Source organism: Polypterus senegalus, chromosome 14 (assembly GCF_016835505.1).
Source record: "Polypterus senegalus isolate Bchr_013 chromosome 14, ASM1683550v1, whole genome shotgun sequence".
Taxonomy (NCBI): domain Eukaryota; kingdom Metazoa; phylum Chordata; class Cladistia; order Polypteriformes; family Polypteridae; genus Polypterus; species Polypterus senegalus.
The window spans coordinates 20,306,538-20,378,626 of NC_053167.1; the positions used below are offsets into that span (position 1 = coordinate 20,306,538).

A 72,089-nucleotide genomic window follows, 5' to 3' on the forward strand; every position below is an offset into this window, starting at 1 on the left:
GCTGTGCTTCATTTTGCAAGAGGTTTGTTGAGTTTTCACAAAGTAGTTAACTCTTTTCAGTTTGTGTTTAGAGTTGTGAGAAACTGAGCTGCAGTTTCTGGAAATGTGTTTTAAATGTTTGATGAAAAAACGGAACCATGTCATCAATTATTGCTTGGCCAAGACAGAAGAAATTCAACATGTACAGCCCAACTTGTCTCATTTATTTTTCTGTGGCTTCCATAATTTGCCAATTTAGAACTCAAAATGGGTACAGCAACCAGGGTCTCTTGCACATGTACTGTAACACTGTTAGTGTGTAGACATTTTGATACAAAGTACAAGAAGATTTTGAATGTCTGTGCAGTTTTGAGAATTATTAGACTTTTACTAGTAAAACTATAGCAGTAAAGTACAGTGTTACATTCTACACTTTAACCTAAATGCAGTAATATTTTACAGAACATTACTGTATAGACTATACAAAGATGTATTACACCTGTGAGATGAAGATTTCTGTAGAAATTCATTATGTAAACGTTTTACTAACCAACAAGGCTAACTGATGAAGAGAAATGAAAAAGGAAAAGGCTATTCTTATGAATAATAATGTCTTTGCTGACGTATAAGCATTTCATCTGCAAATGATTCTTAAAAAAAGCAATCTGTACGTATGAAACATAATACCATTTCAAACAAATTCTGACTGGAATAATGACTTAAGGCATCAGTATGTGTAGGTATATCCCCACATATTTGGTGTAAATGATAATTTATTTACACTATAATTTCCATACAATGTCTTATATCAGGTTAGTAATAGACACAATCTAATGATTTTTTTATTCATTACAAATACAAAAGCTAGATATTCTTAGTGCTGTGGAACTGGATAAACCTCTGACACTTTCAGAATTACCAGATGAATTAAACTCACTTCAAAGTGGGAAAGCAGCTGGCCCTGATGGCTACCCAGGGGAATTTTATAGAAAAACAAATCAAATATAAATTAGGTCCACTATTATTAGCAATGTTAATTGAAGCTAAAGACAACAAAATTCTACCTCAAACGTTTCGCCAAATAATTACTATCTTTCCTAAGAAAAATAAAGACTTACTACAATGTGCATCATACCGACCAACATCACTTCTGAAAAATGACATTAACATACTCTCGAAAACATTCTAGCCAGAAAGACTGAGAAAGTGCTACCTTCTGTAATTTCACAAGAGCAAACTAGATTTATTAAATTAATATAATATATTCACCCATTAAATCTAGCACCTCAAAGATGCAGAAAAAGCATTTGATATGGTTAATTGGGACTACCTATTTACCACATTGCACAAATTTGGGTTCAGCCCAAACATATGTGCATACAAGTTCAACAGCCTCACTTTGTATTAACAACATTATTTCAGACTACATCAAACTAGAATGTAGAACTCGATGAGGATGCCCTTTATCACCTTTGCTCTTTGCAATCGTCATTGAACCATTGGCTGTATACTTTTAAAATGCATCAGAGAGAAGGGAATTTTCAGAAAAGGACTTGAACAGAACATATTAATATATGCAGATGATATGGTACTGTATATACAGTGGTGTGAAAAACTATTTGCCCCCTTCCTGATTTCTTATTCTTTTGCATGTTTGTCAAACAAAATGTTTCGGATCATCAAACACACTTAACCATTAGTCAAATATAACACAAGTAAACACAAAATGCAGTTTTTAAATTATGGTTTTTATTATTTAGGGAGAAAAAAAATCCAAACCTACATGGCCCTGTGTGAAAAAGTAATTGCCCCCTGAACCTAATAACTGGTTGGGCCACCCTTAGCAGCAATAACTGCAATCAAGCGTTTGCGATAACTTACAATGAGTCTTTTACAGCGCTCTGGAGGAATTTTGGCCCACTCATCTTTGCAGAATTGTTGTAATTCAGCTTTATTTGAGGGTTTTCTAGCATGAACCGCCTTTTTAAGGTCATGCCATTGCATCTCAGTTGGATTCAGGTCAGGACTTTGACTAGGCCACTCCAAAGTCTTCATTTTGTTTTTCTTCAGCCATTTAGAGGTGGATTTGCTGGTGTGTTTTGGGTCATTGTCCTGTTGCAGCACCCAAGATCGCTTCAGCTTGAGTTGACGAACAGATGGCCGGACATTCTCCTTCAGGATTTTTTGGTAGACAGTAGAATTCATGGTTCCATCTATCACAGCAAGCCTTCCAGGTCCTGAAGCAGCAAAACAACCCCAGACCATCACACTACCACCACCATATTTTACTGTTGGTATGATGTTCTTTTTCTGAAATGCTGTGTTCCTTTTACACCAGATGTAACGGGACATTTGCCTTCCAAAAAGTTCAACTTTTGTCTCATCAGTCCACAAGGTATTTTCCCAAAAGTCTTGGCAATTATTGAAATGTTTCTTAGCAAAATTGAGACGAGCCCTAATGTTCTTTTTGCTTAACAGTGGTTTGCGTCTTGGAAATCTGCCATGCAGGCCGTTTTTGCCCAGTCTCTTTCTTATGGTGGAGTCGTGAACACTGACCTTAATTGAGGCCTGCAGTTCTTTAGACATTGTCCTGGGGTCTTTTGTGACCTCTCGGATGAGTCGTCTCTACGCTCTTGAGGTAATTTTGGTCGGCCGGCCACTCCTGGGAAGGTTCACCACTGTTCCATGTTTTTGCCATTTGTGGATAATGGCTCTCACTGTGGTTCGCTGGAGTCCCAAAGCTTTAGAAATGGCTTTATAACCTTTACCAGACTGATAGATCTCAATTACTTCTGTTCAATCAATCAATCAACATTTATTTATATAGCACATATTCATACAAAAAAATGTAGCTCAAAGTGCTTTACAAAATGAATAGAGAAATAGAAGACACAATAAAAAATAAACATATTCTCATTTGTTCCTGAATTTCTTTGGATCTTGGCATGATGTCTAGCATTTGAGGTGCTTTTGGTCTACTTCTCTGTGTCAGGCAGCTCCTATTTAAGTGATTTCTTGATTGAAAAAGGTGTGGCAGTAATCAGGCCTGGGGGTGGCTACGGAAATTGAACTCAGGTGTGATACACCACAGTTAGGTTATTTTTTAACAAGGGTGAAATTACTTTTTCACACAGGGCCATGTAGGTTTGGATTTTTTTTCTCCCTAAATAATAAAAACCATCATTTAAAAACTGCATTTTGTGTTTAATTGTGTTATATTTGACTAATGGTTAAATGTGTTTGATGATCAGAAACATTTTGTGTGACAAACATGCAAAAGAATAAGAAATCAGGAGGGGGGCAAAATGTTTTTCACACCACTGCATCTGACCCACAAACTTCTGTGCCAGCAGTCCTAAAAGTATTAGCAGATTTTTAAAACATATCTAGACTGAAAAGAAAAGTATGCATTTTCTACTGATTCTTCTAGCACATCTTCCCATTTATCTTAAAAGATCAGTTTAAATATCCATCCATCCATCTTCTTCTGCTTATCTGAGATCGGGTCACGGGGGTAGCAGCTTGAGCAGAGATGCCCAGACTACCCTCTCCCCGGCCACTTCTTCTAGAACTTCTGGGGGAATCCCGAGGCGTTCCCAGGCCAGCCGGTAGACATAGTCCCTCCAGCATGTCCTGGGTCATGTCCCGGTTAGACATGCCCGGAACACCTCACCAGGGAGACGTCCAGGAGGCATTCTGATCAGATGCCCGAGCCACCTCATCTAACTCCTCTCGATGCGGAGGAGCAGTGGCTCTACTCTGAGCACCTCCCAGATGACTGAGCTTCTCACCCTGTCTTTAAGGGAAAGCCCAGACACCCTGCGGAGGAAACTCATTTCAGCCGCTTGTATTCGTGATCTTGTTCTTTCGGTCACTACCCATAGCTCATGACCATAGGTGAGGGTAGGAACATAGATCGACTGGTAAATTGAGAGCTTTGCCTTATGGCTCAGCTCCTTTTTCACCACGACAGACCGAGCCAGAGCCCGCATCACTGCAGACGCCGCACAGATTTCCCTGTCGATCTCACACTCCATTTTTCCCACATTCATGAACAAGACCCCAAGATACTTGAACTCCTCCACTTGGGGCAGGATCTCGCTCCCAACCCAGAGACGGCATTCCGTTTTCCAGCTGAGGACCATGGTCTCGGATTTGGAGGTGATGATTTCCATCCCAGCCGCTTCACACTCAGCTGCAAACCGATCCAGAGAGAGCTCAAGATCACGGCCTGATGAAGCAAACAGGACAACGTCATCTGCAAAAAGCAGTGACCCAATCCTGAGTCAACCAAACCGGACCCCCTCAACACCCTGGCTGCGCCTAGAAATTCTGTCCATAAAAGTTAGGAACAGAATTGGTGACAAAGGGCAGCCCTGGCGGAGTCGAACTCGCACTGGAAACGGGCTTGACTTACTGCCGGCAATGCGGACCAAGTTCCGACACCGGTTGTACAGGGACCGAACAGCCCTTATCAGGGGGTCCGGTACCCCATACTCTCAGAGCACCCCCTACAGGATTCCCCAAGGGATAAGGTAGAATGCCTTTTCCAAGTCCACAAAACACATGTCGACTGGTTGGGCAAACTCCCATACACCCTCCAGGACCCTGCTAAGGGTGTGACGCTGGTCCACTGTTCTGCGACCAGGACAAAAACCACACTGTTCCTCCTGAATCCGAGGTTCAACTATCTGACGGACCCTCCTCTCCAGGACCCCTGAATAGATTTTTCCAAGGAGGCGGAGGAGTGTGATTCCTCTGTAGTTGGAACACACCCTCCGGTCCCCTTTCTTAAAGAGGGAGACCACCACCCCAGTCTGCCAATCCAGGGGTACTGTCCCTGATGTCCATGTGATGTTGAAGAGGCATGTCAACCAGGACAGTCCTACAACATCCAGAGCCTTGAGGAACTCCGGGCGTATCTCATCCACCCCCGGGGCCCTGTCACCAAGGAGTTTTTTGACCACCTCGGTGACCTCAGTCCCAGAGATGCAAAAGCCCACCTCCAAGTCCCCGGGCTCTGCTTCCTCATTGGAAGGCATGCTAGTGGGATTGAGGAGCTCTTCGAAGTACTCCCCCCACCGACCCACAACGTCCCGAGTCGAGGTCAGCAGCGCACCTTCCCCACCATATACAATGTTGACACTGCACTGCTTCCCCCTCCTGAGACGCCAGATGGTGGACCAGAATCTCCTCAAAGCCATGTGAAAGTCGAGCTCCATGGCCTCCCCAAACTAGTTTAAATATCTAGGAGTAAATATCTCAAGTAAATATAAAGATCTTTTTTAAAAAAAAAAAATAATGTCTGTGTGGAAAAAAAACAAGACATGAACAAATGGTCTACACTCCATCTTACATTAGCTAGGACAATCAACATTGTTAAGATGACTTTCCTTCCCAAGTTTCTTTTCCTATTTAAAAGCATCCCCATATACATTAACAAATACTTTTTGAAGAAATTAGATTAATCATAACCTCATTTATTTGGGAATCGAAACATCCACACATCCAAAGGAAGGGGCATAGCACTACCTAACTTTTATTACTGGGTGTCAAATATACAAGATGTAAAGACCTGGAAATCAACATAAATTGATATCCACAAGTCTGGTCTGCAATAGAAATAAAACCTTGCAGTACTTCTTTATATTCCCTGCTCTTTCCCCTGTTAATACAAATGTTTGTCAATACAGTAATAATCCAATTGCCCTTCATTCTCTCAGAATTATGGAACCAATATAGGAAGGACTTTAAGACAGAGAAGTTTTTATCTGTTGCACCTCTATATGACAACCATCTTTTTTTCAATACATGTACAGTATTTAATGCTTGGAAAATGTCCAGGATTAAAATACTCTCAAGAGATTTGTCAAAAATGTTTCTAGGACAAGATTCAATCTCTGAACATTGTAATGTACTGTAGTTCACTGGACGTGTACCAAATTTACAACATTTTGGACAAAAATCTTTGAATGCCCATCAGAAACTCTCGGTGTCACAAAAACTCCAAGCCCATTAATAGCTGTGTTTGGTGGACTCCCAGACCGGCTTGAAGTGGAGAAGGACAAACAAACTGTAACTGCCTTTACCTCACTACTAGCACATACACTTCTCTTGCGCAAATGGAAAAATCCCACCCCACCACTTTCAAGTCAGTGGGTGTCTGATGTCTATAGAAATTGAAAAGGAAAAATCAAATTCTCACTTAGAGGATCTGTTCAAAACTTTTTTTTTTTTTTTTAAATATGGCAGGATCTAATCAATAACATTAAATAATAAGCTTCCCTTTTGGGGGAAAGGATACTCTTCCTTCCTTGCTGCTTTTAAAGAATAGCTTTGGCTGTTTGCTCTGCTCTCTTTCTCATAGATGGGAGGTTGAATTTTGCTTTGTTAAATCTGACTTGATTGTATGGAATGTTGCCTGCTTCTAATTGAAACTAATAAAAAAAATGGAAAAGTCGGGTACTGTTTAGTTAAAGAGTGTGCTCGAGTCATTGATGAAGCTATATTTAATCTCATCCAACAAAGACAGCATGAAAGGAACCAAACTGGACAGCATTCCAGTTGATGCTCCTGGTCAACATGGGGATAAAAATCACACTGTGTGCTGCCATTATCGTTCATGAGGTCCTTCATCATCATGCTGTACTTGGACTGCATAGCATAGCACATCTTCTCCCCCCATAAATATCCAACACCAGGAGACACCCTACACAAATATATGGGATAAATTATGTTTGCATCATGCAACAGCCATTCTGGTTTTAGAACCACCCAATCTTCTCTGTGTTATACATTCCACCATATTCTCCTTTTCTCAATCCTACTGAAGATTTTTTTCCTCCTGGCATTGGAAGGGGTACAACCACAATCCTCGGCAACAAAACTCCCTTGTGCAAGCAACGGAGGATGTATGTGATGACTTTATAATAGAGGATAGCCAGTGCTTGATAAAGCAGGCAAGGTGGTTAGGTTGCTTGGCTATGGAGATTTTAGCATGCAATGCTGATGAAATTCTGGTGATGAAACGGGCATAAATGAGAGTAAAATTTACAGGTATCTCCATTGGGGGAAAATGCTGGGGGTTTTTTTTCTTTTACATACTTCACGTGTTGTTTTTTGTTCACGTGATCATTGCAGAATGAAACTACAGCAAACAGTAAATAACTCATAGCACTTGTGTGACTTCTATTACTGTCTGTCCACCAACGATAACATGCTCGTTGTGACAGCTGTGTTTTAATTGCTTTTGTGCTGTGTATAAAATATCATTATACATATTCATTTAGTTAGTGTGCTATGCATTTTGATGCAAATGTTTGATTTGGAATTTAGGTTGTGTGGTTCTGGTGTTTAATTTTGCTTGCAATACATGAAATTTTTTTAAATTGTCACTTTTTTTCTGAGTTAAAAGTCCTCGTCTGCCAATGTAAAGTCCAAGTTATCAATAATAAGCAATGCATTTCCCACAGTGTATTGTCCTTGACAGAAGTTTCAAGGTAAAGAAGCAATATTTACTGGTCATGAATGATAGCGACTGCTGGAATTTGATGCTATTGCTGAAGTGCAAGTGATTTATCGTTTTTTTCATAACTGCCGATACCCATTTCTAAAAACAGTTTCTATGCTTCACAAATTTAACAAGTTTCTCAAAACTGCACAAATATTTTTAAAATCTTTTTAGCGGCTTAACAACAGAGTTGGCTATATGCAACACAATGCATGCAAGATATGCTTCAAAATACGACATTGTACAGTGCCCTTTGTCACACATGTGCACATGGGATGCTACTAAATGGACCAAAAGAAAGTAATTCCACACCAGGCCAAGGGGTGGCGGGGTGCACTGAACATTCCTCTTATCTCTGCAGACCGGGCACAGGAAATTATGCCCGATTCCGGCATGATGACATCACTTCTACCTGCCTGCCTTAAATTCAAGACAACTTCCTCTTTAACTTCACTTCTGCTTTAGACTCAACTCTGTACACATCTGTTTAATTTATTTTGTCTTTTTGCAGCCAGGCTTCAAGTATACAGGTAGCTGCCTCAAATCATTCTTTGATTATCAAGACTGTTCTTTTTCACACCTTACATTTGTTAGCTATATATACTTACTATAATTTGGGTAATAAAAAATATTTTAAAATACAAATTTGATAACAAAAAATAAAATTTTTGAATGTTTAACAAAATGAGTTTTCCTGGAAGAAATTCAGCCTGAAAAAAAACTTGATCCTCAAAGGAGTTTCATTAAATTCATTTTGTTGGCAAATGAATGCAACATAAAAATTAATCTACAGATACAATGCAATAATAACCATATACAGTACAGTACACATTATCTATCCTTACTAAACACACTTGTCATGCTTTAGGCTTGTTGGCTTCCACAAATACTTGATAGGATGCAATTAGATAAGTGAAAATCTGGGTTTTTCATATTCATATTAGGCAGCACTGGCTCAGGCTGTTTCACAGTTGTGGTGAGAATGAGCCATTCAGCCTAACAAGCTAATTAAAAACATCAAGTTCAGATTTGGAGGTTCCTAAACTTCAACTCTGTGTGTAAAATGTGCCCTTAACAAGTTTCCAACTGTGACCCCATTGTGTGCTTTTACTGAAGAATATGTTTTAAAGTACCTACTGTACTACTTGTCTTTAAAATTTTAAACACTTGTATTATGGCTCCTCTTAATATCCATTGGGTTAAACTTAATAGATCACCTCCTTCAGTCTCTCCTCAAAGCTCATACCATTCAGTACCAAAATTAACCTAGTTGCTCATACCTGGACTTTTTCTAGTGCTGCAATGTTGTTTTGTATACTAGGGAGACCAAAACTGAACACCAACTTCCAGGTGAGACTTTAAATACGCGCTTTATAAAGTGGCTCGGGTTGTGCGATATTATAACTGTAGTGCAAGTTTACAGTGAGGTGATTGTACTTATAAGTACAAACAGTTCTACAAGGAGCACTTGATTGGCTGCATTTAAAGTTCTTGGGATTAAACTGTTCTGAACCGCGAGGTCCGTACAGGAAAGGCTTTGAAACGTTTTGCCGTGGCTGAGACAGCGTGTCCTTAAAGCTGTATACCGATAATTCTCTTTCCGATCAGCTGCTGCTGTGATTCACACTCAGATACAGTGATATAAATACTCCGAGTGGTGCAGTGAGAGAAATATGGAAAAAGATGATCCGCTGTGGCAACTCCTAACGGGAGGAGCTGAAAGAAGAAGAAGGAGAAGTGAGAGTAACAACGCTAAAGCAGTATGGCATTTGGAATACTATGGCTGTTCCCTGGACCATTATATTGTTGCGAGTTAATTACAATCAGATGCATTACACTAATAAACAATATGCGGTTAGTTTCTGTGTATTTATAAAGCCGCGTCATGAAAATAATGAGTAATCACACAAGAACAGTACCATTGCTTTGACGCTGGGTGCCACCAGTTTGCAAAACCGAGCGGAGAACTTGCGTACGACAAGGCATGAGGTACCGTGGAAAAGTGCGTGGCTTTACGCCAAGTGTAGGTTTTATACATCGCGATTTGAACGTGGAAAAGTTCTTATGCAACATTTCTGTGCGTACGCACCGTTTATACATGAGGCCCCAGGTCTCTCCTTTATATAACAATCCCGACACGTCACCACAATACGGTCAGCTATATATCTTCGATTCTGCTGAGACTACCACTCAACGTTTGCAAAAGGAATGTGATAGCGCTTGCAGTGACATTTTGTTGCTTCATCTAGACAACATGATACGACAGGTTAATCCCTTTGCACAGTCTTACATGCAAATGCATGACATTTTCACTCATGGTAACCTTTTACTGCTGTACGAATGGTGTTCATGGAAAATCCAGGGCTGGATATGAGAAGGTATAAACGCCCCATCCTGTCAAACTGATGTTGCTATCTTTGTAGGTGAAGACAGGGTTCCTCCTGCACAACACGACATTTGCATATGCTTGCAAGCGTATCTCTGTTCTCAATATGAACTGTGACCCCATGGTTTATACACTGTTATTCCCTTACGGAACTGTGTCTTTCCAGAAGTGTTCAACCATCAACAGATAATTATGTGACGTGTGTTATGCTGCGGGTTCACTATTGTGTTGTATTTTGCTCTCTCCAGAGTTCCATCTTTTCATTCCTTCGCTTTGTACACACCTCCCTCCCTACTACCATGGTCGGGTGTCTTGGTGGATTATATATAGAAAAGCAGCCAACAGAGCAATGAAAAGTCTACGTGAGTCACAGGTGCATCTGGACTGTGCAAAGATGTCAACGACTCAAGTGATGGGAGAAGGCGGCGCAATGGCGCTCCGCCAGTTTTCAGTCACGGATGACTGTGTTGGTTCGTTCCGTGCATTGTTACAATGTTGCTTTTCTTGCTGATTTATTAATTACCGATTTTTCAAATGTTTTTCTCCCTGTGCTTAAAAATCATTAAAAATCTGGCCTGATTATGCGGTGTATGGTACACCATGAGTTGGCTAGTAAGTTATATAACTTACAACTGTACAATCAAGTGTCAAATACATTTTATCACTTAGGAATTTACAATGAGCTATTGAATTGATCTGGCAAGGATGAGTGTAGTGTCTGGGGTTTAAGTTATACTACATTAGCTTTAGACAGTAATTTCCACATTGTTCTCGTGCTCCTTGTTCGAATTGCATTTTTTCTTTTTTTTTTTTTAAATTAAGAAATTTTCTCCACACTTCCAACTTGGATAATGCAGACTTGCTCCATTTTATATTTCAAAAAGTCCAAAAATATAATCCCTGAAATGCTTCCTAGTTCCACCCACTCTTCCCCAGACTCCCACCACACCTCAACCAACTCTTCTCGCTTCAGCTGCTTTACTCCGAATGAACATCCTTGGGCCTCATTTAGTTTGCTGTGAAAAGCACATGAACATAATACTGTAGTTGCTATTACCCCCCTTAAACTTTCAATGGTCAACAGATGGCAATTTAAAAAAAAAAAAAAAAAAAGGGAGACATGGTAATGCTTATTGTTCAAATGAGATCCAAAGAAAGCTGCCGAATAAATCAAACTAAAATAGACAATTTGATCACAGCCCCCTATGTAATAAACACATTAGAACGAGATTAAGAGGCTGGATTATAAAGTAATTGTGCTCACCCTTAAAATAACGAGATATCAAATACACTATGAAGTACCCATAGTTAAAACCTTCAGCAAATAAACTCTTGTTCTACTGTAGTTTAAAAGACTGCAGTTCAAGCCAGCCAATGATGAGGCAGAAGTGAAAATATTAAAAATACTTCCTGATGCTTACTAATGCATTTTGAATTAATTTTGAGACATAGAACCTATAATCTCCTAAAACAAAATTAGGCCATTTATGTAGATAGGCAAAAATGTAACTGTCATTAATTACAAGAAACCACATTGGGTTATTTTAAGTTATAAAATCTGAGAAAGCAATCTTTACATAATAAATTAAGAATTAATCTATCCTGCCTTCCATTAATCACACACACTAACCAATCAAGGAGCTTTAGGTGCAAGGTGAGCACAAACTAGCCTTCAACTGGGGTGCCAGGGGTAGAGACACCATACAATAGTAGCAATCTTCACTTGTTTGAATTATTTGTGATTCTATTAAAAAAAATTAACCATAGACAGCGATATGCTATTGTGTTGATGTTTTTTGAAAATATGAATCAACTGATGCCCATCCAACAAGCAATGGACAAAATATGTGCCGTGTGCCTGTTCAACACAAGATGGCAGACCATTTGAATTTATCCACTTGAGTAACATAGGCTACATTCTCATTACCAGGACGAAGTGTCTGAAATACAATTTAAAAGTGCACAAAAGCTATGTGGTCTTACATCAGATATGCACCAGATTCATGTTCATGTAACCACTTGCACCTCTTTTTGCCTATACAAATGGGCTTAGCATTGCAATCAGCAGCCAGCGCCACGGCAAAACAGCAACAGTGGAGAGCTACAGCTGTGGTAACAGACATTGTTCCACCATTTTTGGGTCCTTTTCTCATACTCTAAATCTCTTGGTTCACTCATAACTGTGAAAACAGCAAAACGTTACCCATCTGGCTCCCCCCTAACAATGTAGAGTTTACTATTTTGTCTACACTACAGCAAAATGTGATGGATACATTACCTACTAGCTTATCCAATTTGTCAGTTTTAACACCCTGTGTTGCCACCAACTCAATTCATATTTGTAAGATGACACAGATGACTTGTACACTTAGAAATGACATTCATGCGCTCATTAATGTTTTGAGGACAAATGTGTTAGTTGGATACATGTCGCCCACACTTATGAATGGGAACTTAAGACAGGAAAGTCCTAATTTAGCAAACAAATCTAAATTGAGCGGTGAGGCTTATGTGAATGTATACTTGCAGTCTGCTTGTTTCCAGGGTCACAAAATAAACAGCCCGTCTCACAGCTGATCTTAACACAGCAACCCAACCCCAAGCCTCATTGTACAGCATTGGCATCTGGAAAAAATCAACTTCTGGCAAATCTGGTACAAGCATTAATTTCTACAGTTGACATCTTCAACCTAGTCAATTACATACATTTGGCCCAAACAAATGTCACATATTAAATTAAATATTTAATTTAAACCCTGGTCTACTTTGACTAAACGTAGCTCACATATCAGTTTTACAATGTTAAACACATGGTAACCATATTTACCAGAAGTGTAACATAAAAATAAAGCAAAATTTCAAGTTATAAGATGCTGTGAAGACTTTCAAACCCTAGCCATAAGTGATAGTCATTAAACAGAAGTTATGTAAAGACTTCCCAAATACTCCATCCATTTCTTGGATGCTCAATTCTGCATTTAACAACTTCACTTGTGCACATTCTTTAATGTTATTTAAAGGGAAAAAAAGGCAGATAACAGTCAAAAGCACGAAAACAGCACTAATTAGAATATACTGAAACTTTCCATTTGATGCACTTACTTGCATTTAATCATTTTAAATTAAAAAACGGTTATTGATTTAGCTTATCACAATTCTCAGACAAATGTTGAACTGTAGTTATTTCATTATTAATATTTAAACATTTGCACATAACGTTCAGAACATGAAATCTTCAACTTCTCAAAATTGGCTGGTCCAAATAGGTCCTTCCAAGTTTACACTACACAACTCTGCATTCAAAACATCCACATAACTTGCCATCCCTCATCATCCACTCTGCCAAACCAGACCTCCAGTAATTTTCTATTGAATTTGTTGCTGTACTAATGTACTAGATTATGTGCAACTCCGAAAATTTATCACAGGACTTTTCAATTGTGAAAAGTGGCCATGTTGAGGTGAAAAACTTACAAAGAATTACATCTCATACATGTACAAACGTTCTAAATCAAATTAAAGGGGATGCAGTCAATTTGAGTGCATCTAAATAAATTCAAAACCATCAATGACAATAAAATGCAAAACAGTACATGTCCAACTAAACTGATTAACGTCATAGAAAATATCAAAGGAAATGAAAAGCAGGCAATTAAAAATTACCTTTAAATAATGACAAAAACATTTTCTACAAAACGAAAAAAAGGTTGGTGGATGTACAAAAATTGTTAATAGGCACAAAACAAATCATTTTAAAAAGGAAACTGCCTTTAGGAATACTTCAGTGTAAAACGTATTTAAAGACTACTAAATGGTGGTAAAGACTTACTCTTTGACATCAAGTGTACCCTCCTGGTCAATATTCCACCTTCTAACCCAGGGGTGTCCAACTCTATTCCTGGTGGGCCACAGTGGATGCAGGTTTTCATTTTCCTAATCAGCAACCAATTTTCAGTGCTAATTAACTCCTTTACCTTTCATTTTAATAGCCTTGTTTTGAAGGATTCAGTCCTCAGAATTGATTCATTTCTTTATTAAATGGCAGCCAGAGATGTGAAACGACTCAGACATATGAAACTCCAGCCAATTTCACTCTAACCAGTTTCATAACGAAGCCAATTCTTGTTGTTAAATAAAGGCCATTACTGAATAGGACTTCTTGCTGCTCTCATTCTGCCACAGTAGACTGCCGATTTCCCGTTTTTTTCTATGACCACTGTCAAGATATTTTGGTTACCTTAGCAGAACATGACAGACTCACCTTTATTTTCAGTTTAGCTGATCATGTTGAGGCTTATGGTGTCTCATTGATTGGGACAAAACCAAGGGGTCCGATTCAATTTAAGTAAAAATAAGGCAAAACAAGTTAATCAGCAGTAAAAAACGGCTCACTAATTAAGAAGATGGTTACAATGAAAACCAGCTGCCAATCTGGCCCACCAGGACTGTAGTAGGACACCCCTGATCTAACCTGTATCAAATCTAGGAGCACGAGTCAAACACTCCACATGTCAAGAAGCGCCATTGGATGTCTATAGTTGACACAGCAAAACCCAGGTCTGGGCCTCTGAATTCTTGTATTTCTAAACTGAATAGTTGTTCCGTAGCAGTACATCCCATTTGTGGGATGGATTTATAACCATCTCAGAATAAATCGCTTGGAGTTTTCACTTAGTAGCCAAGTTGTTCCAACAGTGCCTTGCAGAACACAATCTCAAAATACAATTGCCACTTACTATAAACAGACATCTCTTTGAAATGTTGGAGGATGACCAAGTTACCCAAAATAAAATCCACTCCAACACAGGGACACCATGCAGATTCCACACTAAAAACAGACCATGATTTCAACCAAGGACTCTGAAGCTAGGAGGCAACTGCATGTACCATTATACCAACTGATATGTTTTATATGTCTAACTTGGATATTTAGATACCTGGAAATTCGTAATCACTCCTTTTAACATTTCACTGCAGTAATTGCTTCAGTGATATGTGCATAATTGAAGCAAAGCTAATGAAATATGCCTGTTAATGCTAGTAAATGACTCCTTGGGAACTCATTCTAAATTGTTGGTCCTGCAAATTCTTGAATGGCTGCAATATAGTAAACCATCCATCAAATTTTATTAAAATTTTACAAGTAAAAAAAATAAAAATATACAGAATGGTGAATGTAGCTTGTGAAGCCCACTAGTCCCACAGTACAACAAATAAGGAAACTGTTGAGTTTTCGTGTAGAGTATGAAGAGCTCCTTAGTGCAATCTGCTAACTTAAGGCCTAGGTGGACGCATGCCTGGTGGAGGAGGTCCTAAAAAAAGAAAAAAAATTGAAGGATTTTACAAACATGTCTATTTAAAGTTTTATCTTGAGTAAACTTTCAAAGTTTGGTTACAGCCTAGTAACAGTTACATGAAGTAGACTTGAAGTTTGCTACAAAGAATCTGCTTAATATTCTGGGTGTCAATTTATGAAAAGTGCCAATTTAAAGGGACACTTAGCAATCTAATTCAATGCAACTGTCAGTTATTAGGTCTTTACCATAATTTTTTTTTTTTTTAAATATTAATATTGCAATTATTCCATACACAATCAATTTTTACAAAAAGTAGAATTGAGAACAAGTCGACCTCCCCACCCCCGAGTCAATAAAATTGACAAAAAAAAAATCTGCATTACCTCTCATTCCAGGTGGCGGAGGCCTCATTCCTGGAGGAGGCATTCCCATTGGGGCACCTCTACCAGGAGGCATTCCCATTGGTGGGCCCATTGGGGGCCTCATGCCAGGTGGTGGACCCATCATTCCTGTGAAAAAGGGAAAGAACACAAGATATAAATGTCTGATTTTCGATTAGTACAAAGAATCCAGGTGTCTACAGTTTCATCTAAACTGGAAGAAGATTAGATTTCAGGGTAACTGTGAAACATCATTATCAAAATTCAGATCTAAAGTAATAAGTGATGCCATCACTGATTTAGCACACTAGGACGACTAGTATTTTGACTTCAGTATTGATACCAGCTTTTGGACCCAGTGCCGGAATTATATTACTGGAGCAAATTAACTTCGCATAACGCCATCCAAACCACCACCAACCCCAAAACCAGGTAGCACAACCATGAGCTTACCCAATGCAGCACCCCAGTCCATGTTGCACTTGTTGAGCTAGATAATCACATGTCTCCCTGTTTTGGCATGTGCTACAGTTTGAATACTTCAGCATGTTGAAATTTACTGATCCCTGGAGTCCACAATGCATCAAAGAGAAGGTAGAGGGTATGGTGATAGGGGACTGTTTCACTGTTTATATCAAACCTCACTGCCTTGCTACAGGCAGTGGTTCCACTTTGAATTCTGTAGTGCAGGTTTTTTTTTTTTTTAAAAATCAAGGATTACCACAATGAAAATAGTGTCACAAAGACAAATAGAAACATAAATAAAATTATTCATCTTTCCTTTCAAGCATATTTCAAATGTGATTACTACTAAGACAAAAGGGGGAACCAAACCTAATACCCTATCCACCCAAACCCATTTATCAAGAGCAGGGTCATGGGGTAACTAGTGTTTACTCGAGCAAGCGTCGGGCACAAAGAAAACCCATGTCTTCCTGCTTGGCTTTTACTTAACCTGAAGGAACCCCAATCTTTGAGCAGTCACTTTAAGATCTGTGTCCATAAAGCCGACTTTTTGTCCTTTTTCAATGTTTATTAACTTGCGGTTATTTTCAGTTACACAGTATGGGGTTTGCCTGAAGGTGTTCCAAATCTTATGCGTGTTTTTTTTGTTACAACACATACATACAGGGATTAAACCTACTAGCCAACTCGTAGCATACCAAATGCCGCATAATCAGGCCAGTTTAATGATTTTTAAGCACCGGGAGAAAACTAACATTTGAAAAATCGGTAATGTAATAAATCAGCAAGAAAAGCAACATTGTAACAATGCATGGAACGAACCAACACACACACAATCGTCCGTGTGGAGGTCAGGTGCGGAGGGTGGAACGGGAGGAGAGGAGAAGGACGTCCACTCGCTCCCTCCGCCATGCTAGTCTGCTGATTTCTCGTCCAGTATGCACTGCCTGCTCATGTGCCCAAATCCAACTCGTCACTCGAGTCTTTGTCGTGTTTGCACAGTCCAGATGTACCTGTGACTCACGCAGACTTTTCACTGTTCTGTGCGGTTTTTGCTGCCTTTCTATATATAATCCACCAAGACACCCGCCCACGGTAGAAGCGAGGTGGGACGGGGTGTGCACAAAGTGCAGGAGCATCTAAGAAGACGCATGTTTGTCACGGATGCAAATTGCTGTATGTAGCGTGTTAAACAGTTTGCTATGGTGCACGCAGTCGTACCCGAAAAGTTTTTAAAGACTGCTTACTTCATTGTGTATACGACTGTTGGTGAATGAAAAGACAATACAATACATTGTTTTACATTCGTGACAATTTTTTACATGCCGCATACAGCAATATACATCCGTGACAAACATGCCTCTTAGAAGAGAGAGAGAGAGAGAGAGAGAGAGAGAGAGAGAGTGCTTTTAAGTTTCCCGAAGCACCGCAATAAAGCGGCATTTTTTTTAGAGGAGCATCAGTATCTTCTAAGCAAACAGCCCCTCTGCTCACATCTACTCCGTCAGGCGCAGAGAACGAGAGAGATATTAAAGCAAACAATCAAAAAATCAATAAGTGTGCTTTTAAGTATGCGGAAGCACCTCGATAAAGCGGCATTTCTTAGGAGCGTCGGTATCCACTAGGCTCACACCCCCTTCGTCAGGCGCAGAGAATGTCAAGAGGGTGAGAGAGAGGCAGAGACAAGCAAACAATCAAGCACCGGGCGGGAAGCATATCTTATAGCATTGAGTAGTTCTAGTTAATATGTAATACATGCTCTGATTGGGTAGCTTCTAAGCCATCCGCCAATAGCATCCCTTGTATGAAATCAACTGGGCAAACAAACTGAGGAAGCATGTACCATAAATTAAAAGACCCATTGTCCGCAGAAATCCACGAACCAGTGAAATATCCGTAATATATTTAGATATGCTTACATTTAAAATCTGTGATAGAGTGAAGCTGCGAAAGAGCGAGGGATTACTGTGTGTGTATATATATATATATATATATATATATATATATATATATATATATATATATAAGTTAATGGGGTGCAGAACAAGGATAGAAGGATTTCAGAAAAGATAGTATGAAAGGTCACTTATCCAGGACCACGTGTCAACTAAGTTAAGAACTTCAAAAATGTAACTGATGCCACTCACTTATATGATCTTAATATTTTTAAAATGAGCTCTACCACTAACATTTTTCTAAATGTGTGAATCAGTTAAATTACTAAATGAAATTTGGGGTATAAAACCGTTTTAAAAAAGTGCTTACTTTTTTTGAAATGTAGCTTTTTTCCTATTTTATATGGGCGATTGAATAAATCTTGATGAGACCAGTTTCAAATATTTCAAGTATACCATCTGACAGGCTGCTCAATGTATACTGCTCATTTCATATTTTCTGGTGTTCTTACGGTTTCTCAGAGGTCTAACAAACATCTTTCACAATGCCACTTGGACATAAGACTACTTTCATACAGTGAGACAAGGAATTCTTTGCCAAGGCACATTAAGCTTGAAGCAAAAATGTTCTTTGCACCTCTGCAACAGATTTGGATTCAACATATGCCATAATAGCCACAGAGATGTTGATCATTGCCACTGAAAAATTCACTTGCATACAACACTGGCCCCAAACCAACCAGTTGCCCCTTCTAAACACCCAGAAAATAGTCATATCCGAAACCCTCACTTGTTTTCATTCTGACATTTCAATCTAGCACCAGGCAGTTCCTAATCTCTATTTTTTTTTAGGGTGTCTTTGCTGTTAGTCTTAGACTGACTGACTGTTTGGCAAACCATAGTTGAACACTGCACTGATGTATCAAAGCGGGATGGGGGTGTGCCCCCCCAGAGTCCCCCACCCCCATACCCAACCCCCCCCCAGAGAGTCAAAAGAAAGGAAGGTTAAAAAAAAAAAACCAGGGGGAGGGGAAGAAAGGTTGAGCACAAGGTTTTTCAAGGCTATTAACTTCTGGTACCAAAATTCCCCAAATGATAGTAACCGTACCATTACAAAAACTGGATATTTTCTGTACTTTCAGTACCAATATATAACACAATCCTCTCATATCCAAAACAAGCAATAGTCAATCACTGTCAAGTTTTTAATGACTCAAGGGCAAAGGTAAACAAAGGTAATAGGGGGTGGAAAAACCCAACAACTCGGGGTCATCTCACAAATCCTGCTATTAACAGTGGTTCATTCAACACTTTCAGAGTGAGTAAGACTGCAAACTCTACCCAAGCACTTGACACTTTAAAAATACCAACTTTATCTCAAAGCTGTCAGCTTCACCCATGTGAAATTACCAGGTAAAGTTCACCCTAAATAAAAAAGCATACTGAGAGCTGCTACACTAGCAAAACCAGGCAATTACAGAAGCTGCAATAAAAATGCACAGTAATTCAAATCAAGCAGAAACTAATGCCCTGCCCACCACAGTAACTCATTTAAAACCCTCAGTCAACCCATTTACTGCAACTAAACTGACATCAGAGCAGAGAAGTTCACATAACTGACTCCACAAAACGTTTAATCCCTGTCACTGCCTATAACAGCTCAATAACTGAATCTCAAACATGTAAAAATTCGTCACAGTGTCCACAATGTGCTTTAAGTCTTGCCACCTGTAACTTATGTGGAGTCTTTTTTTTTTTTTAAATATAAAGTGTTCTAACAGACATATAAGGCACACAAACATCCATTACGTGGAGGGACAGAAGTTGCCGATATTTTGCCGTGAAATCACTATGTCTGGAAGAATTTGGAATACAAATAGGTACAAAGTCAAACAGGCACTAGTTTAGGTACTTCTCATAAACCCTAGTACATACAAAATAAACTACAACAATAAAGTGTACATAATGGTCATTTTTATTATAGCATTTTACACAAGGGAAAAAAACAACATGAACCTATGGGTCAATGGACACCTGTCATTTCAGTAGACCATATAATTCTGACCAAGAAAGGTTTACAGTACCACATGTATTAACAGTTTAACACATGTATTTAGCCATATATGGAATATCTTAAGTGTTCTGTTAAGAAAAACATGCTACTTTCTAACATGTTTCAACACTCAAGACATCTCTGAAGGAATACCAGCTTCAATATGAATTTTTCATGAGCTACCTCAATTTCTATCATAAAAGTTGATAAACCGTACATACCTGGAGGGGGTGCACCTCTGGCCATTGGTGGAGGTGGAGCACCACGACCAGGTGGATACTGTGTTGGGGCCCCAGCAATACTGGCACCTGCTGCTGCAGCTGCTGCTGCTACTGTACCACGTCCCTGAGGAGTCATCACCTAATAAAGAAAAACAATGAGCTACATACAATGAATCTGACAGGAATTCAAAGCTTCAGATCAGATATTAGAAACAGCAAAAGCATTACAAAAAAGGAAAAAAATTACCACAATCAATGTTTCTGAAATCTTTGCTAATAGGTCAAAGTGTGTTAACACATAACCAGAAATACTAAACTGGTCAATTTTGTGACTACTGTAAGGAACATTAGTTGAAAAATTCGTATTAAAATGTTTTCAAAAGATTACCAAGACCACTGTTCAGAATTGCATAATATTAAGAAGCATTACACACCTGTTGCGAAGGTCCTCCAACACCACGCACAGGACCTGCAAGTCCTGCTGGAGCTTGAGGCATTGGTGCTCCTGCTGGTACTCCTCTACCAGCAGCTCTTCCCACACCAGGGCCACCAGCAACACCAGCAAGAGGTACTCTAGCAATTCCAGTCTGTAAAGAAAATAATGATTATCTAACACAAGTCCTTTTAATAACCTATTCACTCATATGTACTTGATATCTACAAATGACTGGGGTATGCAGGCAAAATACTTAACGTTTTATTGTAAACATGTGCAAAGTATCAAAACACAGTTTTCCAGTCTAGACTTGAGCATGAACAAAGAATCTCCAAGTCAGGGGTGCCCACAATTTTTCGGCTTTTAAAAAAGGACCAGGTTGAAATGACCTACCTATATTAAAAATGATTTTTATACATAAAATGTATTTTGTCGTACCTTGCATAACTAAATAACCTTTATGGCACAAAAACAATTCAATACATTTATGGTCACTACAGTATTTGGATTTAATAATCATCATCATGTGGGAAAAGGGTGACTCGCATAAAGTAGAGCTGAATAATGCAGTCAAGGAACTTTTGAATCCAGCCGAGTGAAAAAAATGACAGCTGTCCGATTAACTGGGATTTTAGTTCCCTCTCCTTTCTCAGATCGCTTTTTGGAAGGATGTCAGTTTCGTAGTTTTTAATGAACAGTTCGAAAATGCCTTTCCACATTTTCCTTTGGAATACCAATGATAGATTGACAGATCAGACAAACGCACTTCAATTGTAACATCCCGAGAGAAAAAAAAAACTCTTCCAATTCCACATCCAGCCCATACCCTCCCTCAAACAATTTTTTTTTTTTTTAATTCCTTCTTTAGTCGATATAAATTGGAAGGCTAAATAAATCACAGCTGGAGTTTTGCAGTAGCTCACGCATTTAATCGTGCGTGCAGGATGAACCAGTGTGTTAGAAGAGAAGATCTCAGACTGGCCACCCTGTATGTCAATCAAGAGGCAAATGCCATAGGGAGGATATGAGATAGACTAAGTTTAAAATTATTTATTTTTTTTTAAAAATACAACGCGATCTACCTGCACTGCCTTTGCGATCGGCGCATTAGGCACCCCTGCTCTAAGTGATATGGACTAGTTTAAAATCCCCTTACAAACCAAGAGCAAATTTATCTAGATACAGGACCCATGCAAACCTTACCACACCTCTCCGGCAAGACATACTGGTTGACTATCGAGCTGGTGTAAACAATGGTTGGTAGATAATTTTATCAAGCTAAACTATGAAGAAGCAGAGGCTACACTAGACTACTTTTATTGGTCTCTGACAAATTTGACAGTTTTTTGCTAGGATGATCAACTTCCTGTTTAATAGTGGTTGGGAATCACATTGGAGCAAATGGGACTATTCAGCTGTTCTTTCAAAACTCTTCCCAAACTGACCATGGCATAAAGAATGTTACACAATTAGCGGAGCACATCATGTCCTCTAAAAAACTTTAGAAGGGATGAAGGTATTTTCAGGAAAATTCTTTTCAACTGCAATGCTTTATGTATGCAGTTAGTATCAAAATGTGCTGAATATATAGGTAGTGTTAAGATACAAGGGTCACAGATCGCTTTGATATTTACACACTGCGGTTGTAATTTCTGTTATTAAGTACAAGTATTGAATATCAGTATTAGATTTACATTAGTACATGATTGCCGATTTGTTAGTAATGCAATTGATAGGAGTTTTATTACATTAATTATACAATTATATTAAACATTCTGTCAATATCAGTGTTTCACACTTTAATAAAAATCGTGAAAAAAATTCAACCTTAGGATTTTGTTGAATCTTGATGTTTTAGATTATCCAGAGTCCTCCCCCCCCAAAAAAACAAAAAAACCACACAAAACATTTTTGAAAATGTGTGTAAACAGAACACGAAAATGCTTTGACCAAGGTCATCAAAAAATAAGGAATCCTGTTAACTTTTGGGTCACTTACAGCAACCAGAAGTAGCACTTTAACTGAATACTTTCACAAATTCTCAACTATGGTTATAAATTACAGAGGGGATTCAAATTTTGTATAGATATTTATGATAAAAAGCAAACATGAAATTTGAGAAAAATTACTAGTAATTTAAACCACCATCCAAGTTTTTTGTATCATGGAAATTTGTACATATTAAACTGTATTCAAATTTAACACATTCTTTTAATAACTTAATCTTAATGTATACATCCATTTAACAAATGTATCCAAACACTGAACAAGTCAAATATAAAGATGGAGATGTAGCAGCTTGTTGTTCCCATTACATGTTCTGGGTAACATTTAATTCTGATCTACTTAGTGGGATGGAACAGCAGCTATTTTGAGAAGATAACTATGTACAGACGGAAGACAGTCATTCTCTGCAAAAATGCAGATTGCATATAAAAGAGCTACCCTGATTAACATGAAACGATGAGATAAGGTTATTTGTTACAAAGGAGAACAAAAAGGAACACTAACAACCTCGACTAGGTTTCAGACGTTGTTACATAACCGGATATGCCAGATCCACGCAAGCGAACACTTCTGAGTTCATGTACCCAGAAGTGTGAATGTTGTCTCATCTCCAGGTGTTAACATTAGGATTCCCTGAAGCCTACAAAAAAAAAACAAAAAAAAACCCCAAACACCTTGTAATCCCGGCCCACTTTAAATTCATTGGCACCTCTCCATCACCGTCTGTTTGGTAAATGCGTTCATCAGCACAAGCAGCCTGCTATCCTATCCCCACCTTGACAGGGCTCAACTCTGGCAAAAAGCTCTCCTAGCTCAAGCCAAGGCTCCTTATCTACGTTTGTGGTGCCTGGTGAATAGGGTAAAAAAATAGTCATTTGGAATACATACATTTCATGTGTGCTCGGTGTCTACAGCAATCTGTGTAAATGTAGGATGAAATGAGGCAGGAATCGAACACTACTAAAAAAAATGCTTTTCATATTTTAGTAATTGACAAAAATTAGACATGGAGTATAAATGTATGAAGACTGAAGTCCAAATGTCAAATAAACACTTTCGCAAAACATAAGTGTGCTTTTATTCAAGAACTTAACAGTAGAAAAAGAAATCCAGTTGGGGAACGACACTGACATGACAGGACAGCTTGGGTGGTGCAGCAGTAAGAAATGCTGACTTGTAATGAAGAAGTCACCGATTTGATTCCAAGCATGACCGCTTTGAGCACTGAGCTGCTCTTATTGTTATTATACAATAAAAAAAAAACATTTTAATTTGATCCTTAACAGCCAGTGTAAATTTATGGTACTTTTAAAGGTTCATTTTTTTAATTCAGTTTTATTCTCAGTCACGTTCACACTCCCCCACGATCTGACACTGCTGTTTTCAAATAGAAACATGCCATAAAAGAGGTGAACTCGGATGTGCATGAAGGCTCCACATCAAAGAACGAACAGAAGCCCTCCCCGGGAAGAAACATCCACTCACACAAACAAGAACACAGCTGCACCAAGCATAAAGGAGATAGATGGCACTGTTTGGATGAGTCGTGTTGGGCAGACTGGCTGGCAGGATGACATCCATGTCCCTAGTCAAAACAGCAGGGTTTACAGAGCTCGCAAACATATCAGGCAAAGTCTTGGTTGTGATTATGTTTTGTGATGGTCTTTATATGAAAAACATGTATATATGTTACTTATATAAACGCAATATTAAATGTTTACCTATATTTACTTCCTACAGCATAAAGTCACAAGCAGACTACAGTGCGACGCAAGCTTGCACTGGAGTGTCTAGCTACAGGTGGGTGAGCGACTCACTGTTTATGGGCAGTTTATTGGGCAGCATACAGGCTTGAGCAGATTTGTGGCAGATAATTTTGCACAGTGTACTGACCTATTAGGCAAGCGATTATTTTGACCATGTTATCATTTTTATGCATATATTCCAACTCCAAGATCTATTAACTTGAATGCTTATTGGATTTAAGCATATCAGGTGATGTGTATTTGTGTAGTTAGGGAGGATGTGGCCTAAGGAGATCAACACACTATATCAAGATATTCATGATTAGGCAGCTTGTTTTCCTCAGGCAAAATTGGCCAAAACAAGATTTAACTGACTCTGAAAAGTGAAATTGTAAAAAGTCTTTCATAGGGATGCAGCACTCTTGAAATTGCGAAGAAATTGTGGCGTGATCACAGAACCATTAAACGTTTTGTTACAAATAGTCAGAGTCACAAGAAATGTTTCACGAAAAGAGACACATTGACTACCAAAGACTTAAGGATCAAACATGAAGCTACCAAGAACCCATTATCCTCCAGTGCGGTCATATTCCAGAACTGCACCTTAGAGTGCCCAGAAGTACAAGGGTGCTCAGTGACATGGCCAAGGTAAGGAGGGCTGAAACCTGACCACCTCTGAACAAGACATACAAGTTGAAATGTCAAGACTGGGCCATGAAATATCTGAAGACAGATTTTTTTTTTTTTTTTTATATAAAGGTTTTATGGACTGATGAGATGACAGTGACTCTTGACAGACAAGAAGGATGGGCCCGTGGCTGGTTCAGTAATGGGCACAGAACTCCACTTCAACTCAGACACCAGCAAGGTGGAGGTGAGGTACTGGTATGGGCTGGTATTATAAAAGATGAGCTAGTTGGTCCTTTTGGGTTGAAGATGGACTCAAAATCAACTCCCAAACCTACTGTCATTTTTTAGAAGACACTTTCTTCAAACAGTGGTACAGGAAAAAAAGTCTGCATCTTACAAGTCGACCATGATTTTTATGCAGGATAATGCTCCATAACATGCATCGAGGTACTCCACTGCATGGCTAGCCAGTAAAGGCCTTAAAGTTCAAAGAATGACATGGCTCCCTTCCACACCTGACCTAAACTCTATTGAGAACATGTGGGCCCTTAAATGGGAGATTTAAAGTGAAAGGAAAATGGTACACTTCCCTGAACAATGTCTGGGAGGCTGCGATTGCTGCTGCACAAAAAGTTGATCAAGAAACTGACAGACTATGAATGGAAGGCTTATGATTGTTATTGAAAAGGGTCACTTTTTTGGAAATGTCAAACGTTTTTGTAAATTTTGAGTTGCTTATTATTCTCACTTTAACAGATGAAAAAAATTAAGATGGAAATATTTTCATTTTTCCTTGACTTGTGTAATAATTCTGCACACTAATACTTGCACAATAACTGTGCACACATATGTAATCCCCTGAGAAAGTTCATATTCACATTTCCTTTGTAAAAACATTCAAGTTTATTAACATTTTGCATTGACTATTTGTTCCATATTAAAATTAAATCCTCAGAAATACAACTTGCCTAATTGTGCACACAGCGTAAGTGTTACGTATTTTGTATAGAAAGCAAAAATGTTAGGTTTGAATACACAATGGGATGTCCAAAAATCAAGAGTGCACCTTATAAGAAGGGTTTAGGAGTTGCAGTGTTCAGAAGCCATTATGAAGAAAAATAGAATGTTACTTTATATAGCACGATTGGTGGAGTGCAACTCCAAGGATGTTATGCTCAAGCTTTATAAAAACACACTGGCAAGGTCTCATTTGGAGTACTGTGTGCAGTTATGGTCTCCAGGCTATCAAAAGGACATAACAGGACAAAAGGTCAACAGAAGAGTGACTAGGCTCATTCCAGGGCTACAGGGGATGAACTATGTAATATGATTAAAAAGAGCAGAGCCTAGAGTTTAAGCAAAAGATTAAGAGAAGACATGAAGTGTTTAAAAATCATGAAGGGAATAAATACAGTGTATCGAGGCTTGTTTTAAAACAAGTTCATCAAGAACATGGAGACAGTTGGAAACTTAAGGGTAAATTTCACACAAACATTAGGAAATTCTTCATTACACAGAACCATAGACACTTGGAATAAGCTACGAAGTAGTGTGGTAGACAGTAAGATTTCAGGGATTTTCAAAACTAAACTTGATGTATTTTTAGAAGACTGGTGAGCTTTGTTGGGCTGAAGAGCCTGTTCTTGTCTAGATTGTTCTAATGTTCTAACAGTCAGTGGAGCTGGTTTTCATCTGTCACTGGAGAGAGGATGTTGACCCTTTGTTGATGTTGACACTACCCCTTTGTACGGATGCCCATTTGTTTTGTTTATTGCCTCTTTCTATTTGGTTGATGTTGATATATGTTTGTGTTCTAGCTGCAACATTTTGCAGATTGGGGTATTTAAGATCTGTATGATGAGTTGTCCTTTTTGATAAAGATAAATGATAAATCTGGCACCAGAGTTCCTATATTGTTGAGATGCGGTTCCATTATCAATGATATTATCGATATACTGTTTCCACACCCCCCCCCCCTTTCTGAGGTATTTTAGCTTTAATACTCAGTCGTGGAAGACACAGTATAGAGTGAGACGGAGGACCAAACGTAGGAATTACAAATCCCTGCCCCAACCACCACTAAAGGCAGCTAACCACCCCACCCCCCACCGGCCCTCCATGGTATGTCACCACCTTATTGGTTTTCATTACTAAAACCATATGCCCTATCACATTCACTTTGTTCCACTCATACCATGTTGCTAAATGTCCCATTTTGCAGGCTCTGCACTATGGGCCACGGCTGTGGAAACTCTACCTATGGAGCTTAACACCTGTACATCACCCTGCTTTTTAATTTAAACTTAAATTCCATCTATATCACAATACATTTTGTTAGCTTCTGCTAACCTTGTATATAAAAAAAAAACAAAAAAAAAAAAACACAAACAAACATGTCCTTGAGTATTTTAAAAGGGGCTTCCAAGTAAAATGTGTTACTGTTGGCCACAGGCAAGATTTCTTGGCATAAAGTCAGACATACTAAATACTGTCGCAGTTCAGCTATGCATTACAAAAATCAGGACTCTTATCTTCTGAAAAACATTATTTTAACAGTCAAAAAACAGCTCGATACCATATTCAATGCAAGCATAAAATGAAAACTTACATCTTTTGGTGGAGGACCTTCTACTGTCATGGAAACCAAATTTTCCCCACGCAGAAGTACCAATCCAAGCACTCTTTTCTCCTCACGTTCTGGCTGCTTTGAGTTTTTAGGTCTAGAAAAATTTGTTAAAAAATTAACTTGCATTCTCGTAACAAAATTTCTGTAAAGTTTAACAGCACATTCAATAAAATTCACAAATGATTCAATAAACCTTATGCTCCAAGACACAGACGGAAGATGTGGTGTGGGAGTCTGTCCAAGTACACCCACACATGCAGAAAGCCCTGCTAACTTTTTAGTCACTAAAATGACTTTCCACATACCAATGAACAATGTAAATGTTTCTCCTTTAATCTTAAAGAACTTTCTAATGCCCACACTGAAGAATGCAATGTGAAAACACAAGAAGTAGTGTCATTACCAGGATATGTCTGCTACATGAAGCATAGTATTAATGTTATTAGTATTAATATATACTAAGGGTGGAGACAATGGTTAAAGATAGTCAGTCTTTGATTGGAAGGCCACATCATCAATACAAACAAACATACATCAATAGACTTCAAACAATTGCAGAAATCTCCTCAATTTTTTTTTTTTTAAATCATGAATACCTTACAAGAAAGCTGTCCAACACTCAGAAGGCATTTTCTCACTCAGTCCATTTGCTTTCATTTTATCAGCAAACTGTCAAGTGAACTAAATAAACACCCTGTGACCACATCCTGAATGTTTTTCACTGACCAAAAACTTACCAGGGGGAAAAAAAAAAAAAAAAATACCATGGAGGGTTAACAATTGCATTTGCAACTTTGCGCACTGAAGTATTTTCCCCTAATTTGGTTTATTTACCAAATACAGCCATGAGAGCAAAACACCTATTGAACAAGTGGAAGACTACTTTCAAAATCATGAAAGTAAGTAAAGACATTTGAAAGAGGCAAGTGTACAGAAAAAGCCAGCTCTGCTGAGGACAGTTGCTTAAGCTGACAGTACATGCAGCAGTACAGTTAACGTATAATGTTCCATTTTAAAATTTCCTGTAACGGACATATATGAACATAACCCAAGTTTAGTTTCTCAAACCAGGTAGGTGTCTGCTGTTGTAACATCGGATATTAAATGTTAATTTTGAACTGTCGGATTAACATTTACTGTGAAAGTTACTGCACGCAACAAGGATGTCCTACCTCACTGCATGCATTACTTTTAGTTTAAGATTAGGGGGTTTGTTAGTGTTTAAGGAACATCTGTTCATTTGTCTCCCCCCGTGTAAGTGGTTTGATTGACGCTATCAAAAGAGGATTTAAAACCGTTGTCCAACTGTACGTGTCAAAGAACTGGTGAGATCGATAGGGTATTTGGCTTGCTCCAATTCACTGGTAACTGTGCAAGCCGTTTGAAGATTGAGTTACATTTGTACCTATGTGCCTTTTTATTTGTATCTTTGTTTTTAATGCTCCACATTAACCCTTAACTCATCATGCTATGAAAGATTCCCTATTACTGACAGCTATCACAGCATACATAATTTTACATATAATACTCAGTACTTCATGTAGTTAGATTATTCCTCAGTGTCTGATCATATACCTCATGATAACCACTTCAGATTTCACTTACTACTACTGCACAGCAAACACCCTTTCCAATGGGTCTTGGCAATATTCTTTTGATCCATACCGGGGTGCATTTGCTATCTTCACATTTACCTAAGCAAACCAGACTCGTGGAAATATGAATTAAAATCACACCCTGGCATAGATACTGTGTGGTGCTTAGGTAGAATAGGAGCTAATTATTTATAATCCACAAGCATCTCTCTAGTCCCTCTGCACAGGTAACAGTAACTTACATGGTTAATGTTTTGAAAAGATGTTAAAATTTTAAGACATCACATAGTCCTAATGCACATCCCCTCATTAGCTTAAATGATGCACCTGCTGATATTAGATGCCTCAGTAGCTTAGGCATTTAAATCAGAATGGAAACTAGTTAAAAAGGTATGGGAAAAATAAACCAAACAAATTAATGCAAAAAATATTGTCACTGATAACACTAATTTATTCTGTCTACTACATAAAACATATGCATTCTAGACACTATGTACAAAAACAAAGAAAAAAAAGTCTGGGACAAATTCTACTGCATTACTACTTGGAAAAGGTTGCAGAAAGCTTATTGTCCACCAGGCACCCACCGTCACAGGTTTTATTGCAACATAGCTAACTCTAGTTAATGGAGCTTAAAAGTCTTCTGCTTGACCTGGGAACTGAGAATATTTGCATTATTTTTAGAACTCATGCTTTTTCTAAAGTATTTTTTAAATATCTAACATTTCAATGGAAGCTTCTACAAAACGGTTGACCTCAGACTTCTGTCAGCTGGCATCTTTTCCAGGTTACTCCAATTTAACATCAGCAGGGTGTAGTGAGCAACAAGCCCATTGCTTCTCTTAACTATTGTTATGCCCCTAGTAAAACTAAGCAGTCAGTAACAAGAGGGCAATTGCAAAGCCCAAGAATGTCTGTGCTGCAAACCAGTGAAATACACATCAATAATAGAGAAATGCTCATCTTCAAAACTGCCAACATACCTAGTGGACTTTTATACATGACGCTGTACACAGTTCTTAACAGCTGGAAACTTTATAACAGTTTAACAATACATTAGAAGTGGAAGCAGAGAAACGCAAGTGAAACAAGTTTAGAATACTAAACAGGACATAAAACAGCTTTCCACACATCAATTCAACTATAAATTAATCATTTCATAAACTTAAACAATTAAACGGCCAAAAAACTTACTTGATCTTTCTGAATTCATCACAGTCACACAAAATAAGGTTCATATGCTTGTCAAAGGCTTTGAAGGTACCTATGAAGATCCTCCCATCCTGAAGTATGCAGCGCATCCTATAGTCTATGTGCTGCAGCATTTTGCTGCTTTTACCTACCGTCTGCAAATGAAACCATAATTAGAAACATGGGAAATATGGGTTAAGTTCAATAATAAGGTTAAAATTCTTAATACAGTGCAATACAGTACATTTATTCTCACAGCTGGACAGACCACCAGCGAGAAGAAAAAAGGTTACGTTGTCTTAACTCAGCAGGTACTGTCGCGACAAGAGTCCAAGAACAATTCAATGAATTATCGAAAACTACTTGCACGGAACGCAACCAAAGGTTTTCCAGCTACTAACAAGCCTTTACAAAGTTAACTCCAGAAATGTAGAAGTACTCGCACACAAACACAGCAGCCGCAGAAAGTGTTCATACCAGCGGCCAAACGCCTCAATTCGAAGACCCAAAATGCTTTTAAAAACTATTTTTAAAAATTGCATGCTAAATTTTAAAATGGCCAATTCGTCAACTGTAATACTTACAAATAACGCATTGCTCAAACTGCACATTAAGGATTTTTAAACGCTTGACGCGCATGTTAAACCCTGTTGCCATTAGCACAAACACAGTTTAAAATGACATCAAAACCTTAAACTATCAGGAACGTAACCTACACCCCAACATTTATGCCCTCAATAAAAGCTCGAAAGTTTAATATTTTCTGGTAGAAAGAGGAATAATTACGGGTTTGTACAAATTCTCGCACGGTAACAGACAGTACTTTCAGGACACAAAATTCTTAAAACTAAAAACTTTGCCAAACACAAGCTACGCGTAACTGCAACAAAAACAAACATAAATTAAGGTCTTTTTGGCGCACAAATCGAAAAGCATAGACAAGTACCTTGAACCTTGATGCAAAAAGGCCATTTTTTTAAAGATTCCAATGCTCATCAACGTCCAGGTGATATCCGACACAAAGGGACCCCAGTCTTAGAATCATATTCGCAGGAACAGTTACAATTATAAATAAATGCATACGAGAGAAACGTAGGTCATGTGTTATACAGCCCAAGTAGCGCCTACTGCATGGAACAGTCGCCATACTACATCTCGGCTTTCCGTTTTGATGTACCACATCAGTACAATTAATCTGAAACATTACCACAAAATATTCCCGCCACTTACACCATCTATGACTTTAAACACGATATTATAATCTCTTACCATGATTGCCGCTTAGTTCGCACCGATCACTTACGGATTCACCAAGTAGACAAAGAAAAATTGATCCGTGCAGCGCGAGCGCTAGCAGGACCTGCTTTATTACAGCGAGAAGCCGGAAGTATGTGCATCACGTCAAAAATATCCGACTAGAAACTTTTTTCAGCACAGCGGATGAAAGGGGAGCATAAATTTGGTGACACCCTTAATTGTAAACTGTGTAAGCACGCTTATTATTTGAGACAGAAACCCACACAACCCTAATCTTAACCATGATGTAAGCAGACGCATCGCATAGCGTGGACCTCCACACTTTCTAGTGGCATTTTAGACATAAGTAATTATCCTTTTTTGGGTGTTGTGAAGATATCTGTGCTCTGTGGAATTCAGTACGCTTTCACGAGGAAGTCCATGATAATCACAAAGTGCGTCAGCGCCAAATCAAAAGGAACACTCATAACAAGCGGACTGTGCGTAATTGTATCGTGGATAAGTAAAATATATACTATTTGCTGTGTATTGAACTGCTTAAAAAACTTTTCATCGAAGGATTATAAATTTAAGTACGAACTGAATGATGCCTATTTAAAACGTGTTAAAATTGAACTGCTGTGGGCTTGCCGATCAGTGTTCTTTTGGACTAGGCAATTCGGAGTTGCTATACGGGCGCTGTGTTCAGTCAATGAGAACAGCATTCTATACAAAACAAGTTTGTCAACTCTGCTACATACGGAAGCATGTAAACATAGATACAACGCTGGCTAAGTCGTTCAACGATAGCTTGGATATTTTTGCTGCCGATATTGCTAATCTGGTATCACTGACAGTGACATAAATACACAAAAAGAGAACAATTTGGATGGGTTAGACATAGTTTTTCAAGCAAAATGCCAAGAGTTAGGTGCCACAAATAGCCTATAGAAGAAGCATTTGTAATTCCCAGACGATGTGAACAGGCAGGAGAGACAGTCATGTTTTCATATTTATTTCCCAAACATTTTCAAGAAGTGCAGCACTCTACATAGCACAGTATACAAAACGTCTTCTGTTAATATTGTGTCCAAGAAGAATTGGCTTCTGAGAATAGTGTCAGATTTAACAACAAAAGTTGACAATTTACAAAACGAGGTTGGGCAGTAAAAAGCATCTAGGCAAAAGGAATGTGCAGTTTCAAGTAGAGGATTGCAGTAAAAGACAATCTTCTCCACACCAGTGCGAAGACCAGTACAACCACAGGGGTAGATGATTGTTGCACTCATCCGTTCAATTCTACTCTAGGTCGTCAATCAGGGCCACCCATTTGTAAAAGGGACCCAGGGCCATCTTAATGTATGAAAACAATGGGCACTGGCCATAGCCCTCAGGAGCCCATAATGTTTCTGATGTCTAGGTTTGTTTCTGTTTTGCTGTTTAAACAGGAGCCACAGCACACTGCTTTGCCTGGGGACCTATGATGATGTTAAGATGGCACTGAAGGGACCACTCAGTGGATAATTGATCACAGGATTTTCTGGACAGGGATTTTCATCCTAGGGAACCCCTGAGTGTCCACAGAGATGGCAGGAACTGTCACCCTAGACAAAGCTCAAGCCCTAGATCAATAAGTAAATATACTGACAGAGAAGAACACAGGAGTATCTGATTTCATTTACCAGGGTTAGCTGCAGTCTCTCACATGTAAGTACACAGAAAGTTAGGTTTACTGAAAATATTGTATGAGCTGCTTAGGAATGATATACATTTTTATACATGGTCTTCATATTTTCAGGGGTTCAAAATTATTTGGACAAACTAACATAACCAGAATGATAATTATCATTTTCAATTTTGGTTGAAAATCCTTTATAGTCAATGACTACCTGAAGTCTGAAACCTATGGCCATCTCCAAATGCAGGGTTTCCACCATAGTGATGCTTTGCTAGGCCTTTACTGAAGCTGGATTCATTTGCTGCTTGTTCATTGGACTTTCTGCCATCAGTTTTGTCTTCAGCAAGTGAAATACATGTCCATTTGTGTTGAGGTCAGTTGATTGACTTGGCTATTTAAGAGTATTCAAATTCTTTGCCTTGAAAAGCAATATATTTTGTCCATCTATACTATGAAGCATTGTCCAGTCAGTTTTACAGCTTTTGGTTGAATCTGAGCAGATAATATAGCCCTTCAGAATTCATCGTGCTGCTTCTGCCAGCAGTCATATTGTCAATACTAACTAGTAACTGACTTCCATTGGCAGGAAAACATGCCTGTGCCATAACACTGCTTGCACCATGTTTCACAGTTGAGGTGTTATATATCAGATTATGAGTCATTCCTTTTCTTCTTCACACTCTTCTTTTTCCATCATTCTGGCACCTATTGATCTTAGTTTCCTTTGTCAAAAGAAAACTGTTCCAGAACTGGACAGACTTTATAAAAATGTTTTCTGCTGAAGTCTAATCTGTCCTTCCTGTGCTTGAGGTTTATCAGTGGTTTGCACTTTGTGGTAAACTCTCTTAATTTACTTTCATAAAGTTTTCTTTTGATTGCAGACTTTGGCAATGATAGGTCTACCTCCCAGAGAGTGGTTGGCTAAATGTTGTGAAGGGGTTTTTCATCACCGAGGAAAGAATTCTGCACTCATTCAGCACAGTTGTCTTCCATGATTGCCCACGCCTTCTGGAGTTGCTGAGCTCACCAGTGCATTCCTTCTTTTTAAGAATGTTCCAAATGGTTTATTTGATCACTCCTTGTGTTATTGTTATCTCTCTAAAGGGTTTGTATTGTTTTCTCAGCCTAATGATGGACTATTTTTACTTGCATGGACAACTCTTTGGACCTCATATTGAGAGCTCACAGTGATAGCTTCCAAATTTCACATTTGGAATCAATTCTAGACCTTGGTTAAAAGTTAATGAAATAATAAGGGAACTGTTCCCACCAGGTGTGGCGGACAGCTAAGGATCCTGCCCAGTCGGGACGCCTGGAAGAACTGGGAGAGGGACAGTACCTCACCTGGGCCTCCAGTCAGAAGAACGTGGTGGTGCAGATAAGCAACACCTGTGCCATATATAAAACAGGAGTGCTGAGCGAAAAGGCAACGATACTGCATCATTCCTGTTGTCAAGTAGCCATAGTGCCTCCTACAGTGGACTTTACAATGACAGCTGATTGTGCGGTCGGGGCGGAAACGGCATAGGCGCATACAGGACGCTGGCTGGTGAGTGTCGGACGTCAAAGCACCCCGCTCCAAGAGCAAACGACAGTCTCATGCTGGTCTATGGGGTGCAGATGGCGCAGAGTTTCTTTTTCTCCCATAGGGAGACCCAGACCGTCGGGCTGCCCCAGAGAAAGACGGGGACCCAGAAAAGACAGACCTGATCACCCAATAATAAGAAACGTGAGCCGGGGGCTTGCGTAAGTGGAGAGGTCGCTCTCTGCAGGGGCAGAGAGAAGACCCGAACTCAGCTGAGGAACGATGGGACAGGAACATCCTGGTTTCATGTTCCAAGGGCAAAGGCAAAAAAGGGGGATCGCTGGTGTTATGAATGCCATGGTACCAGTCATGGCTGGAGTCGTCCGTACGGTGGGACAGAGGACACCTGGAGGTGGTGTTGAGGCAACGTCTCCGCGCCTCTTTCCTGTTTTTGTGTTTCAGGACAGAACTGTGGCCTGAAGTATGCAGAACCATGCCAGGCTGCTTCACCCTACGAGCCTCAGCTGAGGGAGGGGCAGTGTGGCAGATGGCTGAGGATCCTGCCCAGCCGGGACACCTGGAAGAACTGGGAGAGGGACAATACCTCCCCTGGGCAACAAGAGAGTAGCCGCCCTGGTCTGCATGGGGGCCACGGGATCAGAGTTTAGAAGTTCATCTCTGTTGGGGCCCATGGCTACTGGCAGGGGGCGCCTGAAGGATTATGGAGCCTTGGACTGCAGCACTTCCTCCACAACTGAAAGTGCTGCCAGAAGAGATTCCAGGCAGACCTGGAGTGCTTCCAGGTGCTTATACAGCACTTCTGCCGCACCAGGAAGTGCCATCAGAAGGTCATCAGGAAGCACCTGGAGCACATCCGGGACAGTACAAAAGGGGCCGCCTCACTCCATCAGATGAACTGGAGTCGGGAAGAAGAAGACAGAGCTTGTTAGAGGAAGAGTGAGGGCGATATACTTGGAAAAAAGAGAAGAAGAGACTGTGAGTATTTGTGCTGTTAAGGCATTGTGTGGTGGTGTTAAAGAAACAAAAGAAATTAAACATGTGTTTTGGACGTTTGGTGTCTGTCTGTCTGTGTACAGGGGGCTGTTCTTCCACACTGGCTATGAAAAAGCTTGTCAGTCAAATATTCATATACTTTTGAGCTCCTGAGAATGGGGTCATGTATAACAATGTCTGTCATTCCTAAATGGCTCATACAATATTTTTGGTAAACCCCTTAAATTAAAGCTGAAAACCTACACTTCACTCGCATGATAATTGTTTTTTTTTTTTTTCAAATCCATTGTGTACACTGTGGTTCAGACACTTGGCAGCATGAAGTGCTTGTAGTACATGGCTCTACTCAGTCTTTGCTATTGGGATGGGAGTATATTGTCAAGCATCATGCAGTTATAGAAACAGTTGTGTGTGATCTGAAGTAGTGGATTATATCAATTCCACTGTTGTGTAAAACAGATACGGTGCCGGACTGCTGTAACATCTCCTGTTACTGTGCCACCTCTAAGTGAAAGTAATTGTGCCAAATTTCATGCAGTCACCTTGTTTTGCCTGATAATTATATAAGCTACTTAGAACCCAGTACTACAGAGAATGTTGAGTTGGTACGGGCGCACACAGTTGCATTAGTAAATAAGGGGGTTGTGGCAGCTTATCTCCTTAACCCTACTGAAAAGGATATAACCATATACCAAAGCTGTGTAATGGGTTGGTTCTACAATACCTTGGAGGAGGATGTTATTTAAGCATCAACTGATGTGTTGAGTGTTTCTGAACCTCCACCTTTTACAGTGTTGAACTAACCCCCAGAGCAAAAGGAACATTAATCTGCCTTGCTTCAAGAGTTCTGTGTTATTTTTTGTACGTCTCCATAGAGTATGAGTTACTGTAAATTGATTAAATACCATATTAGAACTCCTCCAATAAAACAGCAAGCTAACCACACAACACCTGTTAAATTTTAGAAAATTTACAGGCATATCTCAAAGATGCAATCTGAGGGTGTTGAAAAGGAGAGTTCTAGTCCTTGGTCTTTGCCAGTATTATTAGTTAAGAAAAAAGGATGGTGAATGAAGATTTTGTGTGGACTATAGAAAACTCAACAGCATTACAATAAAAGACTCCCATCCACTTCCATGTGTGGATGACACCTTAGATGCAGTAGCTGATTCTGCATGGTAAGGCACTCTTCATTTTTCCAACAGTTACTGGAAGGTGGAGGATGCTCAAAAAGACAGAGAAAAGACTGCATTCAATACTGGCTGAGGTCTATACCAATTTAGAGTCATGCCACTGAGGCTGACTAATGTACCTGCAACATATCAAAGCCTAATAGACCCGGTGATGCAGGGCCTTCCATGGCAGGTGGGTGTTGTTTATTTTGACGATATTCTAATTTATAGTAAAATTTTTGAAGCTCTTTTGGACCATCTAAGAGAAGTTTTTTCCAAGATTAAAAGTGCAGGGTACCAACTTAACCCAACAAAATGTCACTTAGCTTGCAATCATGTTGACTTCTTGGGACATGCCATCTCCAAAGAAGGCCTGAGACGTGATTCTAGGAATACAGATCATGTTAAAACATGGCCTGTCCCACAGTCAGTTTCAGAGGTTCATACATTTTTTGGACTTTTCTTTTATTACAGGAGATTTGTTAAAGACTTTGCTCATCACGCTGCTTGTCTGCATTACCTTATTTGGAAAAAGATTCCTTTTCAGTGGACAGATGAGTATTGTGCATCCTTTATCTACACCAAGCTCTAGCACTAGAGCCAGTTACTGTAATGCCTGACTGGCACCTTTGTTTGTTCTTTATACAGATGGATTGCTTACAGTGGTGGGGACAGTACTGGCATAGGCATGCAATGGAATGTACAGTAATTAATCAATTGTCTGGTTTTGAGAGAAGACTTTTGCAAAGGAATCTGACTAACACATTAACAACACTGGCTCAACTACAGGCTAAGTATAAACATCTCACCTTGGTTGATGGTATCCTAAATCATACAGTAATGGCTCCAGATATCCAATCACAATGGATCAAAGTAGTTGTTTCCAATAATTTAGTGTCAGAGCTCCTGACACATACATTACCATATAATCCAAAGTCATATAGCATTGTTGAAAGATTCAACAGAACCCTAATAGATCAGTTGGCAAAAATCGCACACTCTGATGAATGAGATGATCATTTGTTTCAAGATGTTTTTGCTTAAAACACCTCAACACATGCTTGGTACTGGATATACCCCTTACTTCCACACACATGGACATTAGGCTAGTGTGCCTTTAGGAGTCCTTATTGGTCACCCTTGTCCAGGAATTGTGGCTTCTGAATCCCCAACCATGTTTGCTTCTGGAATACTGAGTCAGAGATATTACAAAATAATTTTATTACAAGTGCTAAACAAAAGTCTTATCATGATGCTAAAACACATCATGAACCCTATTATGTAGGTGATCTACCAGGGTGGGCCATTTATATGGATACACCTTAATAAAATGGGAATGGTTGGTGATAGTAACTTCCTGTTTGTGGCACATTAGTATATGTGAGGGGGAAAACTTTTCAAGATGGGTGGTGACCATGGTGGCCATTTTGAAGTCGGCCATTTTGGATCCAACTTTTATTTTTTCAATAGGAAGAGGGTCATGTGACACATCAAACTTATTGGGAATTTCACAAGAAAAACAATGGTGTGCTTGGTTTTAACGTAACTTTATTCTTTCATGAGTTATTTACAAGTTTCTCTTTGTTTACAGCCATTGACATGTCGCAGAGGTTAACACGTGAGGAGCGGATAGAAATTGTGTTGATGTCTGGTGAACGCAGTAACCAGGTCATTGCAGCAGATTTCAATGCAAGACACCCTACGAGACCACCCATCTCCCATGCTACAGTTAGCAAACTGCTTGCTAAGTTTCGTGAAACTGGTTCAGTGTTGGATTTGCCAAAATGTGGACGCATGAAAACTGTCACTAATGAAGAAACATCAGTGGCTGTCCTAGCTTCATTCAGCAAGAGCCCACAGCATAGCACTCGCCGCATGTCACTGGAGAGTGGCATTAGTCGAACATCCCTTCGGCGGATATTAGCTACTCACAAATGGCACCCTTACAAACTCCAGCTACTGCAGCATCTCAACGAGGATGACCCAGATCGGCGCACTGAATTTGCAGAATGGGCAAAACAAAAATTGGAACAGGACCCTCAGTTTACGCAGAAGATTTTGTTCAGTGATGAGGCAAACTTTAAGTTAACAAACAAAACCACCGCTATTGGTCTGACACTAACCCACATTGGATAGATCCCTCCAAGACTGTTGGAACAAAAAAATTGATGGTATGGTGTGGTATATGGGGTACAAAGATAGTGGGGCCATTCTTCATCAATGGAAACCTCAAGGCCACTGGATATGCGAAATTGCTACATGATGATGTGTTTCCCTCTTTATGCACTGAAGCTGGCACGTTCCCTGAGTTTTTCCAGCAAGATGGTGCACCACCACATTATGGGTGTCAGGTCCGAGCATTCCTAGATGAACAGTTTCCTGGAAAGTGGATTGGTCGTCATGGGCCAGTTGAATGGCCCCCAAGGTCTCCCGATCTGACCCCCTTAGACTTTTATCTTTGGGGTCATCTGAAGGCAATTGTCTATGCTGTGAAGATACGAGATGTGCAGCACCTGAAACTACGGATACTGGAAGCCTGTGCTAGCATTTCTCCTGCGGTGTTTCTATCAGTGTGTGAAGAGTGGGAGAAGAGGGTTGCATTGACAATCCAACACAATGGGCAGCACATTGAACACATTTTATAAGTGGTCAGAAACTTGTAAATAACTCATGAAAGAATAAAGTTACGTTAAAACCAAGCACACCATTGTTTTTCTTGTGAAATTCCCAATATGTTTGATGTGTCACATGACCCTCTTCCTATTGAAAAAAAAAAAGTTGGATCCAAAATGGCCAACTTCAAAATGGCCACCATGGTCACCACCCATCTTGAAATGTTTCCCCCCTCACATATACTAATGTGCCACAAACAGGAAGTTAATATCACCAACCATTCCCATTTTATTAAGGTGTATCCATATACATGGCCCACCCTTAGTATGGTTAAGCACACTTTCAAAAAATAAATTAAAACTTGACCCTCACTGGAGAGGATCCTTTCAAATAAAACACCAGTTTAATTGTTCACTGGACCCTCACCTCTGTATTCAGTCTGTTCATTACAATAGACTCAAGTCATACACTTTGCCTTTATCGCCTACCACTAGAGACAACTTGTCTCTTATATTTTTACCTAACATTGAACTTCCAGCATCATCTCCGGAAAACTGGAACTTTTTAGATCTCTCTACTGATATCACTAGTCTGACTGGTTGTACAGCTGATCGTCCTTCAGAGAACAAAATGGCTGAGTTGTTTGGGACACAGGATATTGCTGAAAATGTACAAACTCATTTATATTACATATATATTATTATTTTATTAAGTTATCTGGTTATTTGAAATGTTTTGTAGCATAAATGTTATTTATCTTACTCGACTTTACTATAAAAAGGGAAGGGGAATGGTACCTGTTTTAAAATGTTCAAATTAGATTCAGCACTGTTAATTTTTTTCTAAGTACTCCCAACTAGAAAAGCATTTTGGTCTACTTGCATCTCTATGTCAGGTCAGCCTAAGCAAAAAATATACTTTTCCACATTTTGTTAATGATACAGCATTCACTGTAGAAAATTAGGACATTTTTGTTTTTTTGTTGACATGGGGGGGGGGGGGTTAGATCGTTTAAGATTGTTAATTGCTGCTGCAGTGGCTGTGAATTATCACACAAATCATTGAAAAGAGAAGCTGGATATTTATCCTGGTGAGAAAAAGAAAGGGGGTACGTTATATTTTCTTTTACTCTCTGACTCTGTGAATTCTAAATAAAAGTTGTAAGTGTTGTTGCGTATTGGGCTCCATGCAGAACTTTCTGTTCTAAAGTCTGTTCTCCTTAGGTAACAGAGACATACTTAAATTAGCACTGCTATTGCCAGGTTCCGTTAAATCAAGGCATTATAACTGAAAATGTATACCAATTGTTAACAAAGAAGGTGGAACATTTTCAGTAAGGAAATGATCAACATGAACTATTTTGTCAAATAATTATTTGCAGTAAGTGGTCCTTTGAGTATGTAAACATTCATTATAAATGTTTTTAATTCTGTAAATATTCCATTGTAAGCTCTACTTCATTCTAGAAACACAAAGCAGATAAAAGTTTGACCAGGTAAGGTTGTCATGAACAGAATAGGTTCTGATTATAAGATTACACTACATCTTAGACATCATATTTCATCTTTGTCAAAGATGAGAATTAAAACTGAGTGCCATTATGAATTGTGCACATCCTCTCTTTGATACACGAAGACTGGGTACTTTCAGCCAACAAATTATTCAGCAAAAGCGAGTCAAGTAATGCTACTGGGGCTCCATTATACCAACAACAATATGTCTGCAAAATGCCTCACTGGGACTGTAAATTCCAAATCAGAAGCTTTCTTTATTTTTCATTTTTTTCTTTCCCTTTTAGTTATCCTGGTGTGTCTTCAGACCATAGAGCGTGTGTATGTATATTTATTTATCTATCTATTTATGTAATTGTTTTAAAGAGCCTTTTTAGGGCGGAGTGGTGGCTTTGTGGCTATGGATTTGCACTGATATTTGGAAGGTTGCTGGTTCAAATCCTTCTAGTGCCAGAAGAGATTCTACTCCATTGGGCCCTTGAGCAAAGCCCTTAACATGTAAAAGTGCTCCAGAGGAGCTGCACAATTACTGACCCTGTACTCTGACTCCTAAAAGGTCATATGCAAAGTCAATTTCTCCATGGGGATCAAAAAGTCTATCAAATTAAAAAATGTAAATAAATAAAAGACAAATTTTCCCCAAGGGACAAATAATGTTCTGTTTAACCTAGTGTACCCTACCTCATTGGCTACCTTTCAGCCAGATGTAGAAGCTCGGGTCAGCACTGCCCCCGATAATTTTTGCACTGCAGCCCCACTCTGCCCAACAAATAAAAAAAAGAACTGATATGAATGTTATACAGCACATATCCCAAGCCTCAACGCAATCATTGGTTCTGACAACTGGTCCATAATATTTGATAAATTGCCCCCTGCACAGTAAATTTAAAAGCAAATGATGAAATTAATTTTATGCATTTATATTTTTCATTTTGTTTACATTTAACATTCTACGTGGCAGTTTTATGGAACTATTGTTATATTTTGCATTGCTTGGATTGGTGCAATGTGTAACAATTTATTGAGTATTTTCTTCAGTTACAAAAATAAATGTACATATTACAGTTGTAGTTTTCTGTTTTAGCAATATTGACATAAAAAGGATTTGATGCCAAAGTTAGTTTTACTGCAACTTTTACTTCATTGTAAAACAGATGTTTAATTTACTAGAGTTTTTCAAACCCCATCGTAACTGATGTGGTCCCCGGCCGGGGCTGGAGCCCGGCCGGGACGCCCAGGAGGAGGAGAGGAGGGCTTGTGCCTCCTCCAGACCGCGAGGGGGTGTCCGTCCTGGTTATATTGGGGACCACGGGTACAGGGCTTGGAAGCCCAGCCCTGTAGGGACCCGTGGCCACCGCCAGGCGGCGCCCCAGTGCCTATTGATCCCGGGAGCCCGGCACTTCTGCCACAACAGGAAGTGCCGGGGGGAAGACGAAAGGGGATACACGGACGGCTTCCGGGTGCGCAGCCGGCACTTCCGCCACACAGGGGTGTGGCCAGGACTAAGTGCCGGGAAGCAGCTGGAGCCCATCCGGGTTCCCATAAAAGGGGCCGCCTCCCTCCAGTCATTGGTGGAAGTCGGGAGGTAGCAGGACTGAGCTGGAGAGAGAGAGAGAGAGAGAGAGAGAGAGAGAGAGAGAGAGAGAGAGAGAGAGAGAGAGAGAGAGAGGACGGGAGCCGGCCAGGAAGGCACAAAGACTGTGGGCCCTGGACTTTGGGGAAATCGGTGCAAGAGGCACTGGGGATTGTGAGTGCACGTGACTTTGAATATTTGTATATAGTGTAAATAAACAGTGTGTGGGTGCAAAATATGTTGTCCGTCTGTCTGTGCCGGGGCCAGCGTTCACACTAAAGTAGCACATTAAGTGCTTGGTAGTCTAAGTACTCCCTGACCCAGTTGTTAATCACTATGTGCTTTTTAAACGAGCAGCAGTGGCTCTCTGAACATTTAAAATTATAAGATTTATACTCTATATTGTTTTCATGTTGAAATGCATTAAAATATGTACTGTATATTGCATTTTACAGATAAATTGTTAATTTAAATAATTAATACTGTTAATAATTAAACATGTGGGAGGCACAAGTGGTGCAGCGGTAGCACTGCTGCCTCGCAGTGGAAGGGTCACATCCTGGGTGTTCCCTGCCTGGAGTTTGTATATTTTCTTGGTGGGTTTCCTCTGCATGCTTCCTTCCAATTTCTATTTATTTCTTTAATGCAGAATAAAAGTGTAATCTATAAGTCAACATATACCTGTCAATTAATTTATTTTTCTACATTAATTACCATGGATGCTATGAACTCTATGCTTCTATTAAGCTCATTTTAACTTGTTTCATTGATATTTATTTATATATGGATGTACTGTATTTATTTATTTATTTTCACTTAGAACCCTTTTTGTAGTTTATCATATTTTTTCCATATACTGGTCAATTGCTGATATGTTCTACTGTATGTAAATGCTTCAGTAATTGATGTAGTGGTCAGTTTAGTGTAGTATTATTTACAACAGACAAGGTCAAGCTAACATTATCTTAATATACACCAGTATTTGAAATTGAATATCTAAGATGACTGCATGATGTAAAAGTCATAGTTCATGTCTGTACATGGTAGAACAATGTTTTCAGTAGAAATTTGAAGGCAAAAAAGTGGTCTTAAAAATATGTTTGTTAATTACATCAGTTGTGTGTGTATATACAGTATTAATTGTTTTTTCAGTTACTTGCAATTTCCACGTCTGTAGATGACTACCCCCTACTATGGGTATCAGCTGAGTTAAGTCCAGCACAGGAAGCCCATTTGTCACAGATGTGTATCTGTATTTAACTCAGTTATACACAGACTCTGTGATCTTTAACTACAACAGTTCACATTATAATTTCTCAGTGTTTTATTATGATTTAATCTAAATAACTGCATCTTGCCAGGGCCCTGTCTACGGTACTGGTGTCACTTCAGAAGAATGATGATATAGAGTAGTATCTCCTGATTTTTAAACCTATGACAAACTGACAGTGTTAGGCATGCGAAGAGTGGGCTAACATATTAGCGCCATTCCTGAAGGGGGAGACGCAAAGGGCATATTATGACCTTGGGACTGAGTTGGTGCTGTCTAGACCGGAGGCTTGTAAGTTATGGTGTAAGACAGGGTGCTTGCTATGGCCAGACGTTAACAGCACTAAGCAGGTCATTGAGCAGGTGGCCTGCGAGCTTCTACTAAATGCCCTCCCCAATTTTCTCGCCCAGTCAGTACGCAGACAAGCGTTTCAAAACCTGGACATCCTCAATGATATTATAGAAAGCCCAGCTCGAGTGTTCAGAAAAGCCTAAGTGCTGAAGCCAACAGGAGTGTGTCATCCCTTCAGAGCCTACACCTCACATTATGGAAGCTACAGCCTGTCCCAAGGAGAAGTGAACATCCAACCCATGCTGTTGCAAGTGCAGGGAGGTTGGGCATACAATCACAAATTGTCTGCAACTCAGCAGGCCTGGGGACTGTGGTTGGAATTGAGGTGAGAGCTGCTGTGCTATTGCTAACCCCTTATCTTTCCCTTGAACACAAGTGGTGGTAGTCAACGGGCATACGTTTACCACACTAATAGACACCGGCAGCCGTACTTCCATTGTAGCTCATCTTTACCGTGACAATGGCTTAAGGGAAAAAGCAGTTTAACCTGTATTCAAGGGGAGACACAGTGGTATCATTTCGGCATCTGTATATCGCCAGTTTTGACAACTCCATAAGGACCTTAGAGGTGGTGGTAATTCCACACTTTCCCATGATCTTGAGTAGAGACTGGTAGGAAAGTAAAAGTAGTATCACACAAACTACTCAGATCAAATCGTTGAGCCTGGTAATGAACGGAGATATTCCACCCCAAACTGGCTCCACAACAAAGGGTTACAACACCAGACCCTCTGACACCCGGGCTGTCAACGTCGCAGATGGATGCTTTGCCCACTGAGGTCAGTCTGAAGTTTGGAGTTTATATATTTTCCTAGTGGGTTTCCTCTGCGCGCATCCTACATTTTCAGCTTAGGCAATCCTTTAAACTGGAACAGTGGGACAACGAATTCCATAAGTTGGCCAAAAATGCAGTAGTCTTAGTAAATGGTCAACACACCTTACATCCCAAGACATCAGGACCCCGACTTTGTTATAGAAAATGACTTATTATAGCAGGTAGCTGAGCATGAGGAAGAGGAGAGGCCACTGTTACTAGTAACATGGACCTTCCAGCAGCAGGCCTGGGAGCTGAGAAAACACTGCATAGAATCAAACTCTAGTTCTATTGGCCGGGAATCCAAGAGGAGTTCTGACATTTTCTGTGCTTCATGTCTGGAGTGTCATTTACATCAGATTCCTAAGAAGGACCGTACTCCATTGGTTTCCCTTCCCCTAATTGACATCCCATTTGAACGCATAGGGGTCGACATCGTAGGACCCCTTAATCACTCTGCTAGAAGACATAAATATATTCTTGTCCTTGTTGATTATGCTACCCATTATTCTGAGGCTATCCCCTGGAGAGTAGCCAATTCAAAAACTATCATATGGGAGCTGGTATGGGTCTTTGCATGAGTCAGCATCGCTAAAGAAGTCTTAAAGCACCAACAGATGCCTTATACCTTGAAGACATTCAGGGAAGTTGCCAAACTGCTCAAAATTAAACACTTAAAGGGCGCAGTATACCATCCTCTAACTGACAGTCTTGGAGATAGATTTAATCATACTCTCAAACAAGTGATTCATAAGATGGTCAGCAAGGATGGGAGGAACTGGGATCAGCTCCTGAAACCTCATAACTTTTTGCCTATTGGGAAATGCCTCAAGCCTCCTCGTTCTTCTACCCTTTTGAGTTACTACAGTATATGGATGTTAACCCTGAGGAATACTGGGAATTCTAAAAGAAGGATGGGAGGAAGAGGCCAAAATTAGGCCAGTATTAAAAGAGAATATTGAAAAGGCTCAAGCAGTGCAGGCCCAGTGTTACAATGGTGGGAAGGTACTTCAGGAGTTCCGCCCTGGAGACAGTGTCATGGAACTTGTGTCTTCCTTGCCCTCTAAATTAATGGCCCATTGGCAGGACCCATATGAAGTAAAGGAGTTAAAAGGGCTTGTTGACTATCTGGTGAAACAACCCAATTGCCGACTGAGTGAATAGATTTATCACATCAACCTATTAAAGCCGTGGAGGACAGGGAGCCCGATCCTTACTCCTGCCAGCCCCATTCTCGTTTCGCTTATAAATAGTACCTTAACTTTGGCCCTAATTTGATGCTCCAAAAAAAACAGGAGCTCAAAGCAGTAATCCTGTCCTTCCCTGAGGTGATAAGCTTGAAACCTGGTCAGACCTCACTGATTGAACACGATATCATAACGAAGCTTGGGGTAATCATTCAGGAGCAGCCATACTGCCTCCCAGAAGCAAAATGTGATGAAGTAGAGCTTGAGATCAAACATGTGTTGGAACTAGGTGAGGAAAGTCATAGTTCCTGGACCTGCCCAATCATACTAGTCTCTAAACCCAACAAAAGTTGGAGATTCTGCAACGACTTCCGTCGCCTTAATCAGTTCTCCCAATTTGACACTTATCCAATGCCACAATGGACTACCTTGTCAAGCGATTCAAAAAGGTGAAATACATAAGACAATGGGGCACTGGCAGGTTCATTTAACGGACAACGTAAAGGCCAAGACAGCATTTGTCACTCCTAGTGGACACTGGCATTATTGGATTCTTCCAAAAGGATTGCATGGGGCTCCTGCCACCTTCCACCTTCTGGTGGATAAAGTGCTATGGCCCCACAATCCCTATAGTGCCGCCTGCTTGGATCACGTTGTCATCTATTCTGAAACATGGAAGAAACACCTAGAGCAGGTTCAGGCAGTGCTCCAGAGACTTGGAAAAGGTGGACTTCGTATCAATCCTATGAAATGTTTCTTTGGATTACAAGAGGCCAAGTATTTAGACTACCTGGTGGTTCAATCAAACTACAGTGTTCCAAAGTAGTTGCCATATTAAAGTGACCCTGTCCAAAAACCAGGCGGCAGGTTTGCTGGTTTGTACCCCGTACTCCAAGAGAGCAGTGCCCTTGATGGATTTAACAAAGAAATTGACCCTTAACAATGGGGTATGGAATGGTAAAGCAGACACTACATTTTGTGACCTAAAACAGGCCCTTATGTTGGCACCTGTTCTAATGGCTCCTAAGTTTTCTCTGTTTTTTATCCTCCAGACCAACGCTTCAGACACAGGACTCAGTGCTGTGCTGAGCCAAAGTGTTGATGGTGTTGAATACCTCATCATGTTCCTGAGCCTTGGCAATGAAATGGGCAGTAACGCAACTGAGGTACTGCCCCATAGGCCATGAGTTTACCTAGGCCCCTCATGGACCCTGTGATCATCAGAGGTGACTGTGTGCAGAGGGTGCAGACCTTTAAATATCTGGGAGTGCAGCTGGATGACAAATTGGACTGGACTGCCAATACTGATGCTCTATGTAAGAAAGGTCAGAGCAGACTATACTTTCTGAGAAGGTTGGCATCCTTCAACATCTGCAGTAAGATGCTGCAGATGTTCTACCAGACGGTTGTGGCGAGTGCCCTCTTCTACACAGCGGTGTGCTGGGGTGGCAGCATAAAGATGAAAGACGCCTCACGCCTGGACAAACTTGTTAAGAAGGCAGGCTGTATTGTAGGAGTAAAGTTGGACAGTTTAACATCTGTGGCAGAGCGACGGGCATTAAGCAAACTCCTGTCAATCATGAATAATCCACTCGATCCACTTAACAGTGTCATCTCCAGACAGAGGAGTAGCTTCAGTGACAGACTTTTGTCACTGTCCTGCTCCACTGACAGACTAAAGAGATCATTCCTCCCCCACACTATGCGACTCTTCAATTCCACCCGGGGGAGTAAATGCTAACATTAATTTTATTTTAATTTTTCATTTTTTTCATTTTTATTACTATTTAATTTAATATTGTTTCTTTATATCAGTATACTGCTGCTGGATTATGTGAATTTCCCCTTGGGATTAATAAAGTATCTATCTATCTATCTATCTATGGTCACTGATCATTCCACTCTGCATTGGATTGCAGTGCACAAGGAGTCTAACCTGTGAGTTACTTATTGGTTTTTAGACCTCCAGCCTTAGGTTTTCTGTCCTTTATCATTGGGGTTCTCTCCAGGCCAATGCCTATGCTCTTTCTTGGGTTCACAAACTCTCGGTTCAGGCCGCCTGACCCAACAGGTCTGGGCTGAGGCGAAGGCCATGTTTCACATGTGCGCTTGGGGGAAAGTTTACAGGCTCAGATAGTGTTATTCGTCAGCCAAACTGGAGGTTGGTGTTGTATGGGAGGTATTTTATGCAAAAATTAAAATGAGAATGCAGTCTTTCCTTTGCAATTTCATTTTAAAAAGCTGTATGCAAAAATTAAAATGGAAATTAAATATCCCAATTTGTCATTTTCAAAGTCTGTGTGCAAAAAATGCTGCAAAAATTAAAATGAAATACGGTCCGTGTACTTTTTGGTATTTGAAATTTCGTTTCAGAAAATAGCATTTAAAAAAAGAAAGAGAGACATATTTGATTTTCTTAAAAGGAAAAATAAAAAACGCAACGCAAGGGACCCTGTGGTCCGTGTACTTTTTGGTATTTGAAATTTCATTTTAGAAGCAAAAGTGAAAAAATGAAAATGAAAGGAATTTTCAAATTTTGATTTTTGATTAAAGAATAAAACGAGGGAAAATAAGGTATTTTTTAATTCTGTGGTAACAAATAGCAGTCATACATTTAAAATTACACATACTTTTCTGGAGTTATTTGTGATTCAAATAATAAAAGTGTTATAGCTCAAAAACAACAAAACAGACGCATTTTTGTTGTCGGAAACCGGAGGCATTTCTTCTTCTGCGCGATTTTTGATGACACGTGCGAACAATCCTCCTCACAACACATCGACCGATGGTCTTGAAGTTACACTGCATGGCATCAGCAGAGGATGGACCATTACGTTGTTTTTCGGAACAGTAAAAGAGTGACACTCCGGGATGAGGACATGACTGCAGAAAAATGGAGTTGCATCTTTCCGGTAAAAATACAAGCTTTGAAAACTTTGCTTCATTGATGTAGCAGTTCTTTTATGAACGATATTGTTGTTACTTACTGTGAAACACATTTGGTGATTTCATTTACTAACAGAAAGTCTGGCAATTTTTAGAGAGAGTTTATAGTTAGTAAACTTTTCGAATATTAACAATGTGCATAAGTGTAACACGTTAGGAGACAACATGATTTACAGAATGTTTTCTTAACATGTGTTACATTTGTCAATGAGAAACCATTCAAAATGTTAGCACAGTAAAAATTGCCAGGCTTAGTATTAGTTAATTAAATCAACAAATATTAGCTGTTTCACAGTAAGCAACAGCAGTAACGTTCATAAAAGAACTGCTACATCAACGAAGCAAAGTTGGCAAAGCTTGTATTTTTACCGGAAAGATGCGACTCAGTTTTTCTGCAGTCATGTCCTTGTCCCGGAATGTCACGCTTTTACTGTTCCGAAAAACAACGTAATTGTCCATCCTCTGCTGATGCCATGCAGTGTAACTTCAAGGCCGTCGATCGATGTGTTGTGAGGAGGACTGTTCGCACGTGTCGTCAAAACTCGTGCAGAAGAAGTACCTCCAGTTACAGACAACGAAAATCCATCTGTTTTGTTGTTTTCAACTGTAACACTTTTATTATTTGAATCACAAATAAATCCGGAAATGTATGTGTAATTTTAAATTTATGACTGCTATTTGTTACCACAGAATTAAAAATACCTTATTTTTCCTCATTTTATTCTTTAATCATAAATCAAAATCTGAAAATTCCTTTCATTTTCATTTTGCACTTTTGCTTCCAAAATGAAATTTCAAATACCAAAAAGTACGTTCATAAAAGAACTGCAAAAATGAAAATGAAACTTTTCGAATTCATCCAGTGGTTGACATAAAAATCAGTCAAGAACTGACAAGAAGGAGCAGCTGGATAAGCACATCTGGGGCCAAACTTTCAAAAAAAGTATCCTTTCCTTCTGAATGCATTTTATCAAAGACTGCGCTGGGGGATTGGGTAAATAAGTAATCTTCCGAACTGCAGCACAACAGAGTAAATCATTGATGTAAATGGAATTATTGAAAGACTAAGCTTTTGTCGTTTCTGTATTCTTAAACCAGCTTCCAGTTACACAATCCGCCACAGTCACTGTCACATTTAACGTTCCCTGCTCCTTAACCTGTCTTGTTAGGCTACCGAAAGCATCAACACTCAGTTTTATTCAAGGCTTTACCATTCTTCCTTTCATAGACATAAAATACGACACACATTTCCTTTACATACGTGCGCATGTCCAATAATAATAGTAAACTGGCAGGAACGAGAAAAAGCACAAGATGGGAATATTCATGACAACAGCCTCGGCATCAGGGTGAGAATGTGCCTTGTGACCCATTACGTGAGCTCGTCTGCCACCCCTCAGTTGCACTGGCACACGTTACACTCGGGGGCAAATGCAATGGAAACTCCCGACAATGTACAACTTCAGAAGTGGAATAAATCGACTGTATAAGAAGAACATTTCAGATAAACTATGAATTTTGTTAATCATAAACAATGCAACATATTTATATGTGTTGTTACTTTTTTATTTATTCTCACCAAACGTTACATATCTTCTTGGGAAATGAACATGGGTAATATGTTTATAATCATTCTCACTAAAATACACTATCAAAATATATTAATGAGCAAACTGAGACACATTAGCCTTTAGAAAATATAAAAAAGCATGTGCGCTGTCATTTAGGACAGAATGCATTGTTAACGTGATGCACTCTCTACTGACGCGATGTCACGAAAAAAAAGAAACAGCACAGTCCATGCAAACTCAAATCTTCCTTGATTTTAGACCTTATGATTAATTTTCAATATGAAATTAATAAAGTCATTTTAAGAAGATGACAAGTCTGCTATAGTCAGTTCAATTATCCCTCCTTTTAAAAAGTTTGCTTATCTATACTAATAAAAGGCAAAGCCCTCACTCACTCACTCACTCACTCACTCACTCACTCACTCACTCACTCACTCACTCACTGACTCATCACTAATTCTCCAACTTCCCGTGTAGGTAGAAGGCTGAAATTTGGCAGGCTCATTCCTTACAGCTTACTTACAAAAGTTGGGCAGGTTTCATTTCGAAATTCTACGCCTAATGGTCATAACTGGAAGGTATTTTTCTCCATTAAATGTAATGGAGTTGAGCTGGAAAGACGTGGAGGGCGGAGTTTCGTGTGACATCATCACGCCTCCCACATAATCACGTGAACTGACTGTCAACGCAATACGTAGAAAACCAGGAAGACCTCTAAAAAGCGCTTAAGAAAACATGCATTATATAATTGAGAAGGCAGCGAAACAATAAGAAGCGAGCGAGTGACATATACTACCATATTCATGAGTGCTGCTACCTCGGAAAGAAAGCAAGGTGTAAACCTAAACTTTAAATTAAGTTCATAGACATGCTACCGCTGGCGTTTCACATGCCCAAGGGAATGCGGGATACAAGTTTAATGAGAGGACGCAGGATATAAACGAGAGTTTTGATCACTTTGTAACTAAGTTAAAATTATAGGTGAAGGGGTGTGCTTATGCAAATTCCGAGACTGTGTTTGTGGGGGATTGACAGTTAAGGCGGGTGGGGGAGTCACGTCATCATCACCCCTCCCATTTACCTCATTTCGCTCTGAGCTGAGCTCCACGGCTAACGCCGTCTTCCGAAGCAACTTCGTCACACTGCCACCAAATACTCACTGAAAAATCCACAAGTTAATACACACTCTGTCGCTAGAGTTTCTCCACACTGACTCCTCCAGGCACTACTTACAAAAGGTTACATTGACAATCGTTAAAAAATAATGCATTTAATCACACTTTGCATTACAAGCAAAGGGGAGCTTTTGTCAATGCATGATTTCCTGGTACACCGATTACATTGATCAGTGCATCCCGATTCATTTTACCCTCGCACCACCTTAGTTTGAGAAGAAGTATGAAAAATATGAGGTTAACACAGAAAAACAGATCACCAATTCAAGCTTTATGAATAATCGATTCGCCATCAATAATTGTTTTGGTAAAGCCATCCTCCTTCCATTTTATAATTTTTCTGCCACTAGCCATGATTAAATGAACGGTAAAAAAGTAAGAGCGAAGCGAGGGTGACTTATTTAGGCAGGCATATATATGACAGCAACACTCATGACAATGTCAATCATGTTACGTTATTATTAAAAGGTTTCCTTTTCTTTTTCATTACTTCTTTAACACACTACTTCTCCGCTGCAGAGGCGTGGGTATTTTGCTATATATATAATATATGAATTACCTCCAAAGAGCGCTGAGACTTTTGATATCATGAACGTGTGTACAAAAGGGGTCTCCTGCCCAGCAAAAGTCGAGCAGCCAGCGCGCGTGCATAGCTGTGCCGGCCTTTGAGACGCTGACTGTGCTTCTGCCTTAAGTCAAAGTGAGCACTTTTAATTTTTTTCTTCCTCCCCCTGCGCTATAGCCCAGACAAGTCCAAACACAGGACCCCTTTTCTACACCACGGCAAAATAATATTAAGGCGATTCACACTTTCTTTTGCACGTATACGATTATGAGGTCCTCAGCTCGGATTATGAAGATACGCACAGGAGTGGAGGACTGACAGTGCCATCACAGCCGATTAATGGCGGGACGTCTCACCAGTCTACACAAGACCCACGCGACTGTCCCCAAAAGGCGATCATAACGCCAGCGAACACATCTCTATACTATATAAAAGAAAAGGGCAACTTTCCTTTCTTTACACCTTTTTTCCTTTTATCCCAAACCAAAGCCCTCTCTCTTAACACTGCAGAGGACACAAAAATAATTTTCTTTAATTGCCGGTAAGGCACATTACCAGAGGCACAAATTTGAACGTTCACATAGAAAATGTAATTTCTATACCACAGCCGTCGTGTAGCGCCTTTCAAAAGGGATCTACTACCGAGAGATGATCCATATACATTTTAGCTGCTGTTAGTTACTTACCTGTTGTGTTACACAGTCTTTAAAATGTAGTTTACCCGCAACCACTCCAGTAGTGCTCAATTTACCTGTACTTCTTAAAACGTTAATGTTTTACTGTTTAATAACTTATAGACTATATTTTTCCCTTGCACTCAGTGACCAAAGCTATACACACACATATAGACACATACAAACATACACACAAGTATATGTATGTGTATATATATGTATGTATGTATGTGTATATATATATATATATATACACACACACACATACATACATACATACACACATATATATAATTTGTGTGTGTGTATGTATATATGTGTGTGTATATATGATGTATATAGGTATGTAAATAAATATATATGTATGTATGTATGTATGTATGTGTGTGTGTGTGTGTGTGTGTGTGTGTGTGTGTGTGTGTATATGACAGCAGCAATCCAAGCTGTGAGAAAACAGTAAAAAGGAGGCGTGTCAGACGTCATGGTACATTTTCTGATGCAGCTAGACGAAAATATCTTTGTGACGCTGCCACCAAATACACAAAACAATTACTTTGACAATCATGTTACATTATTTTTAAAATGTTTCCTTTTCTTTATCATAACTTCTTTAACACATGACATCGCTAAGCGCTATTTTGCTATATATATATATATATCACAGCGACACTCATAACAGTGACAAAACAATTACATTGACAATCATGTTACGTTATTTTTAAAATGTTTCCTTTTCTTTCTCTTTCCTTCTTTAACACACTACTTCTCCGCTGCGAAGTGCGGGTATTCTGCTAGTACAGAATATAAAACAGAATCTTAATGATACGGGACTCGCGATTAGTAACGAATAATATGTGACATTGAGAAATTATAATTCCTAATAACGGGAACAAGTAAAAACTACGACTTCCTAACTGTAAATGTAGGCATTTCAATAAATAATTTAGGAGACTTGTGTGTGCATTTCAATATTGATTTAAGAACTAGGTATATAGGCTACCTGTTGTACAAGGGTGCGGCAGAAATAACTCCCACATTTCAAGGGGGATTGAAAAAAAATGCTACGAGGTATTATCAAAAACTTTTTATTTCCCAAATGTAGACATAAAAGAGTTTGTTTACTTTAAGTTTTAAAAATTATATCGTCCAAATGGTGGCCTTGACGGCTGATACACATTTGGATCCGTTCTTGGAAGTTTTCCATCACTCTCACTAGCATGTCGGGTGAAATTCCTTCAATTTCTTCTTGAATAGCCTCCTTTAGTTGGTCCAAGGACAGAGGACGATGTTTGAAAACCTCCTATTGCCCTTACTCTTTGAACCCACAGCAAAATCGTTTTCCGGTCTGGAACTTTTTGTATAAAAATGTGCCATATAAATAAATGTTGTTGTTGTTGGAACACTTTCATTAGTACGTAAACCGAACCGTGTGCGAAACACCCTCTGCGTTGCAGCTACAGATTCGACATTTTTGAAAAAAAAAGCCTCCACGACAAAGCCTCGATGCTCACCCGACCACGGCATGGTGATGACTGAAAACTTTATTATGTACCGTACCTAACGGAACGGACCGCACCCCTCTACCTGCTTTGGGGACCCCACAGTGATTTTTCGAAATGTTGGAGTTATTTCTGCTGCAACCTATATTATAAACGGTAGCTCAAGCAGCACTTAACAGTAAATAGTCTAGAACAATTAGAACAATCTAGACGAGAACAGGCCATTCAGCCCAACAAAGCTCGCCAGTCCTATCCACTTGCTTCCTCCAAGAAAACATCAAGTCGAGTTTTGAAAGTCCCTAACGTCTTACTGTCTACCACACTACTTGGTAACTTATTCCAAGTGTCTATCGTTCTTTGTGTAAAGAAAAACTTCCTAATGTTTGTGCGAAATTTACCCTTAACAAGTTTCCAACTGTGTCCCCGTGTTCTTGATGAGCTCATTTTAAAATACAAGTCTCGATCCACTGTACTAATTCCCTTCATAATTTTAAACACTTCAATCATGTCACCTCTTAATCTTCTTTTGCTTAAACTGTAAAGGCCCAGCTCTTTTAATCTTTCCTCATAATTCAACCCCTGTAGACCTGGAATCAGCCTAGTCGCTCTTCTCTGGACCTTTTCTAGTGCTGCTATGTCCTTTTTGTAGCCTGGAGACCAAAACTGCACACAGTACTCAAGATGAGGCCTCACCAGTGCATTATAAAGGTTGAGCATAACCTCCTTGGACTTGTACTCCACAGATCGTGCTATATAACCTAACATTCTGTTAGCCTTCTTAATGGCTTCTGAACACTGTTTGGAAGTTGATAGCTTGGAGTCCACTATGACTCCTAAATCCTTCTCATAAGGTGTACTCTCGATTTTTCGACCGCCCATTGTGTATTCAAACCTAATATTTTTACTTCCTATGTGTAATACTTTACATTTACTGACATTAAATTTCATCTGCCACAAATCTGCCCAAGCCTGTATGCTATCCAAGTCCTTCTGTAATGATATAACGGATTCCAAATTATCTGCTAATCCACCTATCTTGGTATCATCTGCAAACTTAACCAGCTTGTTACTTATATTCCTATCTAAATCATTTATATATATTAAAAATAGCAGCGGCCCTAGCACTGACCCCTGTGGAACACCACTCTTAACATCAGCCAGTTCTGATGAGGTTCCTCGCACCATCACCCTCTGCTTCCTGTGTCTGAGCCAATTCTGCACCCATCTAAAAACATCACCCTGAATTCCCACTTCTTTTAACTTGATGCTCAACCTCTCATGTGGCACCTTATCAAATGCTTTCTGAAAGTCCAGATAAATAATATCATAAGCTCCACTTTGATCGTATCCTTTTGTTGCCTCCTCATAGAATTCCAACATGTTAGTAAAACACGACCTCCCCCTTCTGAACCCATGCTGACTGTTCAGAATAACTCCTGTCCTTGTCATGTGTTGCTCAATCTTATCCTTAATAATTCCTTCCATTAATTTTCTAACAGGACAATGACTAGATGCTGCGCCGCTGCAATAAGGGTTTTCGCTGTTATTCTGCATGTTTAGAAGGCGCCGATTGGCTGAAACTGTTTATAACAAATTGTCCCAAGCTGGAAGTGCCGTATAGTGATCCGAAACGAAAAGACACATTAAGGCATGCTGCACAGTAGTTTGTTTTTCTACAATACAAATTCAGTACGACACCAGGGTCTCTAAACACTCAAATATGAAGCGTATTACGTTTTACAGTGAAACTCTTTACATACACAATATAATTAGGGACGTGTGCCTCCTGCCCGACTACGGCGGCCCAACCTTCCCTCCATAGCTCGATTTGCTCGCTATCCGTCCAAGCTGAAAATACTGTTAAATGGAGGAACTGAAAAAAAAAAAAAAACTTTCACAAGAGGAGGATCAACGACGCGAACCCCTGGTGTTTTTACTGAGAGACAGTTGCAATACCATTGAGCCACCTAAACGGGATAATTAATGAACTCCCCACAACTGAACTACTACTACAGTTCTTACTGTGGCGCATGTAGAAATATGTTGTTTGACATCTACATGTTAAATTGGTTTAATTGACATGAGAGTATCATTGTTGTATTCTTCTAATGAAGGCGAAAAAATAATATTTATAGATGTATACTATATGACGTACAGTTTTGAACAAAATTAAGCATTACATTAAAAGGTTGCACTATTTACCTAATCTTTTATATATATATATATATTGATATTATTATATTATATTATATATATTATTGATATAAAGTCTCTCTAAAATACTAGAAAAAGTAGTCGCCAGTCAGCTTCAGTCACACCTTATGCATTACAATTTATTTGAGAAATTCCAGTCTGGCTTTCGCACTGGTCATAGTACAGAAACGTCACTAACACGGGTTGTAAATGACATTCTGATATCCTCTGATGAAGGAAATTACACTGTAATTATGTTGTTGGACTTAAGTGCAGCATTTGACACCACTGACCATTCTATTTTACTGCACAGGCTAGAAAACGATGTTGGGCTTACAGGCTCCGTGCTCTCTTGGTTCAGTTCTTATTTATCAAATCGATTCCAGTATGTACAGAAATGTGCAGACAGTACTCCATCATTATACACAGAAGTTCAATATGGTGTCCGCAGGGCTCAGTACTGGGACCTTTACTGTTTTCACTTTACATGCTTCCACTGGGATCTCTCATTAGGAAACATAATGTTAATTTTCACTCGTATGCAGATGACACCCAGTTATACCTTTCATTTAAATCAAATGAAGTTTCTCCGATGTTGTCTTTAATTAGTTGTGTTAGTGAATTAAAGGAATGGATGAATGAGAACTACTTGTCTTTAAATACAGATAAAACAGAGATGTTAATTGTTGGAGGGAATGACGCTGATCACAGCAATATTTTGTCGTCATTTAACTCAGTTGGAATCCCAATTAATTTTACTGAATCAGCCCGCAATCTAGGAGTTATCTTTGACTCTAGCATGTCATTTAAAGCACATATTACAAAGTCGTCCAAAACATGTTTTTCCATCTTAAAAATGTTAGGAAATTAAGGCACTTTCTAAATAAACAGGATTGTGAGAAATTAATTCATGCATTTATCTCTAGTAGGATTGACTACTGCAATGCGGTGTTCACTGGCTGTTCAAACTGTTCTCTATACAGCCTCCAGTTAATCCAAAATGCAGCTGCAAGAATTATTACAAGAACAAGAAAATATGAACACATAACTCCAGTTCTTAAATCTTTACACTGGCTCCCAGTTAAGTTTAGGGCAGATTTCAAAATCCTCCTTTTAACATATAAAGCATTAAATGGCCAAGGTCCGCTTACTTGTCTGAACTTATCATGACTTACAAACCTGAGCGCACATTAAGATCTCAAGATGCCGGTCTGCTTAGGATTCCAAGGATTAATAAAATAACAGTGGGAGGTCGAGCTTTTAGTTACAGGGCCCCTAAACTGTGGAATGGTCTTCCTGCTTCCATAAGAGATGCCCCTTCAGTCTCAGCCTTTAAATCCCGGCTGAAGACTCACTACTTCAGTTTAGCATATCCTGACTAGAGCTGCTGATTAACTGTACATACTGCATCTCTGTTGTTAGTCATTAGCACTAAAACATAAGTAACATGATAATTATATTTGAATACTAACCCTCACCTATTCTTTTTCTTTTCTCGGTACCCAAATGTGGCAATTAGTGCCACGGCCCACCTGCCAAGTTGTTTGCCTGCCTATGGTAAAGTCATCCCTGATGGAGGATCACATGAATCAAGGGAAAGAGGGGTCCTTTCATCGGAGCAATGTTTCAGCCGTGGCATGGCCAAATGGGGAGGCAGCTAGATGGATGAGGTCTCCAGGACTCTAAAAATATCCAAACCTAATTATGTCATATCATCTACTGTTAAACCGTACTTCTAAAATTTTTATTATTATGCTGTATTAAGGAATTGTTCTGTTCTGTGTATTGTATTGTATTGTATTGACCCCCTACTTTTGACACGCACTGCACGCCCAACCTACCTGGAAAGGGGTCTCTCTTTGAACTGCCTTTCCCGAGGTTTCTTCCATTTTTCCTTACAAGGTTTTTATTGGGAGTTTTTCCTTGTCTTCTCAGAGAGTCAAGGCTGGGGGGCTGTCAAAAGGCAGGGCCTGTTAAAGCCCATTGCAGCACTTCCTGTGTGATTTTGGGCTATACAAAAATAAACTGTATTGTATTGTATATATGACAATATATCTTTACTATGTATCAGACAAAGGAAATCACAGCAATCCACAAGAACAATAATTAATTCTCATTAACTACCTGAATCGTAGTTTAACTATATCAACTGAAATGTGTAATGTCAATACGAATTGCAAAATATAACTAGAGAGTTAAGTGTCAGATAGACTCTCAAAATATAGAGGTCAATGCCTTTCAGCGTGCTGAGGCTTCACAAAGATTCAGTAACCAGTGACCATGTCTGCTCGAAGCCCTGTCATGATCCAATCTCGGTACTACGCATGTCTGAGGCTTCGGAGCCCCGTCATGATCTCAGTACTATGCATGTCTGAGGCTTCAAAGCCCCGTTCGAAGCCCGTCATGATGCAATCTCAGTACTACGCATGTCTGCTCAAAGCTTCGACTTATTACTTATTCATCAAACTCCCGTTTGAAGTACATATGGCATCAACAGAGTTCAAAAACTCGACAGAATTCCCATTGAAATTAATGTTTGTAGATGATCAATACATGTTAAATGATTGTGCCTGATAATACTTTGTGGCAAAAAATATAATTATAAATTATACATCATACAAATGCCGACTTGTAGAATGCATAATGCTGCAAAGAAGAGCTTCAGTAATACGGGTGACGACACATCTCTCACTATAATACTCTCATAAATATCCATTCTTCACCTCATGCAACGTTTTCATGCAACACTGAACATATGTCATATAGTATACATCTATATATAATTGTTTTCGTCTTCATTACATACATACATCCACACATTAAAAAACATACATTATATACATCCATTTTGCTGAAAATAGTAGCGGTGCAGCGGTAGCATTATCGCTTCATAATAAGGCATACAAGGGTTCAGGTCCCACGTCCACCCACTGTGAATTGTGACCCAAAAGAGTCTGTTTTTCTTTTTTTTTTTCATTAAACAGCAAATTCCAACGTGAACCTGGAGTGAGCAAGGCGAGAACACTAGTAAAGATATATCAAATGGAAATGTGCATCTTGTTTTATGTCTATAACAAAAAAAATTATTTGAGTAACGATTTCAACTGTTTTTGTAGTTGTTGGTGGCGGGTTTAGCGGTTTAATTTTGTAAATATTAAATTAATAAGGTGGAATGTGTTCTTACTTTGAGTGTTTTCTACACTGTAAATGTGTTAGTAACTGGGATTGCGCCTCTATTACTGGAAGATTGCTTAGGAATGATACAGACTGGACAACTATATGTTTTAGAAAATGTTTTATTATTGCACTGTGCTGTGACTAAGACAACGTTTTTACTAGTCGCCTATCCGGACCTTGAACAATGTGTTCACCAGGGAGGGATGGTGCTGTTAAAAGCAAATGCTTTTTCGACAGCAGGTCCAGATGTGTTTATCCCGCTGCTTTTTGTTACCTCAGCACTCAAGAGGATCTTTAATGCCAACCTGATATGTGCACTGCTCACCTTGGAGTTTCTGTGTGTCTGTGTGCCGGTGACTGATCTGCGCCGTGTCTCTCAGCCTCTCTGATGTGCTCCGGATTGACACCTTTGAATACAATACAATACAGTTTATTTTTGTATAGCCCAAAAATCACACAGGAAGTGCCGCAATGGGCTTTAACAGGCCCTGCCTTTTGACAGCCCCCCAGCCTTGACTCTCTGAGAAGACAAGGAAAAACTCCCAATAAAACCTTGTAGGAAAATGGAAGAAACCTCGGGAAAGGCAGTTCAAAGAGAGATCCCTTTCCAGGTAGGTTGGGCGTGCAGTGGGTGTCAAAAGTAGGGGGTCAATACAATACAATATACAGAACAGAACAATTCCTTAAGACAGCATAATAATAAAAATTTTATAAGTATGGTTTAACAGTAGATGATATGACATAATTAGGTTTGGATATTTTTAGAGTCCTGGAGACCTCATCCATCTAGCTGCCTCCCCATTTGGCCATGCCACGGCTGAACGTTGCTCCGATGAAAGGACCCCTCTTTCTCATGATTCGTGTGATCCTCCATCAGGGATGACTTTACCATAGGCAGGCAAACAACTTGGCAGGTGGGCCGTGGCACCAATTGCCACATTTGGGTACCGAGAAAAGAAACAGAATAGGTGAGGGTTAGTATTCAATTATAATCATCATGTTACTTATGTTATAGTGCTAATGACTAACAACAGAGATGCAGTATGTACAGTTAATCAGCAGCTCTAGTCAGGATATGCTAAACTGAAGTAGTGAGTCTTCAGCCAGGATTTAAAGGCTGAGACTGAAGGGGCATCTCTTATGGAAGCAGGAAGACCATTCCACAGTTTAGGGGCCCTGTAACTAAAAGCTCGATCTCCCACTGTTATTTTATTAATCCTTGGAATCCTAAGCAGACCAGCATCTTGAGATCTTAATGTGCGCTCAGGTTTGTAAGTCATGATAAGTTCAGACAAGTAAGCCGGACCTTGGCCATTTAATGCTTTATATGTTAAAAAGAGGATTTTGAAATCTGCCCTGAACTTAACTGGGAGCCAGTGTAAAGATTTAAGAACTGGGGTTATGTGTTCATATTTTTTTGTTCTTGTAATAATTCTTGCAGCAGCATTTTGGATTAACTGGAGGCTGTATAGAGAACAGTTTGAACAGCCAGTGAACACCGCATTGCAGTAGTCAATCCTACTAGAGATAAATGCATGAATTAATTTCTCACAATCCTGTTTATTTAGAATGTTTGGTGCAGCAGAGCAAATTCAACCTGATCTACCACAGTGGGTTTGTTATCACCTTATTCAATGGAGGGGTTCAATGACGTCAAATGGCAATGAATAGAAGATGGATTAATGTAAATACGTGAGCTGCCGTTCGCAATTAGAAATCGCATTTTGATGGCAATTTTGAGTGGGGATGATTCCCAAACAGATCTCTTATGCGATCCTTCCACAGTATCTCTCAAAATTATTTAGTTCAAACTGGTTATAAAAATTTCACTCCTGATCATTTTTTTTATTATTGTTAATTTTGATGAGAGTTTAAGTTGAATCAAACTCAGACTTGCACTATATGCTCAGAATTTGAAAAACAACCACTTTAGGTAGTTGAGCCACTGACAGCGTCGTTTCTTTGTAGCAAACTCGTTATTTTTGTGCTCCACAAAATATTGTAAAGTATTTATAAATTAAATATTTCAATACTTGATCGAATAATAACAACTGTGATTTAAGGATTTCACCTTTTCTTTCTCAAATGTGCTTACCTATATCACAGCAAAATACAGGGATAAACCTTTATTTTCCGTCTACTCCGTTTTAAATAAGTCAGACCAAAGAAAACATTCAAGGCTATTGTAACAAAAGGCACTATATAGGTGCCTGACCCGACACAGAAGGACACAGAGGCACGTATAAAACCAACAAGACTATTTTTCTTCACCCAGGGGCGCATGTCTTTCCTGTGACCCACAGGCAATGCACAGTCCCAAGCACTATTCCACCACACAGCAAGAACCTTTACTTTAAACACCACTCCTTCACAAGCGTAGTCCTCCTCCTCCTCCTGCCGACCCTGGCTCCTTGAGTGGTGGTGGCTGGCCCTTTTTATAACCCACCCAGAATTGTTCCAGGTGCTTGACCACCTGGTCCTAATTGCACCTCCGGGTGGTGCTGAAGATTCGTCCAGCCAGGCTGCTGAGTCCATGCAGCTCCCCTAGTGGCCATCTGAGCCCCCACCAGGCTGTGGAGGACTCCATCTCCCATGGAGCCCTGCGGGTGGCTGGGGAATCACCGTCAGCCAGGGAGGCTGCCACCAAGTTTCCCGGGGGAGGTACTGGACTGCCCATGGTGGCTCCCCCGGAACATAAGCAGCAGGGGCATCCCTGCCGGGCATGGGACCTGGCTATCCTTCACACTATTAAATGTGATCTCAAGAAAAGATGAGGGTTAATTATAATAGTAATAACAGGACCGATTATAATGATACACTGCAAAAGTAAATACTAATTGAAAGAGCCAGGAATCCAGGAGTAAGGCGTCTTATTTTGTTTAACTGTTGCTATCATATAGTGCATTCTGCCTGTCAGCATTAGTTATATAAAAATATAAATATTTATTTATATTTTTTAGAAATCAGACACTAGAAGTTGCTGATGAATCCTTCTCTTCGTTGTCAGTCTGTAGCAGCAATAAAAGCAATAAGAGTTTTAACAGACATCATTGAAGTGGATCATGAGTTTGTGTAATGTTAATGAAAATGGCCAGGTGGGGTCACTAGAGAGGTGAGTGTCAAATGCTTCAAAGCTTCGATACGATTTCTGACACAATTGCTTCAAACGTTTTGATGCTTTGTGAAGCTTCACTCCGCCCATCACTATAACACGTTAAGAAAACATTCTATAAATCACATTGCTATCCTAACGTGTTACACTTGGGCGCACTGTTAATACTTGAAAAGCCGGTAAAAGTCAATGAGTAACCATTCAAAATTTTTTACCATGGGGAAATATTAAAGGAAAGGTGTTGTATAAGTTAGATTAATGGAGGATCAAAACTTTAAAGCTCAATGTCTTTAAACAATGAATATATCATAACTGTAATGATTTAGGCTTGACTTGATCAACAACCTGCATAAAAGGTCAGCCTTTCGCTAGACATCTTATCCAATCTGCAGATAGAATTCCTTAATTTCATTTTGATAATGTGTGCTTTCTTTTCTTGTAGTGCCTGGTTATGACTTATTGCCTGTTATTTGACTTTGATTTTGCCTCTTGTCTGGGTTACGGTTGCTACAGTTTATTGTTATTTTCTTTTGTTTTGGCCTTTTACCGCTTCTCCCGGGTTTATTCACAAAATCAGCTCTCCTGTTTTCCTGCTGAATCAGGACAAGAACATTGTAATTCTATGTTAATGACATTAAATACAGTGCCCACCATAATGTTTGGGACAAAGGCACATTTTTCCTTGATTTACCCCTCTGCTACAGTTTAAAATTACAAATTAAACATTAAAATGCACATTGCTGTTTTTCATTTAAGAGGATTTGCACACATTTCAGTCACACAACACTTTTTCTACACAGTCCTCCCATTTCATGTCCACATAATGTCTTTTAAAGCCATCATATTTAGGACTTTGTCTTATATCCCTTGAATGCAAAGGCTGCTTGAAGTCAGTGATTCATAGACATCAACAGGTTCTAGGGATCTTCTCTAGTCATGCTCTGCCAAGCTTCTACTGCAGCCATCTTTAGCTCCTGCTTATTTCGGGGTCTTGTCCCCTTACGTTTTCTCTTCAGCATGTGAAAGGTCTGCTCAATTGGATCTGAATTGGGTGACTGGATTGGCCATTCAATAATTTTCCATTTTTTTTTAGCTTTGATAAACACCTGTGTTCCCTTGCAGTATGTTTGGGATCATTATCTTGTAGTAGTATGAAGTGCTGCCCTTTGAGTTTGGAGGCATTTATTGGGACTTGAGCAGATCAGATGTTTCTGTACACCTCAGAATTAATTGTGCCACTGCTGTCAGCAGTTCCATCATCAATGAAGATAAGTGTGCCAATACTTGTGGCAGCCATACATGCCCAAGCATAACACCACCACCACCATGTTTAACAGATGAGGTGGTATGCTTTGAATCTTAGGCGGTTCCTTTTCATCTCTACACTTTTCTCTTGCCATCACTCTGATTCACCTTTGTCTCATCTGTCCAAAAGAATTCTGCATTCTTTTAAGTCCCTTTTCACAAACTGTAATCTGGCCATCCTGTTTTTGTGGCTAATGAGTGTTTGCATCTTATGGTGTGGCCTCTGTATTTCTGTTCATGAAATCTTCTGTAAATAGTTGCCTCTGACACATAATAAAAATAATAAATTTTATTTATATTGCATTTATATTGTACCTTTCCTATGCTCAGTGTCCTTCATAGAGCTGGGTGCTATGGAGCTGGAGGCCCTGTCACCCAAAAAGTGCAGGTTAGTGTGGACCACAACAACATCTCCAGAATAAGTGGACCTTAGTGGGAGAACAGGAGCACAGTGATGGAGAAGGTCACTGATGCAGTCCACTGCAAGGCCATTTAAAGCTCTGTAGGTTAATCTTCTTCTTTCTTCTTTTTTTGGCTGCTACTGTTAGGGGTTGCCACAGCGGGTCATCTTGTTCTATATCTTCCTATCCTCTACATCTTGCTCTGTCACACCCACCACCTTCATGTCTTCTCTCACCACATCCATAAACCTTCTCTTAGGCCTTCCTCTTTTTCTCTTGCCTGGCAGCTCTATCTTTAACATTCTTTTTCCAATATACCCAGCATCTATCTTCTGCACATGTCCAAACCAACACAATTTCATTTTTCTGACTTTCTCTTCCAACTGTCCAACTTGAGCTGACCCTCTAATGTACTAATTTCTAATCCTATCCATGTTTGTGCAAATCTTAGCATCTTCAACTCTGCTACCTCCATCTCTGTCTCCTGTTTTCTGGTCAATGCCACTGTCTCCAACCCATATAACATAGCTGGTTTCACTACCGTCCTCTAGACCTTCCCTTTCACTCTTGCTGATACCCGTCTGTCACAAATCACTCCTGACACTCTTCTCCACCCATTCCACCCTGCCTGCACTTCTTTTTTCACCTCTCTTCCACAATCCCCATTACTCTGTACTGTTGATCCTTTCAAAGGGATGAGTAGTAATTTTCTCAATCTAAAAAAGGAGAAAACATAAATTTTAGTGATTGACAATAATGGATATAATGAGGTTATCAGAAATAAACTTGATGCATTAGGATTAAATGTCAAGACGGAGGTAAAGAATTTAGGGGCAACTATTGACTCTGACCTGAATTTTAAATCGCATATTAATCAGATCACTAGGACAGCATTTTTTCACTTAAGAAATATAGTAAAAGTTAGACCTCTTCTCATTGAACTGAGAAATTAGTTCACGCTTTTGTTTTCAGTCGATTAGATTATTGTAACGCACTCCTCTCAGGACTACCCAAAAAAAGACATCAATCGATTGCAATTAATGCAGAATGCAGCTTCTAGAATCTTAACTAGGAAAAGAAAATCCGAGCACATTTCTCCAGTTTTGATGTCACTACATTGGTTACCTGTGTCATTCAGAATTGACTTTAAAATATTGCTTATGGTTTACAAACATTATATTCCAAATCGTAACCTTAGATTTTCAAATGAGTGTCTGCTTAGAATTCCAAGAGCTAAACTTAAAAGAAGTGGTGAGGCGACTTTTTGCTGTTATACACCTAACTGCTGGAATAGCCTGCCAATAGGAATTCGCCAGGCTAATACAGAGGAGCACTTTAAGAAACTGCTGAAAACACATTACTTTAAAATGGCTTTCTCATAACTTCATTTTAGTTTAATCCTGATGCTCTGTATATGCAATTAATTATCATTACTATTCATGGTGGCTTCAAAATCTGTACTAACCCCTACTCTCTCTTCTGTTCTTTTTCCGGTTTTCTGTGCCACCACCACCTAATCAAAGCACCATGATGTCCCTACTTTGATGGATTAAAGGCCAGAAATCCACGTGACCGTCATTATCAAGTCCTGTCATGAGAACCCAGAATGCAATGAGGACTGATCATTTATGTTAGGTAGAATGTCTAGAGGGGGCTGGGCGGTCTCATGGCCTGGAACCCCTGCAGATTTTATTTTTTCTTCAGCCATCTGGAGTTTTTTTTTTTTTTCTCTTCCCTGGCCATCAGACCTTGCTTTTATTCTATGTTAATTAGTGTTCTCTTATTTTAATTCTTACTTTGTCTTTTTTTCTCTTTCTTCATCATGTAAAGCACTCTGAGCTACATTATTTATATGAAAATGTGCTATATAAATAAATGTTGTTGTTATATATATATAGTGGCAGATGACCAGGGGTGCAAGCATGGGCTACACAATACCTTCCCGGGTCGCTAGATGGTAGCCCCACTGAGTGGCAGCGGTGCCTCAGTTACCCACAGGACTGCATGGGGTGGCCACCAGGGGGCACTGCAGGGGTTCCTGAGCCCCTCTGGGTGGTTCTTCAGCCACACCTGAAGGTGCAACCAGAAATGGGTGATCAAGCACCTGGAGCACTTCTGGGTGGACTATAAAAGGAGCCAGAAGCCACCACTCCGGGAGCCAGAGTTGGCAGGAGGGAGACAACACTTACCAGTGAGGAGTGGTAGTGAAGAAAAGGAGAACTTATTTGTGCTTGTTGCTTTTGTGTTTGTGGGACTGTGGGACACGAGGAAGACGTGTCCCACAGGTGAAGACAATACAAGTTTATTTGTTTTATACGTTTGCCTCCCGTGTCTGTCTGTGTCGGGTCAGTGCTCATATAGCGCCTTATCACTATATATATATATATATATAAAATATGTGTATATATTGTCAAAGATAACCAAAAGGGTCACAAAACGGTTTGGGGCAGCCACCCATATAATTTTTCCTAGCTGCAAAAGTGTTCAATAAAAAGTACATATGTGTACAGATTTGAGTCCAAAGCAGAACTGACTTGATGAGGCAAAGATGGTGGTTTTAAGGGTAGTGGAAGTGAGGTCATCAGGCTCGAACCGGAAGTGAAGTCATTGAGAACATATTGAATTTCTCGTAATCGGTCTGCAGTGGAAAGAGAGAAAGGATTAGTACACTCCACCACCTCCTAGCATGGTGTGGAATTACCCTCATTCAGGCCCTTAAGCTGGCTCTCATGCGCATGTTTGTGACAATATATATATATTGTGAAGACCAGGGCATTTATAGCAGCCCTCTTCCCAGCACAGAGTTTCCACACAACACAAACGTTTATTTCAGTTGGGGAGCATTTCACCCTGCTCCCCACAGCACAGTACATTCAGTCCTTCTCCAGATGTACATATGAAAATATATAAATATATTTTTTGAGAAACATTATTTCCACATGGGCAGCACGGTGGTGCAGTGGTAGTGCTGCCGCCTCGTTGTTATGAGACCCGGGTTCGCTTCCTGGGTCCTCCCTGAGTGGTGTTTGCAAGTTCTCCCCGTGTCTGTGTGGGTTTCCTCCGGGCGCTCCAATTTCCTTCCAAAGACATGCAGGTTAGGTGGATTGGCGATTCTGAATTGTCCTGTGGTGGGTTGGCACCCTGCCCGGGATTGGTTCCTGCCTTGTGCCCTATTTGGGCTGGGATTGGCTCCAGCGGACCCCCATGACCCTGTGTTCGGATTCAGCGGGTTGGATGATGGATGTTTCCACATCTTCCACTTTTGTTATTTTTAAACATGCCATTTACTTTTAAATTAAAAAAAAGTATGAAAAAGTGTACTTACTTTTTTTAAATTTATAAAAATTAACTGGCTGTGTATCAATATGGAGGGCTGAAAACATGTCCATTAGGTGAGGAGTCTGCACAAAAACAATGTTGGTGTTTTCTATTAATTAGATGTGTAAGAAAGAATTTCACTGCACTCTGTCCAAGTGCTGTTAATCATAAATTGAACTATTTCATGCTGTTTTTTTTTTGTACTCAAATACTAGAGAATATTTTATTTTACAGCTCAATTTTATTGTCTTAACAGGTAAGTTTGGTTTCTCAGCAGGTTTTAAAGACACCACAAAATAATATTAAAAACATATCACAAAAAACAAACGTATTACAAATATAATAAATACAGCAGCAAGCACTTACTGTAGCAAATTAGATCAAACACATCACACATAAAAATGTAATCGACATTTACATTTGACTAATGATTGATTCAAATGATAACAGTTCACTCATTTAATTTGTCTGTGGGTGTAAAGTTGAACTTTTTTGTAAGATTAATAGCAATTGAAATAAAAGAGGATTTGAACTGGTGGCTTTTTATTCTTAAATGCTTCAGCCAATGACTTGATTGCAACAACTAAAAACGGATTAAAGAATCTTAACAAAATATACAGTCACAGTTAACACTTGTATAAGGGGGACAGTCATCATAATAAAATGCAATACAATGTTACATTCATTTCTTTTGTTGAAAAAGGACCATTTATTTCTACAAAACTGCTAGGTTACATTAGGTTTTGTAAAACTGATGCCTTAAAACAAATGCCAATTTTATTAATAACAATTAATATCTAAATACATTTTTAAACAAACACAATTTGTCCATAGATGGAAATGGCAACAATTGATCAAAATGGTCAAGCAATGTGGAACTGAAATTAGTATACAGTACTATAACTGAAGTTATGGATAATGCTATAGACATCCACCAAGACCTAATGCTACCAATAGCATACTTCAGACCTATTGTCAAAGTCTTGAGTTAACTGACACTTGGAACAGTTTCTGTAAATGGGATTAGTGTAACAGAATCAAAGTTTAACAAAAAGTTTATTAAGGATCTACTAATTCCAAAAACTCTTCCTGCTGTGCAATTTAAATGGGCATCAAAGTAAATGGTTGATTGGAAAACACCATGGACACTTCCTCATAGATATATATTAACAAACAAAGTTTAAGAAATTTCATATAAGATCATTCATAAATATTATCCATGCAATAGTTTAATATTTAAATTTATTCCAGATATATTAAATGTACTGTATGTACTGTAGCTTTTATGGTGAAAATAATGAATGTATTGACAATGTTTTCTTTAACTGTAAATTCAATAGAGTTTTGGTTTTTTTTTAATGAAGGATTTTGGACATAAAATACTGTATTACAATAAATATAGAAAATGATTATATCCTATTCTGTTACAAAACAAGTAACAAAGAATGTAACTATGTAATAAATCTCTGCATACTACTTGCAAAACACTTTATCCAAAAATGAGAGCTAGTAACAAATTTCCAACGTATTATTCATTTATTGATGACCTTAATTCTTATATACAAGGTCTGTCTATTAAATAACGAGACTGAGTTTCAGTGAGAATTAAACCTGTCCCAACGAAAACACTCTCTACCGTTTAGTGCAGTGTTTCCCAAACTCGGTCTTGGGAACCCCTTGTGGCTGCAGGTTTCTATTCCATCCAGCTTCTGCTTTTAATTGAACTCCTGGGCTAATTAAGTGATGTGTTATTTCCCCATTATTTATTAATTAGTGGGTCTGATTCTAAAGTAGCTGCAGCCTTTGATTATCCAGTGCTGTTTGCCTGGGTGTCTGATCTGCTCATTTTAAGATACAACGAAGGGGGAAAAACTGCACAGAGAAAGGGCATATAATGTATAATGAAATCAACAAAAGAGAGTTAAGCATTTAAATCTATAGCAAAAGCAGAAATATAAATAAATGTTATATAAATGTCGAATAAAAGAAAAAAAAACAGCAAATTAAATGAGATCGGTGCTATCAGGTGTTGTCACTGATTAGGAATCTGGTTGGAACAAAAACCTGCAGCCACAGGGGGTCCCCAGGTCCGAGTTTGGGAAACACTGGTTTAGTGGATTGTCAGTCATCGTTTAATGCAGTTGCGGTTCCCTTTTTTGTGGTGGAATCCTGCTTAGTTTAAAAGTTGAGAAACATGTCGATTTGAAATTCTTACTAAAACTGAACAAAACACTAATGGAATCTTTTCTAATGCTTAGTAAGGCTTACGGGGAAGACTACATGTCTCGTACGCGCGTGTTTTCCCTAAATTGAAATTGGTGCTTAAAGGAACACATTTTGAATCAATGGACGCAGTAAAGAAGAAAACATGAAACAGCTGACAAAATGTTTAAATATGTTATGTATGACCATATTCCCCTGGCATTGTTATTCTTTGAAAGTTTTGTACATTATACATTTTGTTATCTGTGTTGTAATAATATAATATATAAATGATAATAAAAAGTACTGCCACTTGTGAATCTGCATACACAAATCAAATCGGGCCGTGCAGTAAAGTAGATTTCTTGTTTTTTTTTCTTCATTAAGTGCATGCAATGTGTATTACTACCCGGACATCGTTGTCGCCCCTATCCACGCGCGTGCGTATTGAAAGGCTACATCATCACACACTTTTACGGCTCGGCCCAATCTGTTTAATGCATGCGTGAACACTTTACGGCATGTTAGGCTTTCAATACTCATGCATATATATATGTTATATAAAATTGTGGTGTTTTTATTTTCCCACTCATGTAATAAATCATGTAAAGTTTCTTATGAGCAAATTGTGTTTGTTTAAAAATATCTTTAGACATCAATTATCTATACTAATAAAACGCAAAGCCCTCACTGACTGACTGACTGACTCACTCACTGACTCATCACTAATTCTCCAGGTTCCCGTGTGGGTAGAAGGCTGAAATTTGGCAGGCTCATTCCTTACAGCTTCCTTACAAAAGTTGGGCAGGTTTCATTTCGAAATTCTACGCGTAATGGTCATAACTGGAAGCTATTTTTCTCCATTTACTGTAATGGAGTTGAGCTCGAAAGCCGTGGGGGGCGGAGTTTCGTGTGACATCATCACGCCTCCCACGTAATCACGTGAACTGACTGTCAACGCAGTGCGTAGAAAACCAGGAAGAGCTCCAAAAAGCGCTGAAGAACACATGCATTATATAATTGAGAAGGCAGCAAAACAATAAGAAGCGAGCGAGTGACATATACAACCATATTCATGAGTGCTGCTACTTCGGAAACAAAGCAAGGTGTAAACCTAAAGTTTAAATTAAGTTCATAGACAGGCTGCTGCTGGCGTTTGTCATGCCCACGGGTAATGTGGAATACAAGTTTAATGAGAGGACGCAGGATATAAATGAGAGTTTTGATCATTTTGTAACTAAGTTAAAATTGCAGGTGAAGGGCTGTGCTTATGCAAATTCTGAGAGACTGTGTTTGTGAGGGATTGACAGTTAAGGCGGGTGGGGGAGTCACATCATCATCTCCCCTCCCATTCACTTCATTTCGCTCTGAGCTGAGCTCCGCAGCTAACGCACGCAGTGTTACGGAAGCGACTTTGTGACGCTGCCACCAAATACTCACAGAAAAATCCACAAGTTAATACACACGCTGTCTCTACAGTTTCTCCACACTGAATCCTCCAGGCACTACTTACAAAAGGTTACATTGACAATCGTGTTAAGTTATTTTTAAAATGTTTCCTTTTCTTAGCACAAGCACAGCTGAGAAGCTT

The 72,089-nt window shown here is 39.4% G+C and overlaps 1 protein-coding gene across 1 annotated transcript; it reads right to left on the reverse strand.

The window, feature by feature from the left end:
• Window positions 1-14,951: 14,951 nt before the first annotated feature.
• snrpb (small nuclear ribonucleoprotein polypeptides B and B1) lies at window positions 14,952-31,818 on the reverse strand. Its single transcript, XM_039734783.1, has 7 exons — window positions 31,686-31,818; window positions 30,420-30,571; window positions 27,613-27,724; window positions 20,621-20,773; window positions 20,187-20,325; window positions 15,556-15,681; window positions 14,952-15,187 (listed from the first exon to the last, which is right to left on the reverse strand). Exons 1-7 carry the CDS (start codon window positions 31,686-31,688, stop codon window positions 15,150-15,152), a joined length of 723 nt encoding a protein of 240 aa, XP_039590717.1. The 5' UTR covers window positions 31,689-31,818; the 3' UTR covers window positions 14,952-15,149.
• Between the last annotated feature and the right edge of the window lie 40,271 nt (window positions 31,819-72,089).

Excerpts from the sequence above, each read along its gene's own strand:
- snrpb (XM_039734783.1), bottom strand. Across the intron at positions 27,725-30,419 it reads GATGAATTCAGAAAGATCAA|ACCTAAAAACTCAAAGCAGC; the intron begins GTAAGTTTTTTG and ends AAATTTTTCTAG. Across the intron at positions 15,188-15,555 it reads TCCGCCACCTGGAATGAGAG|GACCTCCTCCACCAGGCATG; the intron begins GTAATGCAGATT and ends TTCTTTTTTTAG.